Here is a 60,948-nt window from a genome sequence, read left to right on the forward strand (position 1 = left end):
TGTGGGTCTTCACAGTCACAGCCGATGCCACAAATGAGGATGCCAAACGGAACTATGAAGGGCACAATCCATAGTCTACGTAGACTGAAGGATGCTACTACTACTACTAGTGGAATGGGCGCTCTCAGTTGTTGATCGGGGGATCCCACCTAGGGAATACAAGGTGTGGATGCATAAGATGATCTAGTTTGAAGTTCTCTGTGTGGAGACAGCTTGGCCCCGCATCAGCTCCACTGTAGAAATGAACAGTTGGGTAGATTTCTGGAATGGCTTAACCTGGTTTAGATAAAATCCAGGGCCCTCCTCACATCTATCATGTGAAGGTGTATTTCCTCACTTGAAGTGTGGGTCATGGAGTGGGGGACTGGCAGGAAGAAGTCCAGGCTAGCTGGGAAGCAGGCACCATCTTTGGGAGAAAGGCCAGGTGTGGCTAAAGCTGGACCTTGTCCTTATGGAAGACAGTGTACAGGGGTTCAGAGGTCAAGGCACAATGCTCAAAGACCCATCTGGCCAATGTTATAGCCATAAGGAAGGCCACTTTCCAGGACAGGTGAGAACAGGAGCATGTGGCCAGAGGCTCGAAGGAGGTCCCGTGACCCTACCCAGGACTAAGTTCAGGTCTTTCTGAGGAGCTGGAGGCCTGACCTGAGAGAAGACTTGCTCCAGACCCCTGAGGAATCTGCCTGTACGTCGTGGGAGAAAAGTGTGATCTTGGACTGATGGATGAATAGCAGAAATGGCTACCAGATGCACCCTGAGTGAGGAATGTGCTAGACCCTGGTTCTACAGGTAAAGCAGGTAATCCAGTATGGACAGCATCAGAGCATTCGATGGGAGATACCTCGATCAGCTGCCCAACTTGAGACCTCCTGTCCGTGACCAGAGGAAGGCATCAGATAAGGAACAAGGTCCCAAGTGGTGCAGAACTGGGGGCACTAGTAGATCTGCTTTGTTGCAAACAGATCCACTTGGGGAGACCATGTGGGCCACCTCTGTGTGCAGCATCCACTCATGATGGTAAGGGAAGTTTTGGTTCAAGCAGTCTGCCAGAGAGTTCTGGGCACCCGGGAGGTGACAGGCTTCCAGGCTGATATTATGACTGCTGTAGGAGTCTCACAACTTGAGGGCATCCAGGCAAAGGGCTGAAGAATGGGCTCCCTCTGCCTGTTGATGTAGAATGTTGAAGCAGTGTGGTTCAGTCTGCCTGCCAGGAAACAGTGGAAGACCATGCCCACAACATGGACTGTCCCGAGTTCTTTGATGTTTGTGTGCAGCCTCATCTCTTCTGGAGACAATAGGCCTTGGGTCTTCACATCCCCAAGATGGGCTCCTCAGCCAAGGTACAAAGTGTCCATCACTAGCTCAATGTTGGGAGGATAACCATTGAAGGGCATTCACTGGACTAACCTACCCTCTGAGGTAGGCTGCTGCCATTGACATGCATTTGGTAAAAATCTTGGGCACTGTTGATAGGCTGAATATGATGACCACAAACTGGGAGTGTTCTTCACCTACTGTGAAGCAGAGGAAGCACATGCAGACTTTGAAGATGGGAAAATGGAAGTGCGCATCCTAAAAATCAAGGGTGGTGTAACAGTCTCTGGGATTCAGGGAGGGGACGATTGAAGCCACAGAGATCATGCAAAACTTTAGCCATGCTAGGTAACTGTTTAGGTCTCACAGGTCCAGAATGGGCCTGAGCCACCTGCCCCACTCTCACTTGGCCTTCAGGATAGGGAAATAAACAGGAAAAGGGGCCACTTACACCACCCTCAGCTGTAGAAGCTACTGCACCTCCTGTTCTAGAAGCTGCTCATGAGAGGGGTCCCTGAAGAGGGACCGGGAGGTGAGATGGGCGGTGGAGTGGAAAGTAACTGGAGAGTATAACCTCAGGAGACAACAATGTGGACAGACCCTGCAGACTGACGTTATTGTTGCCCACAGCAGGAAAACTGTAAAAGGCATTTGGAGAAGCAGGGCAGAGGGTGAGGTCAGACTCCACCATGCAGTCTCATAAGTCATCCCCCAAACATCCCATCAGAATGGGCACTTGCTAGCCTGCTTGCCCTTGCAGGTGTCAGGCTGGGAGGCTTGCAAGAGGAGCACTTGTATATTGCTCCTGTCTGGCTTCTGGGAAGGTTCCAAGTGGGGGGTGGCTTCCTGGCTCTGGGGCCGCTAGGGCTTGAATTTTGTGCAGGCTGAGGCTGGGACACAGAGACTGAGCATCTTCAATGTTGCATGTGAGTCCTTAAGTCTGTGGAGCTTAGCATCTATTTGTGCTGCCAATGGGGCCTTCCCATCAAATGGGAGGTCCTGCAGCGAAGTCTGGGCCTTTAGGGGAAATTGGACAGGAGTTGCCATGGGGCTCTGTGCAGCTACACCACTAAGGCTATAGTTCAAGCAGTCGTGTCCATAAGAACGGCCACACTGGGTAAAACCAAAGGCCCATGTTGCCCAGCATTCTGTCTTCCAACACAGGCCAATGCTTGATGCCCAGAGGGAGTGAACAGAACAGGTGATCACCAAAGCGATCCCTTCTCCTGCCATCTACTTCCAGCCTCTGACAAGCAGAGACTAGAGACACCATTCCTACTTATCCTGGCTAATATCCATTGATGGACCTAACCTCCACGAATGTACCTAGTTCTTCTTGGAAACCTGTTAAAGTCTTGGACTTCAAAACTTCAACTGCATCACCGCATCCAAAGCTGCCTGGAGAACTACCGTGGCAGCTGCAGCAGTAGGAGGACCTTATACTACTTCCTGTAGGGGTTCAGGAAGGAAGTCTTCAAACTTGGACGTATTTTGCCACAAGTTAAAATTATACCTCCCCATGAGGGTATGGTGGTTTGCCATACTCAGAGAGAAACTGGATAATGAAAAAAGTTAGTAGCCAAATAAATCCAGTTTCTGGGTATCCTTATTTTTAGGGTCACTGTGGACTCATCCTAAATCTCCCTGGCCGTGTCTACACGTGTCCCAAACTTCGAAATGGCCACGCAAATGGCCATTTCGAAGTTTACTAATGAAGCGCTGAAATGCATATTCAGCGCTTCATTAGCATGCGGGTGGCAGCGGCACTTCGAAATTGACGCGGCTTGCCGCCGCGCGTCTCTTCCAGATGGGGCTCCTTTTCGAAAGGACCCTGCCTACTTCGAAGTCCCCTTATTCCACACAGAGGATGAGCTCATGGGAATAAGGGGACTTTGAAGTAGGCGGGGTCCTTTCGAAAAGGAGCCCTGTCTGGACGAGACGCGCGGCGGCAAGCCGCGTCAATTTCGAAGTGCCGCTGCCGCCCGCATGCTAATGAAGCGCTGAATATGTATTTCAGCGCTTCATTAGTAAACTTCGAAATGGCCATTTGCATGGCCATTTCGAAGTTTGGGACACGTGTAGATGTAGCCCTTGTGGTTTACTTCTTCCATTTCTAGAAAGTTAGGGGCAAGATGGGAATATAAGTTTTCAAGACCCTTGGAGGGCATGAAGTATTTCTGTTGTGCCCTTTTGGAGTTTGGAGCTAGGGAAGACGGAGTTTGCCATAGGCCCTAGGAATCTTTGCCACACCTTCATGAAATGGCCAGGCTTGTGTCATAGCACATTGAAGAGGGAGCCAAAGGGTTCCTCAAGTTTCACCATTGATAGGCTAAGATAGGAGGCCATCCTGATGTGTCCTCCTGAGGGACAGCATGAAGGGGTGCAGTGATTGCCTCATCTGGGGGCAATAACAAGGACTCCTTGCCTGGCCCTCCCTCAGTGTTGGAGGTTCAGGAGCACTGACCTCCTCACCTCCTCTCTTGTGCACGTTTACAAGACCAGGCATCATAGTAAGAGGTGAACAGATGAGGGGCTGGATCCATTCGTATCCTGGAACTGAAAAACAAAAATGTTTGAACTTTTCAGTTACATTTGGTGATGGCCTCATCTATATTTTGTATTTGAAAGGGGGAGACTGGATGAGGAACACAAGACTCCTCCAATGAAGGTTCCTTGTGGGGCTGAGAGAGGGAAGCCAAGGACCTCCCTGAAGCACTGGCCACTTATCAGGCCACTTGAGAGGGGTGACTGAGACCCAGAGGTGGAAGTAAGCTGGTGCACCCTCATTTGGTGCTCCAGTAAAAGCTGGCCAGAAAGGGAGCTTGCCTGCAGCTGCTCCCAGCTGGGCCCTGGGGCTCTCTTGTAGCCTGTTTTGCTAAGAGACAGGAAGCCAGGCAGTTGTAAGGGGCTGACTGGGGGCATGTCTGCCTTCCCTCCCATCCAGGGCTGCCCCAGCCCTTAGCCCCCTCACACTGTTTAGGGATAGTGGGGCTTGGGGGGCTACAGCCGTGTGTATCCAGAACTCTGCTGCTCTTACCCTTCACCTATCAGGGAGCAAGGGAAAGTACACAGCTTGTGTGCATTCCTCTCTCTCTCTCAGCTGCCAAAGGTGGGGGCAGAGGAGTATTTTGCACAAGCTGTGCACTTTCCCCATGCTCCCTGATCGTCAGGGGAAGAAAAGCATCAGCAAGCCGGTATGTGTGGCTGCAGCCCCACTGGCCTTGGGAAATGTTGCCTTCCCACCACCCACCCCCTGGCACTCACCCCTACACACCCAGCCCCCTGCTTTGCACCACCACCCCTGACTCCTCAATCCCCCACATGCCCCTGCTCTGATCCCCACTGCACCTGCAGCCCCTGCCTTGACTCCTGCAGCCTCTACAGCTTTCCTGCTCTGAGCCCCACACCCCTGGCCCTGAGACCTCCTTTCCCCAGCCATGTCTCACCTCTCTGAACACTCCCAACTCCTGCCTTGAGCCCCCTCAGTCTGGCATCCCCCACATCTCTGCTTTGTGTCCCCCACACTCCCCACTGAACCCCCTGTCCTCAGTCCCCCTACACTCAAATTTCTTACAGGTACTGTTGTATCGCATTTTCCAACCCCCACTCCCTGAGCCCCCACGCAGGGCTGCAATACAACTGTACCTATAAGAAACTTATTACCTTCCCCGTGCCCCCGCTGAAACCCCCATGGGTTCCAGTGGTACTACAGCGCCAACCATGATGCTTGGTGCCACTGCATTAGCTGTGGCACCATCCGTACGGCAGGCCCCACTGGAAAGGGTAGTCTGCTGCCCTCTGGAAGCCCTGGGTGGATGCAGGGCTGGTAAGCAAACACCCACTGTACAATCTCAAAGAGTTCATACAGACGCATTGCCATTGGTGCTGCACTCGTAGTAATACGTTTGGCATAAAGGACCGGGAGTCCCTCCTTGAACTGTAGTCCTACCCTCTGTTTGCAGGATGGGGGTGAACAGTCCCACTCTGTCCTCTTTGTCTTCTTTGCTGGAGCCAGAGAGAGAGCACTGCTGGCTGGTAGCTGGTACCACAGGCCTCGCTGCTCAGTGCACGGTGCTTGGTGCACCCAGGGGCCTCAGCATCGAGTTGGATCGGTGCGCCAATGCCAGAGTCCGGGCTGACTTCATAAAGAAGACGTGAAGCCAGAAGTCCCACTCCATGAGGGTCACCGACATTTCTCTTTGTTATGTCCTCCCCTGACCCCAGCGCCCAATTGCTGACCAGCTTCTGTAGTGTTTGGTGTCTTCAAAAGAAGGATGTCAGACATGGAGAATGGTGAAGAACTTGACGGGTGGATCAATAAAAGAAGAGTTAAATCCCTTTTGAGTTTTCTCCTGCTTCTTTTAAAAAGATTAACAGTCATGTCTCCTTCTGGGAACCATGGAACCTGAGAGCACAGCTCAGTGTCAGATGGATGATTTGGAAGAGAGTTTTCACCCCTTGACAGCACAGCAGTCTAATGGATCAGATTCAAGACACAAACATACATCACATTCTACTTAGGCCTTTGTGATAGATATCTCACCCCATCTTCTGCAGCCGTAAAGGTCACAGAGCCTTTCCATCTCACCATCTGCCCCCAGAAGCATTCTCCCTGGTAACACTTGTCACAATAAGCCTAAAGAATTGCTTGAATATCCCAAATGATTTACAACTGACCTGTATGGAAAGTCAAAACACGTTTGCAAGACCAGGCATCATATTAAGAGGAGAACAAATGAGGGGATGGCTTCATTCTTATCCTGGAGCTAAAAAAACAAACGTGGTTGAACTTTGCAATTTCATTTTGTGATGGCCTAATCTATATTTCCTATTTGAAAGGGGAGATTGGATGAGGAACACAAGAATTTTCCCATAGATGCAGAAAGTCTATAAAGTGCTATGACAAACTGGAAGAAAATATTAGTCGCCATCATTCATTCTCTCAAGAATGCTGAGCTATCAGGAACATTGTGACCTGATACGAGAGGAACTGACACTGCCTGATCTATTTCATTTTACCACTATGCCATTTCTCCTCTACCCCAATTGCTGCATTATCGGGATTCCCAATATTTTTCAAGCCATCAGCACTTGCAGTTTTGTCTATACTCGGGGTCAGTACATTAACTTAGCTGAATTTGTATATTATACTTTCTTGTGCACTCTAAGGGAAACTTTACTACTGAGTTATAAATTTAAGTTGAACTGAACTGAAAAAGTATGTTTCAGGGAACAAAATTAACTTAAAGTGGTGCTTTGAAAACTGTGCTAAAATTAAAAGCTAGCATTTTAAGTATAAAAGGTTTCCTGATCCTGCTTGCAGATTACGGGCTCTTTAGGGAAGCATTCAATCTGGGTGGTTCTTCAGCAGTAAAAAGCCAGCCTAGAGCAAAGTAGGTTAAGCTGTTGTTGCATTTTTGAAAATAAGGACACTTAAACAGCTAACACTCAGCTCATATTTAAGCATCTGGCAAAGTAAATGACCCCATTTTTAAGAGTTCAGACTACACAAAACTCAGCAACCTCAGCAGGATCTGGTGGGTGCTCAGAACTTTTGAAAATCAGGCTGCTTTCGGCCTCACCCTGAACCCATCAAAGTCAATTACAAATCTCCCATTGTGTCTGGTCATGCAGGACCAGTCCCTGAACAGAGCTTTACAAACTCATTTCTGAAGATGAGGTTTGGGAATCATAAGGGGAGACTGCAAGGATGGTGCCAAGGGTAGGGGCAGGATGTAGATACCCCGCTTCCCTCAGGGGTGCACACTGCACAGAGATGCACATACTGGCACCTGCAGCAGGCCGCTTTGTGAAATGCCCAAGGAGATTAGTGAGTCTAGCGAAACAGAAAACACAACAATCATGAGGGATTTCAGCTAACGCAATATTAACCCTCAAAGTGGGGGAACTACATAAAAATGAGGAATTCAGTTAAATGAAAACAAAAAGAAGGGTCATAGGAGCTGAAAGCTGCACGGAAACACTTTTAATAACACCATATCAGAGGCTCAAAAGTAACGTTTACACCAAATTTAAAAAATAAAAAAACAAACAACAGTAAGGGCTTGTCTACACTTGCCCCCAGCTTTGAAGGGGGCATGTTAATCAGGGTGAGGGGAGATTACTAATGAAATGCTGAGGTGAATATGCAGCACTTCATTAGGCTAATTCTCCCCTGCAGCAACTTTGAAGCATCAAACTTTGAAGTGCCGGCATGTGTGTAGCTGTGGGCACTTTGAAGTTTGACGTTTTGAAGTTGCCGTGGGGGAGAATTAGCCTAATGAAGTGCTGCATATTCACCTCAGCACTTCATTAGTAATATCCCCTCACCCTGATTAACATGTCTCCTTCGAAGTTGGGGGCAAGCGTAGACCCAGCCTCAGAAAAAAAAAAAAAAAAGACACCTGGGCTAAACAACATAATAAAAGAGGCACTGAGAGGCAAAAAGGCATATTTTTAAAAAGTTCTACGGAGAAAAACAGAAGTATAAATTCTGGCAAATCAGGTGTAAAAGCATAATTAGGCAGACCAAAAATGAATTTGAAGAGAAGCTTGCCAAAGACAAATATGAACAGAAAAAAAAATCAAGTATATCAGAAGCAGAGAGCCTAACAAGCAATCACAAGGGCCACAAAGTGCTGAAGGACTATTCAAGGAATATAAATATGCAGTGTCTCATTAGCATAATGGCAGCTGTGCATACTTTGAAACTGTCAGTTTCCCATCTGGTTTTGGGAAGAAGGGGTTTTCGAAATCAGGGGGCTGTTTCGAAAGGCCCTCGGAAACACGGGTGACATGAACTTCGAAATCAGCAGTTTTGAAGTGCATGCAGCCGCCGTTATGCTACTGAGATGCTGCATATTCAAGGTAGTGCCTCATTAGCATATTCCAAAGTGCCAGATTACCATAGCCCTTCCGAAAGGAGGGGCTAGCATGGCCATGGCCTTGAAGTTTATTGGTTTAGAAAAATCCCTCATAACATAAATACGTATGTTTTCTACAAGTTCTATGGGCACTAGAAAGTTATTTGAACTGTGAGCAGAAGCAGAGGGTTGTGATGGCATGTTCTTTTGCTCTAAGGTTATTCACTGCTTTAACAACGATACCTAGAGTAGAGTTCACAAAACACAGAGCACAGCAGTAAAACAACTTTCCTCAGCATGGCTCTGCAAAGACCTTATTTCAAGAAAACCAATGATCAACAGAGACGGTGTGCATCAACAGGAAGTCAGATTGATCAATTTCACTGTAGGTGGGGCAATTTAAATCTCTGTTTTTATGGTATCAAGATATAAAGCAGTTCTCACCATTTGTTTTTGTGATTTTTACAAGGTCAAACACTAAAAGTTCCAGGCTGCCTTTAGTTGAAATTCACACTCTAAATGAATATTTACTACATATTAGGCTAAAGAAACATTTCTGAGACTCCAAAAGGAGTGTTGGCTGGGGCAGAATTGGAGTCCAGCATGCCCAAGGACATGATGCAGCTAAATTTATTTATACCCCTCCCCTACACTTAAACGTGCCTCTCAGTATTTGATGCAAAAAATGCATGTCAGCTGAGATTGCTACTAATTTGACTTCAGTTCAATCTGAAAATTTTTGCAGTCCCACACGTCCACAAAAATGCATTTTGAAATAGTACTTTGCTATTTCAAATACAGCATCTATACACATAATCTGGATCTACACTACAAAGTTCTGTCTAAAGAAGTCACTGTTGACAGAGTTTTGCCAACAGAACCTCTGCCTATGGAACACATCCACACCTAATAGGGTCTCCCCCTGTCGACACCCTCTGTCGACAGAGAGCAGCCAGACTGCCCAGCCCTCTGTCGACAGAACAGCCAACCGGAAGCTCTGCAGCAGGGTTGCCAGGTGAAGTGGAAGCCCTCTCTGTCAACAGAGCCCCCGCCCCGCCCCCCCGGGAGTGTCTACACTATTTTTCTGTCTACAGAAGCGGTCTACAGAGGTGCTATGCCTCAAACTTTCAAGACGTAACTCTGCCAGGAAAAAGATTGTGTTCTGTCAACAGATTCTAGACAGAACATGTTTGTAGTGTGGACACTCCCTAGTTTTATCAAGAGAAGGCCTCTTCTGTAGACAAAACTTTGTAGTGCAGACACAGTTATAGGCTGTGTCTATACTACAGCGATCATTTGAAAGAAGTTCTTCTGGAAGATCTCTTCCGAAAAAACTTCTTTTCAAAGATAGTGTCCACACACAAAAAAGCAGATAGAAAAATTGATCCACTCTTTTCCTTGCAACAAACCCCATTGCCAAATTTGTCCACATATTTATTCTGGAAATACCATCACTGGATCTAACCATGTTAATTACAAGATTAGGGGCTCATTCTCCTGTATTTCAACCAATGTTATATATGCCATCATATGCCAGTAACGCCCTCTGCTATGTATATTGGACAAACTGGACACTCACTTTGCCAAAGAATAAATGGACACAAAGCAGACATTAGACATTACACATAAACCTGTCAGTAGGTATTTCAATGGAGTGGGCCATACTGTTAAAGACCGGAGAATATGCATCTTACAACAAAGAGACTTTAATAGCAGATTACAAAGGGAAATGTGTGAACTGCAGTTTCTGCTCAAATTTGATACCTCAAGGTTTGACGTTAACAGAGATAGCTATTACCTCACGCATTACAAAGACAGCTTCCTGCTCTTTGATATTCGTAATGATCTCAAGCATGACACTTAATACTTTGCTTCCACCCTCCCTCCCTCCCTTCAGTCCCATGTATCTGATTTTTCAGATTTTGTTTCAATTTTTGTTTTTTTAGATCTCTGTGTTATAAAACCATCAGTGCTGTGCTGGAAACGGCATATCTCCACATCTAAACAAGTGGGTCTGCCCCATGAAAGTTCATCATCTAATAAATTATTTCTTTAGTCTTTAAGGTGCTACATGACTGCTTCTCTGTTTTGTTAGAATACACACTAACACAGCTACCTCTCTGCTACTATTCTGGTACTATTATCCTCATCTAGAATAAATGGAGTTGGAATTAAGAGGCATGATCTGCATGAAATGAGGTTTCACGATGCCACAATCTGATGTACACATTCCGGGAACATCCAGACCATGTTCTTTTACTCTTAAAAATCTAACTTGGAATGCACTTCCCTGACTGCAATCAACACAGACCTGCAAAACAGCCTTTCTTTGAGACTGAAGAAGCACCAGAATTTTTGCTCCATCATCTCCTGACAAGCTCTCCCACCAACATAGCTCTGTCAACACCTGTGCTTATGACAGTTTAACTTATGGTGCTCAAGGGGGCAACCTGTTGAAACCTCTGCACAACCTACAGTGTAGGGTAGAATCAAGCCCTGAAATATTAAAACTGCCAGATTATTTTGCCATGTCATTATGTCAAGCCAAATCTTCAGACTTGCTGAGCATTGACTCCAAAGGAAGCAGAGGGTGATTGGCACAGTTAAAGATTAGGGAGCACAATAAACCATGCCAAAGTCACAAACAAAAAAACTTTCCCATCTTAGAAAGAACTTATTCCAGTTTTAGTGGGTCCTTGAAACTCTAATGCTGTAGTGTGTAGTCTGCTCGTTTCCGTAGACAAGCAAAATTACAATCAAAGAAGAAATTTAATAAGAGACTGACAAATATATTAACACCTTCCCATAACAGATGAACGAGCATTCCCTGGAAATAATACTCTTCCTTTTTTAAGATAAAGCAGACAAATTGAATCCTGACAAGTCAACAGAAGCAAATCAAAACCTAATTTTTAAGCAGGCTTGGGAAAATTAGAATTTTTAATCAGTAACTCTCAGTAAACATCAATTTCACACCCAACAAATGAAAAAGAATAGTAACGGTGGTTCTTTGAGATGTGTCCCCGTGGGTGCTCCACAATAGGTGTCGGGCTCACCCGGCGCCGCAGATTGGAAATCTTCCAGCAGTTTCTCCAGGATCGTGCATGCGCCGGCGCGCACCACCCCCGTGCGCCCCCGGCCGCGTGCACGATCCGGTCCCCGCCAGTTACTTGACCAACTGCCTCGGATGCTCCTGGAAAACACTAGACAGAGATTCGAAGCGGGGAGGATGGGTGGGTGGTGGAGCACCCACGGGGACACATCTCAAAGAACCACCGTTACTATGGTGAGTAACTTCTCTTTCTTCTTCGAGTGTCCCCGTGGGTGCTCCACAATAGGTGACTACCCAGCAGTAACCCAAGTAAGGAGATGGGTAATCGGTTTATGTGCAGCTTGCCCCCGAGAGGACTGCTGTTGACAGATGGGTATCTTCTTCGAACACCCGATGTAGGGCATAATGCTCGGCGAAGGTGTCGTAAGATGACCAGGTCGCCGCTCTACAGATGTCTTTTAACGCGATGCCCTTGAAGAAGGCTGTTGACGCCGCCACCGCCCTGGTGGAGTGAGCCCTGGGCGGGGCCAGCAAAGGAGCATTTTGAAGCTCATAACACATTTTTATGCAGGACACAACGTGCTTAAAGATTCTCTGTGAAGAGAGACCTTCTCCTTTTGACCTGGGGGAGAGAGAGACTAGGAGCCTGTCCGTTTTCCGGAAGGACTTAGTTCTGTCTATGTAGAAGGCCAATGCCCTCCTCACATCCAGGAGATGCAGGCGTGCCTCCTTGCCGGAGCTGTGAGGCTTCGGGTAAAACGAGGGTAAGACTATTGGCTCGTTAAGATTGGACTCCGAAAAGACTTTTGGAACAAAGGCTGGGTGCAGCCTTAAGCTTACCACCTCCTTTGAGAATACTGTGCAGTGCGCCGTTGCCATCACTGCCGCGAACTCACTCACCCTGCGGGCTGACGTAGTTGCAAGGAGGAAGGTTGTTTTGTTTTGTTTTTTTTTATCGTAAGGAGATGTATGGGAACTGTGGCTAATGGTTCAAAGGTGGACCCGATAGCGTGCTGAGCACCAAGTCCAAATTCCACGATGGTGGAAGCGGTTTCCGAGGGGGGTACAGGTTTACCAGCCCCTTCAAGAACCTGGTAATGATAGGATGGGCGAATACTGTGGGCCCTTCCTCTGTATGCCGAAAGGCTGATATAGCGGCGAGGTGGACCTTTAGCGAGGATAGAGAAAGCCTGCCTCTCTTGAGGTCCAATAAGTATTATAGTATTACAGGTATAGGAACGTCAAGGGGAGCTAACTGCTTGGCGGAACACCAGGCTGTGAATTGAGTCCATTTCTGCTTGTAAGTCCTCCTGGTGGAGGTCCTTCAGCTACATTCCAGGACTTGTACTCCCTCCGTACACGTGCTCTTTAAAGAGCTGAGCCATGGATTAGCCATGCTTGTAGGTGCAGACCCTGAGGGTGCGGGTGCACTAAGGACCCCTGAGCCTGCGTGAGTAAGTCCGGTGCCACCGGTAGAGGGAGCGGTGGGTGGTCCGACATGCGCAAAAGCAAGGGAAGCCATTGCTGCCGATCCCAAGCGGGGCTATGAGTATCATGCGAGCTCTCTCCCTTCTGGCTTTGTGCAAGACCTTGTGGCAAATAGATTGATCTGGGGAAACCCCCATGTACAAAAAATGCGCCACAGCAGATTGGAGAGGATCTGCCATTTGTGCGTGATTGCGAAGCGCCTGCTCAGCTGATCTGCTTTCACGTTGTGAGCGCCCGGCAAGTACGAGGCTTTCAACGTTATGTTGTTGGCGATGCACCAATTCTACAATTGGACTGCTTCCGCACATAGGGCACGGGATCGTGCTCCTCCTTGTCGATTGATGTAAAACATAGTGGAGGTATTGTCAGTATTGAATCCCGACTACTTTGCCATGTAGGTAATCTCGAAAATGTTTGCAGGCGTTAACCATGCTGGAGCTCAGAGCAGTGTTCATGTGCAGTGTCTGTTCCGCAGGGCACCATAGCCTTTGTGTTACCTTGTCGCCAATGTGCGCTCCCCATCCTAAGTGGGAGGCATCGGTAGTAAGAAAAAATAGAAATTTGTGGTTGGTGAAAAAGGCACCCCCACTAGCAGATTCTTGGGGTTTTCCCACCACGCCAGAGATCTGCGCACCTCTGTTGTGGGCGACACCACCCTGTGGACAGTGTGGGATGCCGGTTTGTAAACGCTCGCCAGCCAATGCTGCAGGCTTCACATGTGCAACCTGGCATTCTGTACCACAAATGTCGCTGCCGCCATGTGGCCCAGCAGCTGTAAGCACGTTAAGACCGGCACCGTGGGGCTGTATGTGATGACTTGCACCAGCAAACTGATGGCGCGGAAGCGGGCGTCGGGTAGGTACACCCTTGCTGTGATAGATTTTATGCGTATCCCTATGAACTCTATATGTTGTGTGAGTTCGGACTTTGACTTTGCGAGGTTGATGACTAGGCCCAGCGAAGAAAAACGTGTCCACTGTGACGCGTATCATGCGTCATACCTCTGCCTTCAAGGCCCCTTTTAGCAGGCAGTCACCCAGATATGGGAAAAATAAACACCCCCTGTCTGTGCAGGTAGGCTGACACCACTGCCAGGGTTTTGGTAAAGACTCTGGGGGCTGAGGAGAGGCCGAACGGAAGAACCCTGTGCTGGAAGCGCTCCTGGCCAACCGTGAAGCGGAGGAAGTGCCTGTGTGCTGGGTGGATTGGTATATGAAAGTAAGCATCTTGTAAGTCGAGTGCTGCAACCCAGTCTCCATCGTCCAGTGCCGTGAGTATCAAGGCAACTGTGATCATCTGAAAACGTTGATTGCGCAAGTAACGGTTGAGGCCCCGAAGATCTAAGATGGGCCTCCAGTCTCCTGTTTTCTTCTCTGGTAGGGAGTAGCGTGAATAAAAACATTCCCCTGGAATTATGCCGGCACTCTTTCCACCTCCCCTATGAACATAAGGTGATTCACCTTCTGCTTGAGCGTCGCCTCGTGGCAGCGTCCCTGAGGTGAGGCCTGGTGGGAGGCTTCGTCGGTGGAAGCGACTGGAAGGGGATCGCGTAACCCGTGGCTATGATCTCCAGCACCCATTTGTCTGTGGTGATCTTTTGCCATTGGGAGTGGAACGGTCTGAGGCGATGATGGAACATGAGATGAGAGTGGCATTGAGCGAGGGTATTGATAGTGCAGCCCCCGACATACCCGTCAAACTTGTTGCCTTTGGGCCTGACCCGAGGGCGTACGGCTTTGTTGAGAACGTCGCCTAGGAGTTCTGTACTGTTGCTGCTGTTGATAGCGCCCTTGGCTGTAGCCCCGTTGATATTGAGCACACTGTGGTTGTAAGCGTAGCGTCTTTGCTGAGGATAAAATTTTTCTCTCCTGTATGGGGGAGTATAAATGCCCAAGGTTCTAAGTGTAGCACTCAAGTCCTTACTGGAGTGAGGGACCGAGTCGGTTGAGTCTGCAAACAGCTTTTATGTATCAAAGGGAAGGTCCACGATCTTCGCCTGTAGGTCCCTCGGGATACCCGACGTCTGGGGGCAGGCTTCTCTACGCATGACCACTGCTGTAGCCGTTGAACGCGCCGCTGTGTCCGCCACGTCCAGGGCAATCTGGACTCCCGTCCGCGATGCTGCGTAGCCCTCTTGAATAATCGCCTTTAACACTGGCTTTTTGTCTTCCGGAAGTGAATCCATGAGGGGAGTAAGCCTGGAGTAATTATCAAAATTATGGTTTGCTAGGTGTGCCCATAATTTGCCACTCTCAATAGCAGGGTAGAAGAGGAGTATACCTTCCTGCCAAACAGCTCTAGCTTCTTAGCATCTTTGTCCGATCCCCCTGATTTGTACTGAGAAACCTTTGACCTCTGCTGGGACGACCCGACCACCAAAGAATTTGGTTGTGGGTGACTGAAGAGGAACTCCATGCCCTTTGCCGGGACGAAGTACTTCTTATCTGCTCTCTTGTTTGTAGGCGGAACAGAGGCCGGAGTCTGCCATATAGTAATGGCTGACTCCAGAATGGCTTTGTCCAGTGGAATAGCAATTTTGGACGAAGCCGGGGGTCTCAAATTTTCCAGGAGTTTGTGATGTTTCTCCTGCACCTCTGCCGTTTGAATGTCTTGCGTGAAAGCCACCCTTTTAAACAGTTCCTGAAACTGTTTAAGGTCATCTGGTGGAGAGACATCCCTGGGGGCCATGGCCTCATCTGGGGAGGATGAGGAGGAACCACTAGGGTAAGCCTCCCTCGAACGCTCGGGCTCCTGCGGTCGATGATACACTTGCTCGCTGGAGGATTGTGAAGGAAAGTCTCGGGATTCTAAAATTAACTCCCCTTGAGACAACTGTGTTTCTGTCCCCGATCGGGAGTGCCCACGGGGGTATTGAGCGGCCGGGGGGGGACCTGCCCCTGGGTGTAGGCCTGTGGTGTCTGTGTCCAGCATGATAAGGACGACCATGGCAGCATGGGCAAGGGTCCGGGGATGGAGACCTAGACCACTCACGGGGCGTGTACCCTCGATGTCTGGGAGAGCGAGACCTCCGCGACGACACAGAGGTGAAACTGGCTTGTGATAGTACTCCAGGGGATCCAATCCCAGAAATGGTGAAGGTGGCCCAAGCCATGGTGACATTGGTTTGAGGAATGGAGAAGGAGGTTCCGGATGGGCCGGTGGAGACACAGGCCTTCGGTGCGGCGTGTGTATCACAGGGGGAGGGCTTGGTGCTAACAGCAGCACAGCCCTGTCCAGAGATGGACTGCGGTGCCGGGCTTTTGATTTTGCCTTGCCCCTCCCCTGCGGGGCCGGCACTGCCCACTTCCGTGCTGGGGATCTCGGCCCCGCTGTCAGCGCTGCGCTCAGCACCATCAGCTGCGGTGCCGCGCGGGTATCCTCCTCTGGTGCCTGCAGGCTCCGTGCCTGGCGCCCCTGCACCGTTGGTGCTGCCGGGTCCAGCGCTTGCCTCGCTGACACTCTAGGCGCCGTGTGTGCCAGCTGTTGTGTAACTGGAGGCTCAACCTCTGCCACGTGCGCTGCTGCGCTGCCGCTTGCCTGAGTATGTGACTGGGGGCTGTGTGCTCCACTCATCCTGCTCGCTGCAAACGCCGGCAAGGATCGAGCCAGGGAGAATTTCCTCTGTTTCTGCACCGAGGGGGTCAGAGAAAACTGCCCTCCTCTTATGCAACCCAGAGGGCCCTTCTGGGTGAGGCTTCTCCGGCAAGTCCAGCTGGAGAGCCTTATCAGACAAGAGCATTTTAAGCCTCATCTCTCTGTCCTTCCTGGCCCTGGCTGTGAGGTTAGCACAGTGAGAACACTTCTGGGTAGCCTGTGATTCCCCCAGCCATTGGATGCATTTGCTATGCCCCACGGAGGCCGGCATAGCTTCACGGCATGACCCACGCTTTTTAAAACCTGAAGAGGCCATTGCGGTGAGTCCTTTACTGTTAATAGGGTACTTAGCACTTAATCCGTGCCTTTCTACCCCAAATAGTGATCACCGGCCTGCGGGGCAGCGGGCGGCCTAAATGGCCTTCACGTCCGCTCTTCTCTTCTTCGCTCCTCTCTTTTTCTTTTTTTTTTTTTTTGCTGATATTCTCTTTGTCTTTGCTTTCTCTCTCTTTTTTTTTTTTAATAACCAAAAACAATGAATGACACGTAGAAAAAAACCACTATTTAATCTGACTCTGGCCTTACCCCGAGTAGATTCCACCTGCAGCTGATGGCGGTTGAGAAGGAACTGGCGGGGACCAGATTGCGCACACGGCCGGGGGCACGCAGGGGGGTGGCGCGCGCCGGCGCATGCGCGATCCAGGAGAAACTGCTGGAAGATTTCCGATCTGCGTTGCCGGGCGAGCCCGACACCTATTGTGGAGCACCCACGGGGAAACTCAAAGAAGAACAATATTTCCACGAAGAAAAAACAGAATTCACAAATGTAAAAAAAAAATGCTGCTTAAGAACTTACTTGTGTTTGATTTATGTTGTATATTTTTACATATGATGTTGACAATTGTTTTTTAAATATAAAACTTAATCTTTTTAGCTCTCCGTGTCCAAGGTTATTAAATAATTGTCTGATTGTGCCCATTATTTCCTGCAACTGTAAAATGTAAATGAATAAAAATTCTTAACATCCAGAATTTCATGCAACTGAAATATAATTGAAAAAGGCTTTAAAATAAACATTGATAGTCTGCCAAAATTACTTTAAAATCTTGAATTCTGCTGTGTCCGTGTTTAAATATGGAAACCTTTCTAATTAGCTGCAATTGCAAAAGAAAGAGTAAAATATTAAATAGAGCAAGTGTGCTAAAATATAGTATACCCATAGCGATACGAGTGGCGGGACAAGCTGGCCACTCCAAGTATATATTCTCCTCGATACTACTTAAGAATTTGAGGCAGCTAACTGCTTCCACTGCTTGTACTGTCCCAGCTACAGTCTATTCTTAGTGTACTGGCTTAATCATCGTTACCAGGGATATATTTCCTCAATCACACCCACAGCTCCAAGCGCAGATGTACTGTAGGACTATTACAGCTCACAGCCTCCCTCCTTCCTGACATATAGAGGCTCAGCAACTGTCCTATCAGAAAAGTCTAGAGGTTCATCTAGTCCAGTACCTTGTATTTGACAGAGGCTGCTGCTGGATATACAGAAGGTGCAAAATCCCTCTAAGGGACATATCTAATTATGCAATATTATCAACTGCATTATTATTCTTATAACAACTGTCTACTGCTATTTTGGAAGCTTATGAAACTGGCCTCAACATTCCGGGGAGAATCTATTCACATCTGACCTGAGCATTCTAGGGCAGAGACCTCCTGAACCCAGCGCCCCTTGCATGAGAGCTTCTATATGGTCCATCATTGCAGACAAACTCTGAATCAGTGCTTTCAGTCAAACTATAAAAAGATTTTTATAAAGCCATCTGTCCCACGAAGTCTGACACAATTTAAATGCCCACAAATGCTGCTGATCCAAATTTTGTTTGACAGCTCCTGCCACAATGTCTTGGGATTCTGGAGGGCCTCAGCTGTTTTTCTTTCATTTTTGCATTGCTTTCAGAGTTTTAGCATGTAAAATGTTGCAATGATTAGGCTAGACATAGGAAGTTCAAAAGATATTAAGAAAGATTGTGCACTGTTCCAGCTGCTGCTTTCTATGGAGAACAGGAAATGCCAGCTTCACAGCAAAAAGCAAAACATGAAAAAAAGACACCAAACAACCCTGAGAGGTAAAGGATAGAAGTGAACTTTAGAATATGTAGGTGATCTCGGAACAGAAGAAATAATCAGCCTAACTACTAGGGTTTTAATGCACAGGTTGTTACTTGCTTTCTAGGCCTCAGAGAAATACAGTCCAGTTAAACACCAATGATATTCCAACAGCTGACAAGAATCTGATCAAACCACTTAAAAATTAGAACAGTGTGAGGTCCCTACTTAGTTTAGAAAGTGGATTACAAACATCAGTGCTAAAGGATTTTGTCAGTTCATAGGAATAACCATACTGAATCAAACCAAGGGCCCATCTAGTCTACCATCTTATCACCAACAGCTGCAAGTGTCAGAGGTTCTGGGAAGATGCAAGAAACACTGCAGTCATGGGTTTATCTGGCTTGAGGGAAAGTTTTCTCCTAATCCCCAATAACTAGCAACTGACAAAAGCCATGATGCTTGGGGATTTAATAACAGAGTTTCTATTTTTAAAAGATAAATGATGTCTAAGCCCATAAGCAAACAACAATTAAAGCATTAAAATGTTTTGCTACAAGTAAAATTTGTGGTCAAAAAAGCTGTCATCAAAAAAGTCAAACCTGGATGTCTAGTTTTATGCCTTTAAATCCATACCTGGGAGCTTCCAGAGAAGTAGTTTTATTTTCATAGGATCATAGAACCATAGAATCCTAGGGCTGCAAGAGACCTCAGGAGGTCCTCTAGTCCAGCCCCCTGCCTACAGCAGAATCAACCCTAATTAAATCATCCCAGCCAGGACTTTGTCAAGACAGAACTTAAAAACCTGTAGGGATGAAGATTCCACCACCTCTTATCAGTAATGCATTCCAGTGCTTCACCGCCCTCCTGGTGAAATAGTTTTTTCTAAGATCCAACCTACACCTCACACTCTATAACTTAAGACCTTTGCTCCTTGTTCTGACATCTGTAACCATTCAGAACAGTTTCTCTCCATTCTCTTTAAAGCTCCCCTTCAGAAAGTTGAAGGCTTCTATCAAATCACCCTTCAGTCTTCTCTTCTGCAAACTAAATAAGCCCAAATCCCTCAGTCTCTCCTTATAGTCTATGTGCTCCAGCTCCCCAGTCATTTTCCTTGCCCTCTGCTGGACTTGCTCCAATGAATCCACATCCCTTTTGTACTGGGGGACCCAGAACTTGAACCAGTACTCCAGATGTGGCCTGACCAGTGCCAAATAGAGGAGAATAATAACTTCTCTAGAACTGCTGGAAATGCTCCTCCTAATGCACACCAATATGCTATTAGCCTTCTTGACTACAAGGACACACTGTTGACTCATATCCAGCCTCTCATCCACTGTAATCCCCAGGTCCTTCTCTGCTGCACTGCTACTTAGCCAGTCAGTCCCCAGCTTGTAACAATGCTTATGCAAGAATATTGTAGGTGACTGCATCAAAAGCTTTGCTAAAGTCAAGGTATATCACCATCCACTGACTTTCCCATATCCACAGAGCCAGTTACCTCATCACAGAAGTGAATCAGATTGGTCAAGCATGACTTGCCCTTGGTGAATCCATGTTGACTACTCTGATCACTTTTCCCTCTTCCAAGTGCTTCAAAATGGATTCCTTGAGAATCCCCTCCACGATTTGTCAGGGGACTGAGGTAAGGTGGACCAATCTATAGTTCCCTGGCTTGTCCTCCTTTCCTTTTTTAAAGATGAGCACTATATTTGCCTTTTTTCAATTATCTGGGACCTCTTCCAGTCTCCATGAGTTATCAAAGATAATAGCCAAAGGCTCTGCAATGACATTTGCCAATTCCCTCACTACCCTTGAATGCATTAAATCTAGATCCATGGATTTGTGTATTTCTAGCTTCTCTAAGTACTCTTAACCTGCTCTTTCCCCACTGAGGGCAGTCCACCCCCTTCCCATATTGCATTGCCTAGGACAGTAGTCTGGGAGCTGACCTTGTCCGTGAAGACACAGACAAAAAAAGCATTGAATATTTCAGCTTTTCCCACATCATTTGTCACAAGGTTCCGTCCTCATCCAGTAACGGCCCCACTCCATCCCTGATCACCCTGCTATTGTTAATGTGCTTGTAGAAATCCTTCTTTTTGCCCTTCACGTTCCTTGCTAGCTGCAGTTCCAATTGTGCTTTTGCCTTTTGGATTATGCCCTGGTACTCTCCAACAATATATTTATATGCCTCCTTTGTCATCTGTCCAGTTTCCACTTTTTATATGCATTCTTTTTGAGTTTAAGCTTGCCAATGACTCCTCTAGTAAGCCAAGCTGGTTGCCTACCATATTTACTTTTCTTACTGCACATTGGGATGGTTTGTTCCTGTGCCTTCAATAAGGCTTCTTTAAAATACTGCCAATTCTCCTGCATTCCTTTCCCCATTATATTAGCTTCCCAGGGGATCCTGCCCATCAGATTTCTGCTCTTCTGAAACTAAGTGCCTGTATTTTACTGCTCACCTTCCTTTTGTCAGGATCCTGAAATTCATCATCTCATGATTGCTGAAAACCAGGTTTCAGCCAGTGGAAGCTGCAGGTACTGAGCATATTTGAAAATCAGGCCACTGGTATATAGGTACCTAAATAGGAACTTAGGTGATGAACTTCAGGCGCTCAAGTTTCTAAACTCTGACTTTATATTGTTGAAGCTGAGGTACTGTATCCTATCACTCCAACAGATGCAGAAAAGCAACTGTGAGAAGAAAGCAAAGTTGCTCTCCCTCTCTGAACATAATGAGGGGGTGGCAAATGGAAACCTTAGGTGGAAGCCTTGGAAGATGCTCTTGGATACTTCAGATCACAACTAACTCATGGATAACCGTTGGAAAGAGAGTGAAAAAGCACCTGGAAAATTAAAATAAAATAAACTAGGCTCTTAAATATCATAATCCATCATGCAACTTACTGCTATGAATGCTATCCTACACTATGAGCCAGAGAGAGAGCACTGGTGTGAATAGTAATAGGACAAATCAGATATTCTATAGTATGCTGCAAGCAGATCTCTTCAGCTGGTGTAAATAGAAAACCTGACTGCTTGTATTTGTGAGTATTAAATTCCTGACTTATTCTAAATTCCCATTAAACTGATTTTGAGTTTGATAAATAATTGTTCAGTTATTATTATCCCAGAAATTAATTAAATTCTCTTGAAATTCTTTAGCTCAATTATATGGGGGGAGGGGGAATGGAAAGATAAAACAAGAGTGACATTTAAGTTAAAATGGCCTCCCTCTTCAGTTTGCTTGTAAATGCCACTGAATGGCAATATCCCCCTATAGGGCTAACCAGCCACATGTACCGTCCCCCTGAAGAGCTATCTGGGATGCAAGTTGAGGAATTAGGGAGGATTGGGAAATAGCTCATTTCTTCAGTTCAATTTCATTTATAAGGAAGAGGAGGCTGGAGGACAGTTTTAATGGTCAGCCACCTGCTGGATGTGTTAGTCTGTCACAGCATACCCAGGGACTTTTAGCAGCTGGTGAGATCCTTGCCCAGCAATCAGCAAGCAATTAAATGTCACTCTTCCTGAACCAACTTTTCATTGTTTAAGTCGGTGGAGGTGTTCAGTAGGTGTTTCTTACTCAGGCCTGAAATTAAGAGGCTTTCAAAGTGTGAAACTAACAATGTTCCCTGCAAATACGTTATTCTAAACAAACAAATTTCGTCCTAATGAGAGTTCAAAGCCAAGTCCCCAGCACCGTTTGCCCTGTTTTTCACTCCCTCACCTAAATATTCATGAGCCAGACTGGTATCCATTGGAGACAGTAAACACACAGGGGAAACCAGCAACTATCAGGGAGTTATGTTTCAGTTGCACACACAACAAAAAACCAACCCTGGCAAAGGACAACACAAGGCTTTGCTACCGACAGAGCAATTGTTCTGGGGACTTTGAAATCAGTGTGGAGTGGTTTGAACTGCACACCACCATAGCTGGATAAGGAACTGCTGGTGACATCTGGTATCTTTAGCCTCTGATAACAATTTTTAAAGATATTTTTACAGTGAAGCTTTTCTCAGACATCTCCCAATGGAGCAACATAAACCTGCTGCCTAGTAGAAGTGGGCTATGAAATAAAGGGGAAACAAGGTCATGTCTTGGCACTTGGGTTCTTACTACAGGTTCCTTGACAAATCCTAAAAGAAAGTGCTAGGAGAGAAAGTGAAGCAGAAGAGACAGCTCTGGGATTGGAAGGTCTTGGAGAGCATCTCCTATCAGTCTTACCTGGAGACAACATATCACATAACAGGGGAGACACAGATGGGAAGCAGATCAACTGGATTTAGAAGAACCACCTCAGCCGGGTACCAGTTACCAGCAGCCAGACATTTAGTGGAACTCACTTCTTCCTCATCTCCTTCTCTCAGCACTGCCCGGCATGGAAAAGTGCTGCCTGGCAGTGGAGTCTTAGCACAACCAGCTGCTCAGGCCCAGGAGAAGGAGCAGGCTACACTTCAGAAGGATCAGGTTCAGCAGGACAAGATCTGGAGGGAATTTATAGAGGCTGAGTGGAGGGGAAGAAAATACTGGTAAGTACCTTCAGTTCAATTTTGCTCATCACTGCTACTGCTCAGAGACTTAGGCTATGCCTAGATTGCAGGCTTCTGTCAGGAGACATTCTGTCTGCCGCTTCTGCCAACGTCCCAGTCTTTCTCATTTCAGAAGAAAGGATGTCTTGACAGAGGGGGTTTTCCTGATATTTGGCCCTGTGTGGATCGGCCAAATACCAGGAAAGCCTCTCCTGACAGAACTGTCGGCAGGAGATACACAAAAGCATTTCGCAATCTGAGTAACTTTTGCAGGCAATTCTTGGCAATCTAGACCAGGGATTCCCAACCTATGGGTCAGGACCCAAACATGGGCTGCGATTAGATTTGTTAAGGGTCGCCAGCAGCTGGGAGCTGCATGTAGTTTTCAAAGGACCCATTTGCAGCTCCTTAATGCTGCCACATCCAGCCGCTCCCTCTATCAACAGAGAACTTGCACTTTACAAAGACAGCTTCTCCACCTTTGATATTTGTAGTCATGCTGGACAAGCCACTTAATAGACTCTTGCAGTAAATCATTTTCGTCCCCCTCCACCCTTCTCCTCTTTTTGCCCCCCTTCTGTTCTGTGTAGCTGATTTGTCAGTTTTCATTTTTTGTTTGTATCTCCCCCAGCCCGAGTGTGACCCCCCCAAACCTCCAGCACCTCAGCCCCTGAGTGTGACTCCTCCCCAACCCCTCCAGCCTCTGAGTGTGGGGTTTAAGCTGGGACAGTGGTGGGCGGGGGGAGGGGTGATCAGTTTGGGGGTGAGGGTCTTTCCCCCACCACAACTCAGATCAACTATAACAATAAAATAATTAACAATAATAAAAGTAGTGTTATTTTATTATTCATGTATTTTCCTTTTTTCTGTGAAATAACTACTATGAATATATAAACAAGAGGGGGCGCAATTTTGTATTCTTGCCTCAAGCACAAAATTAGCTAGTTATAGCACTGCCCACCCCCTGCTTTTTGAATTGCCTGGGGGTCACCAAGTCTTTCTGATTGTCAAAATAGGTCCCCATCTGGAAAAGGTTGGGAACTGCTGATCTAGACCTATTGGACACTGCAGCCATAGGATAGTGCAGCCGTAGGATACAATGTAGCTGGAAGGCTTAATTTCCAGCTTGAGTAGATACACCTGCGGTAGCTGTGACCAAAGCAGCAAGAAAAAGACAGAAGCGCAGCTAGGTGGCATGAGCAGCAGGAGGAGCTAGCCATGCGAGTACGTGCGTAGGGTCTCAGATGGGATTGCACTCAGGGACGGTAGCCCAGCCCGATGTTTGCACATTTGTGGCTACACTATGGCTGTGTTTACACTTGCCCCCAACTTCGAAAGGGGCCTTATAATCAGGGCCAAGGGAGATTACTAATGAAGTGGTGCGGTGAATACGCAGCACATCATTCGGCAAATTTCCCCCCGCAGTAACTTCGAAGTGGCAAACTTAGCAGTGCTGGCATGTGTGTAGCCATAGGCGCTTTGAAGTGCCTGCACTACTTCCAAGTCCCTTTTCTGGGACGCATGCTGGCACTTCAAAGTTTGCTGCTTTAAAGTTGCCGCAGGGGAAAATTAGTATTCACCGCAGCACTTCATTAGTTATCTCCCATGGCCCTGACTACCATGCCCCCTTCACAGTTGCAGGCAAGTGTAGACACAGCCTCTTTGTTTAGTGTGCTTACTCTGCCAGAACTAGTGCATGTATGTTGACTGGAGTTGGAAATTACACCTCCCCTAGTTACAGACATATCCTGAAGGCCTGATCCAAAAGCTGTTACATCAGTGGAAAAACTTCCATTAAATGGACTTTGGATCAGGCCCTGACCCTGCAACTGCTGAGATTAAACACCGTCTTTGTTCTTCTCTTTTTTGAAATACTCTATTGAAGTGTATTTCCTGGCAAACATGCCAGAACTGAAACAGAGATGCAAAGGGCCACCAGGCTCAGTACTGCTCAGTTGCACAGGAATGTCCACACAGTGAAGATACAAATGTAATCCATCTGTAATTAATTACACAGATGGTTGTACTATTTCCTGTTATCAAATTCTTGGAAGTGGCTGAAGTAGAGACTGGACACAGGGTTCCATTAAAAAAAATTCTGAACTTCACCCCATAAATCTCCTGAGTGTCCCAACCTCCCACATAAAGATGCACACACAGGAAAAATCCCATGGTTACTAATATATCAGTAGGAAGTTCCGCATACCCAGGGTACAGGTATGCTTTGAATGGACAAGTATACACAGCCGAGCTGGTGAAACTAGGCATTAAGATCTCTCTGTCTCTCTCCCTCGCTCTCTCTCTCACCCACACACATACACACATTCTTTGTGATCATGTTCCAATTTACAACTTAAACTTGCCTATGAGAAGAAGTAGTTTGGGAAAAGCAAGGTTAACCTGAATTCTGATTATATGACAGCCCCATCCAGCCAGACAAGGTAACAAGGTGATCAGCGAGTGTGAGCTTCCCTGAATTCAGTGGTAGAAAGGAAGAAGATCTTTCAGTGGCTAATTTTTTCCCCACCAGCTGCCTGGAGATGGCACCAGCCCCGGCAGTGTCTTTGCCTTTCCTCAGGGATGTATGTTTAACTTCCACCTTTGGCTCTTACAGCTCAGCCCCCAGGGGAGAGGAACAAACAGGAGCAGCTCCACATCCCCCTCCTGACACACAGCTTGGGACGGGAGAAGTCCTCTCCATTATGGTAGCCTGGAACTGAAAAAAGCATGTAAGGGAATGGGGCAAATAGGCTGATTTTCACATGCTTTGGTCCAGGCATTCCCTGATTACTAGTACTTCCAAATACCAATATAGTATTGTTTAGGTCTGGTATGTTTGTCCAGCCCCACACAGAATGGGACCCTGATCTTGGCTGGGGTCTCTAAGAACTACTGAGATACAAATACATCTAATAATAAAACCAATACCAATTCATTGTAATTATATGCTAAACTGCACTGCAGGACTTCAACACCCCGCTAGCAGCATCCACATGCTAAGCTACTGCTCAGTGAGCTAGTGCACTGCAGATTTACACCTGGAGTTGCCAGGCATGCGCTTTTCCACCAGAACATCATACAGAAAAGCGACCCTGGTGGCTCCAATTGGCACTGACAACTGAGCACTTCAAAGCACTATCAGAACTGCAGCAGGGCTATGGCAGGCTCCCAACACGCCCTAGCTCTGCGCAGCTCTCAGAAGTGGCTGCCAGCTCCCTGCAGCCCCAAGGCACAGGGAGGCTCAGCACACTGTCCCTGCCCCATGTGCCGACTCCTCAGCTCCCATTGGCTGGAAACTGCAATCAATGGGAGCTGTGGATCCTGGTGGTACCTGTGGATGCAAGGGCAGCACATAGAACCTCCATGGCAGTTGTTTCCTGGGAGCTATGGTAAGATCTGCTGGGACCCTGCATCCTGCATCCCACCAACTCCTTGCTGAGGGCCCCCTCCTGCACACCAAACTACTCATCCCTGGCCCCATCCCAGAGCCCACACCCTCATTTGGAGCCCTCAGCCTCCTCCTACACTACCCCCACCGAGTGTAAGGGAGGGAGGGTGGGGGGATGGAGGAAGCAGGGCTGCAGACTCTGAAGAGACAGAGCAGGGGGTATTCAGTTTTGTGCAATTAGAAAGTTGGCAACCCTATTTACACCATAGCTTGCCACATAGTTACCAGGAAGGTAAGGCCTTAGCAGCTCTCCACAGGTACCAAAGCACTTTGCAAAGGTGCATGTACTGTCACCATCCCCATTTTACACATGGGGAAAGTGAAGGGAGTTGCCCAAACTCACAAAACAAATTAATCACAGAGGTAAGAATAGGGCTCAGGTTTTCTGACGCACAACCCTGCAGTCACTCCACAACTTCCAGTTAGTCCACTTGTACAAAACACTGAAGCAGCAAACAAAGCTTAGAATGACAACAAAAAACCCATGTGATCATTGCAACCGTAGGGTGGTGTTAAGCACAGAGAGCTTTGCGACTATAAGGAACAGTTCTTATATTAAACTAGTCTGAGCAGCAGGAACCGGATTGTAAATGTCAGATTTGGAACTTAAATAGATTCTTAAACAGCAGATACAACAGTGGAAAGTCAGCAATAAACTTAACTTTATGGAGTTCCTTTTCTAAGGAGGGGAAATGCTTAAGGTGCTTCTGCCTTCATATTTAAAGTAGATTCAGTCTGTAGGCTGTTCATTCTGTTAAAAACCATGAAGAATACCACTGTCAGTTTTTGTTAGGAGGAATTTCTATTGCAATACCTATTAACTAGAAAAATGAAGTCAAAATACCTAGAATTCTGGCTAACCTTGAGGATTACTTTATGTTCCAGTACAACAAGAAGTCTTGTGGCACCTTATAGACTACCAGATATTTTGGAGCATAAGCTTTCGTGGGCAAACACCCACTTCATCAGATACATGAGTCACCTGATGAAGCAGGTCTTTGCCCACGAAAGCTCACGCTCCAAAACATCTGTTAGTCTATAAGGTGCCACAAGACTTGTTGTTCTCGAAGTATAGACAGACTAACATTGCAACCCCTCTGATACTTGTCACTTTATGTTCCAGTATGGATATTGTTGGTAATAGCATTTTATTGACATCAGCTGATTTCTGGGCACTTGGTGGTCTGCTGGAAATGAAATTCTCATTCTGAGAAAAAGTATGTGAAGACAGATATCAGAGCAGTATCTATTATTGCATGATGCAGATTGGCAAGGAATCATTTACAAGCAACTGTAACACGGATGTCTTAGGAACACAACAGCTCATTCACATATTTTGGAGTCGAAACTCCCGACTCTTCAGCCAGTTCAGTAAATGACGATGTCTGCAGCTCCCACAAATAGCAAATCAACATGTCTGCACCATGTGAAACCATTCTGTGTTCACTGCCTGTGTGATTGTAATTGCGGAGACACCACTGTGATGAGCAGGATATAAGAGCATGAATTAACAGCTTGTGGCCCACTTCTGTTCAGATTCCGAACTAACTTCATTCTGAGAAGAATGTACAGCTTGGTTCTAAAATAAAGTCTCACTCTACTGAGTTATTCTAGTCACACAACTGAAGTAAAAAATTATCTGGTGAGAGAAAGATCTGGTGACCTACAAAGCCACAGTTTTCATTACAATTATGAATTTTCCTTTTAATTATCTACCTACTTCCCATGAGAGGACAAAGTTTGTCCTGAGAAAATGTGAGTGAAAACCTCTCATTTATTGTTTGTTACAGGAACTGCATCTTACTATGTGTTTGTATACTGCCTAGCACAGTGTGTGTGGGGGACGGGATATGGGGTGTCTGGGGTAGAGGTAGTACCTTTGACTCTCCAGCAGCTGCGCCTTTTCAGGCAGACAGAAGCACTGGTCCTCACCCACCACTCAACTCTCACTGTTGGCTCCTAGCAGCTGTTGTGCATTACAGCGATGCCATCCTCCAGGCAACTGCATCAGCTCGCAGGCGAAACACAGTGAGGGGGGTCTGGTCTGTCTCTCATACCGATCTTATGAAGGGACTTGTTCCTTCTCCCTTCTAATGCACAGTCTCAACAGCGGACCAGGAGGTGTAGTGCTGCAAATCAACAACTCCTGTGAAGGCGGAGGAAGACGCCCCACTGCCTTGTGGGTTATCCCGGGAAGGAGTAAGGCTAAGCGAGTAAACCCTGACAGAAAATCCAGAGGGGGAGTCCTAAGGCGGTTCTGTGTCAACTTCTGGCACTGCACCGGCAACTCCTGCAGCTGAGCTGGTACCAAACGTAGAGGTTATCCTTTCCTTTGGACTATATCAGTAAAGCCAAGAGTGGGAGCCTGGTGCCTGGGCAGCCCAGGGTCTCCATAAAAATTGCCCAGGCTTGCACCTGGAGAGGTACTCCAGCATCGCTTAACAGCATTGAACCAACATGGGAGGCAACAGATACCGGTTCTAAGCTCTTGCTCGACTGGCATAGAGAACGAACGCCAGGGATTGCTTCCGATGGTGGGAGAGATCATCGCATCTCATTGGACGGTCACCGCCTGCCCTAAGCTGGGCAGCCCCCAGCCGGTAGGGTACTGTCTCACCACAGTTCACTTGCCTCACTGGGTGCATGAGGCTTGAGGGTCCCAAACCTGACAAGTGACTGAAATGAGCACCAGACAAACCAACAAGAAAATTATTAAGAAAAGGAAATCATCAAAGTTTCAAGCTTGCTTGTTGGAATGTACGGACCATGTTGACCGTTTGACTGAAGACCTTCAGGACATCAGCAACACCCGAAAGACAGCTGTCATCAATGAGGAACTGAAGAGGCTCCAAGTTGCCATCACCACTTCGCAGGAGACATGACTCGAAGCTTCGGGATCCCTAAAGGAAAAGGACTACACCTTTTCCTGGCAGGGCAAAGCCCATCAGGAAACACCCTTCTGCAAATGGTGGAACTAGTCATGGGCAGATCAGAAAGAGTCCTTCAGGTCAAACTTCGAACCTGCGCCGGTCCTGTCCACCTGATCAGTGCTTATGCTCCCACCCTGAATGCCACACCGGAAGCAAAGGACAAGTTCTATGACGAGCTCAGTGCTGCCATAGTGCAAATACCTGTTCGTGAACAATTGCACCATTTGGGTGACTTCAATGCAAGAGTTGGAGCTGATCGTGACTCATGGCCCTCTTGCCTAGGTCACTTTGGCGTGGGAAAAATGAATGACAACGGACAGCATCTCCTTGAACTTTGCACGTATCACAATCTGTACATCACAAACACATTTTTCCAAACCAAGCCACAGCATAGAGTGTCATGAAGACACCCACGCTCGAAACACTGGCACCAATTAGACTTGGTCATCACCACATGTGACAACCTCAAAAACTTCCTCCTGACACGAAGCTACCATAGTGCCGACTGCGATACAGATCATTTGCTAGTCTGCTCCAAGCTCAAGCTGAGACCCAGGAAGCTGCACCATTCTAAACCAACTGGAAGGCCCCGCATTGATGCCAGAAAGACGGCAAACTCAGAAAAAAGCTGATATGTTCAGACAGACTCTTGAGCAGAATCTGCGCAGCAGCCCTGGGGGTGCTGATGCAACATCCAGATGCAGCATCTGAGGGACACAATCTATAATACGGCCTTGTCAGTGTTTGGAAGAAGAGCTGGAACACACAAACGACTGGTTTGAAGCTAACTCCAATGAGATGATTTTAGTCATCGAAAAGAAGCGTGCTGCACTTCTGGAGTATAAACGATCACCGAGTCAGAGTACCCAGCAAGCACTCAGAGTAGCCAGAAAAATAGTACAGCAGACAGTCAGGCGCTGTGCTAACAACTACTGGCTTAAGCTATGCAGCAGTATCCAGACCTGTGCTGACTCTGGTAATCTCAGGGGAATGTACAAGGGCATAAAGAAGGCAATGGGACCCATCCAGAACAAGACGGCACCTCTGAAATCCAAATCTGGTGAAGTCATCACTGACAAAGCCAAACAGATGGAGCGATGGGTCGAGCACTACTCCGAGCTGTACTCATGCGAGAACACTGTGGTTGATACAGCCCTCAACACCGTCGAACCCCTGTCAGTCATGGACGATCTGGACCAGGCACCAATTGTGGTCGAATTGAAGAAAGCTATTGAAAGCACTGCAATAGGAAAGGCCCCAGGCCAGGATGGTATACCACCAGAGGCAATCAAGTGTGCCTTGGACACACTCCTGGTACCCCTACATGAGCTGCTGTGCCTGTGCTGGAGAGAGGGTGAGGTTCCACAGGATATGCAGGAATTCCAACCATGCATACCCTCCTCAGGCAGTGGCGGCTCCGCTGGCTTGCCCACGTTCACAGGAGGAATGATGGAAGGATCCCAAAAGACATCCTGTACGGTGAGCTAGCCTCTGGCAAAAGACCTCCCAGACGCCCTCAACTGCACTACAAAGACGTCTGTAAGAGGGACCTCAAGGAGGTAGACATCGACCCAGAGAGTTGGGAAGAGCTGGCAAACGACTGCAGCAGCTGGAAGCAGAAACTACACAAGGGCCTTCAGAAGGGCGAGATGAAGATCAGACAGCTGTCAGAGGAGAAGTGAGCCCGTAGAAAAGACAGCAAGGACCTGCCAGACACCCATTACATATGCAGCAGATGTAGCAAGGACTGTCACTCTCATGTGGGCCTCCACAGTCACAGTCAACGCTGTAAATGATGACCTTAAATGGAGTTACGAAGGGTGCAATCCATAGTCTACGCAGACTGAAGGATGCCTAACCTAACCTAACCTAGCACGGTGTGATACCAACTATGAAGAGGGTCTTCCATTAATACCCACTTCTGCTCAAAAGGGACATCTATAGTCACTACAAATATTTATGCATTGGAAATGAGCATAATAATCTTATAATCAGGGGTTGAATCTGCTTATTTTCTCTTTTAATAGGAAAAGAAACTTAAAATTAAGTGATCGCTTGGAATCACTGCTTTTTGTCATTTGCAGATTTATTCGATGATACAGAAGCAGTTCTATTTTAAATCACAGAAAACTTATGAAACTAAAGTACAGGACAGAAACAAATCATTTAAATTAAACTGTTTTTTTTTTCTATTCCAAGGTACCAGAATTGGGGTTTCCTCAAGGACTACGATCCAATGGTACGTTACACATAAATTTATTAACTGTAATCCAGGCTCTTGTTGGTTTGCAACAGAATTTCTAGTGTGGTGATATTCTAAACTGAGCCATCCTTGAATTTAATTAGTCAAATTGTTTAAGATTAAATACTGCAGGAAAATATGCCTAAGAAAGCTGAAGTGCCGCTTGTCCACTACTCTCATCCTAAGCAGATGGAATGCGTTGTGTATATATTTTGCCTCAGTTTTGAATAAAGTACAAATGCCATAAAAAAACCAGACAATTTAAAAGGGTGCTTGAAGATTTAGTGTAAGAAGGAATTTAAAAAACATTGTCAACACGAAAGAATCTGAGTCATTTATTTAAAAAAAAGATCATACTTTGCTCAGCAAGTTTATAAATGGAATGCAATGTGGTTGTCTACAATAGGAGGCTCCTGGACATTCACTGCGAATGGGAGCAGTATCTGATTCTAGCTTGAAGCAGAATTTTCCCTCAGGCGACTATACACTAAGGCTATGCCTACACTAGGGAAGGAAAGTCAATTGCAGATATGCAATTCTAACTATGGTAATTGCGTAGCTAGAATTGATGTATCCACAATGGACTTACCTGGCTGTCTTCACTGAAGAACATCAACAGGAGAGTTTCTCGCAAGAACAAGGGTCAATGCCAAATCCTGAGAGGTTGACTTTGTGCGTCCCTACCAGACATGTGAAATCGAACCCTGGAAGATCGACCCTGAGTGGGTTGATTTTCTGGGCTAGTGTAGACAGACATAGCTTCAGAGTGGGAGTCTTATTTTGTCACAAGAATGTTCACCAATGACTTTGGATCTAATCGTGCTGCCCTTACACATGAAAAACTCCTCCTTGGCATAATTTGCCTTTGTAAGGGCATGGGACCAAACCATTAATATTTTAAAATATAAATTGACTGCAAAATGTTTAAAAAAATGGATGTTTCAACCAGCCAATCAGAAACTACCTTATTCTGAAGAAAACTGCTACATTAAATTACCAGATGCTCAGACTGTTTTTTGATTGGTCCAAAGAGCTAACTTCTTGGATGCTGTTTCCTTAAAGGCTGCTGACCCTACGTAAATACGGGCAGACCTACACTATAAAAGAAATTCTACCTAAGATATGCAACTCCAGCTACGAGAACTGTATAGCTGGAGTTGCCATAACTTAAGTCGAATTTCTGGCATGGCCTCACTGTGGAAGGTCGATAGGAGAAACTCTGTTGTCAGCTTCCCTGTCATGAGGAGTACCTTGATTGTTGGCAATGTCCTCAGGTTTTAATTTAGTGTGTCCTTACTAGATGTCCTAAATCAGATGCTAGAAGATTAACCTTCAGAATGTCAATCTTCAGGTAAATACAGATGTACCCTAAAATGGTATAATACTCTTCAACAGCCAATTAAAGGCTGTCTTCTTAAAAGTTGATTCAGTTAGGTTAATAATAATTGATGTTACTGTTTTGCAGATTATTTTCATGTAAAATCCAGTGAATTAAATGTCAGGTGCAAAATTTCAGAGTACCTGAGCTTCTTCAGACGGTAAATCCCGTTTTCAAAAACTACTTTGGTTCTGAGGCCTCATTGACTTTTATTTTTGAAAATGGGAATTAGAAGCAGTGAAAAATTTACCCAAAATCGGAAGCAAGGTCTTTCCATTTATTTTTTCCAGGGCAAGAAAAAGGAGCAAGAGCAACTGCCAGAGCATGTGCCTGTATTCTCAAACAAAATTCCCAACACCACCAACCAGATTATCGGCAGTAGAATGAATACTGAAATTGGCAAAACTCTAGTAAAAATGGACTATTTCCTCAGCAGTGGAAGACAAAAAAAGAAACCTGAGCATGAATTACAGCCCTCCTAGTGTTAGAAAGAAAATATCCCGAGCAACATGTATAGCAGAATTCAAGTGAACTATGTAATGAAGTCCGACAGTAATGACGTTTCAAAGCATCATATCCTTTTCTGATATCACCATCTTGCACAGCATTTTTTCAGGAGCAAAGATGAACCTTGAGCTTAAAAATATTTTGGGGAAATCTTCATATTTTGAGTGATCAAATTAGACCGGATATAAACACGTGCTATTTAGAGAATAGGGTCCAATCATGCTGCCATCAAACAAAATAGCATTAATTTCAGAGAGAACAGGGTCACAGGCAGAAGAGAAACCATAACTTAGCTAAAATTGGTCACAAAAGTTTGCCAGATGCAACATAACAGTATATTTTTAATTTTAAAGAAATCATTGTACTAGCTAGCAGCAAACTCTGATGTTCTGTTTAGCTAGCTAGGGCTTTATGAAGCTCCCTGTCACCTCAGTGTTTGAACTCACCCCAGAGAGTAAAAATCAAAATGAAAGGCTCTGTTCTTATTTTGATTCCTGCTTCTGTAGTAGTGGGTGCAATGTTTGTTCTTCAATTTTTCAGCTTAATTTGCTTTCCCCCCCCACATCCTTCCTTTTACTGTCACCACTTCCCTCCTCATTTTCTTCTCCTCTTTTCCTGTGTCTGAGGGGAACACTAATTACAAAGAATGGTTTTTGCACTGCCCTGGAGGCACTGGCAAGCATTCAGATCTCCTCCAGCAACTAGGTCTAAATGTCTGTTACTTAGAAAATCTGTTCTCCCTTTCTTAGAAATATCCCCGTAGAGTTTAAAAGATTCATAGTTCCGGAAGAAAGTAGCTGCCCAAGAAGACCATCCTCATGTCAAGAGAGGGAGCATTCCTTAAGATATCGACAACCAAATCTACAGAGGGGTTTGAAGACAAGCCTCAAGACTTTGTTCAGCCTGGTAGACTACAGGGAATGGGAGTATGTCTAGAGCTCTGAAAGGTGTGAAAAGGATAGCCGTTTTCTGGACTAATTCTAGTTGTTTAAAGTCGGCATGCTCAGACCCAGATGACGATGCCTTTCGCGATTCCAAAAGTATGGATCACTGTAGTAGAGTCACCACCCAAATACAACAGGGAAGTCTTCAGTGGAAAGGCATTTTTCTGTAGCTGCAGCTACTTGAAACACCAGCAACAGATGACAGTCCAAAGGACGGGACCCATTTGACAACCAAACTAGACACCCTCAGTAGAAGGTGAGGTGATGGCATTTCAGTAAGGCAAAGGGCTGTTTGGAGCTGGGGCTCTGTGGGCGGGGGTGGGGGAAGTAAAGGAGATACAGAGGTTGGTGCCACCTTCTGCCATTTAAGACCATGGCAACACAAAGTTCCCCTCATGGCTTCACCTAAGTTTTAAAGGCTTGGGAGAGAATTGGTCCTTGTGGAGTCCCACGGCTGAGCTCTCTGTAGACACAGGAAAATCGCACTGTGTGAGCAGGCGGAAAGGAGGACTTGCTTTGCTTTCACTGCTTTGCCATTGACCCTGAAGGAGATGCAGGAGTCTTCCATAGTAAATGGTGTCAAACCACTGTATATTTCATTGCTCAAAGTAGGGGTGGCACAACTGCTACTCTGCCCCCACACTCTAGCAGTCCATCCTCTCCTGGGCCCGAGCATTGCTTCCCCTTCCTCCCCCACCTCAGCATCTAAAAGAGGTAGAGAGGAGACCAGGTGCACCCTCGTCCCTACACTTGCTGGCTACCAGTGCTGCCCCGACTAAGCACACTGGGACGTGCTCATTTGTTAGGTGTTAGAAAGTCCAGCACTGCATCCAAAACTAGCCTGCGCAGTTTGCAATTTACATGATCTCCTTGGAGATTAACATTCAGTTCTGTGCTGTAATTAGATTCCTCATCCTGAGAGCTCCTGTGCAGCCCCAAATCCCACTGAGGCTGGAGTTGCATAGGGAGTGGCGGGTGGTCACTAGCTCTCAGGATTAAGCTCTTACTCAGCCTCAAATGAGAACAGTTCACTTACAGCTCATTCAGCAATCAGGGAAAGCACACGAGGTTACATGCCTAGCAACCTCCAGGTGGCACTCCAGACCAAACAGTCCCACTGAAAGAAAACGAAAGGAAGGCAATGACTGGCAATGATTTCTAACATTAACATTCCTCTGGACAGCACGCCAGATTCCCAGCATGCTTACCCCCAGAGAAAAATCCACTGAAGCGTTACCCAGATTTGCACTGGGAGAGCTGAGTACATTCTCTCTTTTCCTAGCAAAAAAAAAAAAATTGGATTAAAAACATTGAATAAAATAGTGTCATAATAATTTCCGGGAGTGGGGTGAGGGGTTGCAGTGAAATGTCATATTTGTCTTTTTAATTTATATGTTTTGGATTTAACTGGTGAAAAAATTATTTTGCGCAACTATTTAGATGTATTGCTGCAATGAATTGCTATGTCCTAGCAATGTTAGACCAGGCTACTCTGTTCAGAGGTTTTGGCATTGTGGGAATGAGAAGAGGAACATTTCATATCTTTCCTACTTGCCAATGGGAAAAAAGCTGACAAGCTCTTTAGGTCACACAAGGGAAATGGCTTCTTTTCGGGACTGTGTAATGTCAGTAGGGATATGGAATTTGGATAGAAATTAGATTTTAACTCTAGGGGCCCAGTTCTGCCTTGGGGTATAGGTCTACACTGCTGTGATTGTAGCTCAGGTAAGCATACCAGCTCCCGCTTTAGTCTAACTAGCATGGCTAAAAAACAACCACTTCAGCAGAGATTGTACAAGCCCACCTGGAATCCTGGGTGTGTTGCTAGCCTGCACCATGGTCTGTGGCACTGACTCTTCTACAGCCAAGCCAAGCCAAGCCAGGTAACAGCTAGGAGGCATATACAGTAAACCTTCGGTTTTACGGACCCCAATTTAGCGGACTTCGGGAACGCTGGATGTCTACCAGCCCCCCGTTGTTCCCCAAGTCTGCTCAACTGGGACCCGTAAAATCCTAAATTCTACCCCCCACTCCCCGCCAGAAAAAGTAGGGTGACTTACCCCAGCTGCCGCTGCTAAAGCCTGCACTGTGACGTGGACCTCCACCACCAGAGCCACCATGTGCTCCTCCCACCAGAGTGGGGTGCATATATGACTGACAGCACTTGTGTACGTGCCCCACCACTGGTGGGAGGCATGCATGGTGGCTTCTCTGGTGGTGCAGCAGGCCAGCCACTCCAGCCCTGTATGGCAGCAGGTTCCATGGCTCCAGCTGTGGTGGGCCGGCATCTCCAGTCCTGCACCATGGAGGACTCTGGCCACTCCAGTCTCATGCAGCAGCAGGCTCTGGTGGCTCCCGTCACATGGCAGTGGGCCCCAGAGGTTCCTCCAACACTGGCAAATCTGGTGAGTCGCTGGCATTTTTGGGGGGGACGGTTGGGACTGGGGGAGCCTGGCAGGCATGGGTGGGCAGTAAACCCTCATATTTAACAGACTTTCAGGTTTAACAGACACCTCTTCCCCCCATTAGTCCATTAAATGGAGGGCTTACTGTATCTATGTGAGCTTCAGTTTTGCCTTTGTGTACAATGTAAATGTACCCTTAGACACGCAATTGCAACTCTCATTGAAATACTACCTACGAGCACACAGAGATTATATCGATGGCTGTAAGGGAAGCTATTGCGCAAGAGATTTACACTTGAGGGATCTGAAATTAGAACTGGTCAAAAGTTCTCTCTAAAATAGTGTTTTGACCAGCTCATATATGAAGTGAATTTTTTTTCATATTTGAAATTCTGAGCTTATAAATAGTTATTCACATTCTTTCCTGCATTTTACAACCAACTCTCGTTGAAATAGGACTCGATGCCTAAAATATTTTTTACATATTAATCATCTGAATATTTTTTGGAAATTACATTTTTAGCCTTCCATCTAGTTATAAATGGAAGAACACCTACACACAGAATGAGTTTTGTCGACCATCTGTTGACAAAACTCGTCACTTCCACTGATAGCTTTCTGCCTCTCCGCAATGAGGAATAATGCCTTTGCTGACTGTTTCTGTTGATAAAAAAACTATGTAGATGCTCCGGGGGGCCATCTGTCAACAGACAACACTTGCAGTTCACCAGGGAGCCCTGTTTGCTGAGCTTACTATTGGCTGTTCTGTCAAGAGCCAGGCATCTCTCTGCATGCTCCTGGAAGGGAACAGCATGTCCTTGAGTTTCCTAGATGGAGCAGCAGCCAAGGAGGCTCCACACACTTTCCCCACCCCAACCATAGGCTTCGCAGCTTGCATCGGCCAGGACCATGACCTAGGAAATCTGTAGGAGTGGCACTGGCAGCCAGGGACAGCTCTCAGAGCCCGTTGGGCCCTCTGCTCGGGAGGCTGCAGGAACATGGTGCCTGCTTCTAGGAACTGCCTGAGGTAAGCACCATTCAGAGCCTGCACCCCAACCCCTCCTGTACCTCAGCTCCCTGCCCCAGCCTTTAGCTTCCCTTACATCCAAATTCCCTTCCAGAGCCCTCACCCTTTGTGCACTCCAAACTCCTCAACCCAAGCCCTGAGTCCCCTCCTGTCTTCAGCTGAAAACTTCTTCCTGCATCCCATGTCCCTCATTTCCAGCCCCACACCAGATCCTGCACCACCAGCTGAAGCTCTCTGCCCCCTTCCTCCCCCCGCCACACACACACATTCCAACCCAAGCCCTTCATTTCTGGCCCTACCCCAGAGCTCACCCACCAAACTCCAGCCTGGTGAAAATGAGTGAAGGTCAGGGGAGAGTGAATGATGGAAGGAGAGGAGATAGAGTGAATAGGAAGCATGGGGGCAGAGCTGGGGTGTTCAGTTTTCTGCAATCAGAAAGTTGGCAAACCTCTCTTAAACCTATGCACAAACAAATGTCTGCAGAGGGAAACTGACTGCTGAGAAAATAAAACCAGGAACATTACAGACTCGATAATCCCAGAGATGTACAGACATTTTGATAAGATTTAGCTGCTTTGCGCTACTTAGTTGTTATACAACCCAGTAAATAAACATCCAACCTAAACAAAATTCTACCTCATCCAGTATTATCAGTTCTCATCACAGCCTTCCTTTCCCAAAAGCCTGGTCAGATAAGATGGTCTTTGCAACTTATTCTGACAGGTCAGCAGTCATGGGCTGTTTTGGGTCAGCTGGGATTTCAGTAGTTTAAAGCTGAGAGACCCTTGCAGAGAATCTCATCAGCAGCCTTTAATTTGAGCATGCTCCCAGTTCGAGGTCCTATGCTGAGCTCAAGGACAACAAATATCTCATCGGAAAAGTGGTGCTCTCTCTAGCATAGGCTGGTTCTAAGATCAAAGCTAACACCTAATGCTAACAATAGGCAGCCAGAGATAATCAATGAACGCTTGTGTAACATGTTCACCATGAGATGCCTTAGTGAAGAAGTGGGTTGTCATATTTTACACCAATTTCAGTGTTAAAATTTATCTGAGGCCTACCTCCATGTACTCTTCAGTGATTCAGTCTAAAGGTGGCAAAGCATGGAGGATGGACCCACACTTTAGGGAGATTATTTCAACTTCCAGATAGAGGAAATCAGTCTTGGTCCTTTCTGGACATGGAAATTCAATGTGATTATTAGATCTAAGCATGACACTGATGGAGATATATTAGATTTGGATATTCAGTGCAGACGGTATTGTAAATTTTTGTAAATGCTCTTGTGGTTTATAGTTATGTTCTTGAATTTTATAAGTTTTACTTTATTTGTTGTCAGATCCAAAATAAGAAATTTAACATGTTAAGACAATGGATTTTTCATATTTCCCAAAGCTAGAGAATACATACCAGTAAATGTATTACTCTCATTCTTCAGCGTGATTAAGTATTTTCCCTCATGGATTCTAGAGCACTTTAATATTAGTGTTAACTGAATGAGTGCATTCAGTTACATATTAATTCTAATCCTCCAAAAAAACCACATATTTTGTGTATTCTCATTTTAAGCCCTGCACATAAAAAGCAAAGAAAACATCAGTGTGAAATCTACAGTGTTTGTACTATAAAACATCATATGCTGTATTTTTATACAGTCAGGAATATAATTCTCAAAAGGGTTTTGTTGATATTTTTAAACATGAAAAAGATTTAGTTTGTGAGATTTATCTCCCATGTTAGTTCAAAATACAGTAAAGCTGATGACCGTCAATCTAATAAAGTAGCTTAGAAATGCCTACATTCAACATTTTCTGCCTTTTAAACATATTATAAAACTTCATTCTGTAGAAGTCATTTCAGTAGGTCAACAAAAGCACCAGTCCTGCATGAACAATGAAAAAGTATTGATTCCTGGAACACACACACAAGTTACCTATTAACAGCAAGATACATGCTAGCTGCTAGATGCTGATCTGTAATAGAACAGGGCTAGACTTCATAAATGTTCTGCTTTGCCACCCACTTATATACAGTAATGTAAATACAGCACACCGATTTGCATCAACAATCACCCTCATTCAGGCACACTAATGCAAATATTCGTGCCAAGACCAATTCTTGTTTCAAAAAAAATCAATGGTAATTTGCCATAATTTCTTAGAGGTGGGCCCAAACTTCCTGGTTCCACTCAGATTAAAGTCAGCACAACTTTCCTATGATATTTTAAGTAATGTAAGGGTTTCTTACACAAAGGTTCTATTGGCTCTTAAAAGATAAGTGAATGGTAGCTCTTCCTTTCACTAAAGGCACATGGAACAGTGACATAGTTCTGTGTATCACAGCTCTCTCTCTCACAGAGAGGACAAACTCCAGGCTCACATCATTTGATTTATACCTTAACTCTCAAAATCTCTCAGGAAAATTATAAGCACACAAAAAACTACCCACAGAAGTTGTATGGGAATGTTATGTAAAATTGGGGCCAGAACTTTGTCCCAATGCAGCTCCTTTGTGCTACTCTACTGATGCAAAAGGGTTACAAAGTTAGCTTAATCAGTTTCCAGGAGTGTGCCCTTGTGTAAGGGAATCCACCAAGTGGCGTAAATGAATTGATACATAACATTAAAATGAAGAGTATGAATACAGAGCAGAAAAGAGAGTATTAGATGAATTATGGTGGCCGACAGCTTGATTCAGCAGCTGAGGCACAGAATCAGGACATCTGAGGTCTCTTCTTGGGTTTGCCACTGAATTGCTATGCAACCTTGGTCAAGTTATTTAAATGCTCCCTGCCTCTGGTTTCCCCATCTATTGACTCCCTGATTATCCAGCTACTTTTTAAGGTCTATGAATTTAAAGGTGCTATATAAGCATTGTAGGTAATAATCACTTACGCAAATTAAAAATGAAGGTAATCCACCCCAATGATCCACTACACAAACACCAAATACTGTCACACACTTCATAACAGGTATAAGATAAGATGGTTATTTTTCATAGAACCCACATGAATTGAAATTTTGACAAGAACTCCTGGGAAGGAAAATTGCTGTATTTCACAGTGCCTAACAACTGGCTACATTCTACCAATGACAGACAACCAACCACAGACCCAAACACTCTTACCTTGGTTTCAGTCCCATCTTCTGTAGTAGGCCTTTACTATTAAGGACAAATGAGCTTTCTATGTAAAGGGACAGTGTCCTAACTCAATATAAAAACGTGTTCCAAAAGACACAGTACAAACTACTCACCCTTATCTCTATTTTTTTAATTAAATCCTGTGTTTTTCAATGTTAGAATAATAACTTACTTCATAGCTGGCCATATTATTTCAAACAACATGCCAATTCGCAGAGTAGGTGACAGACGCTAATACAACTACTCTGCTGTTACTGAATAAGCTATTTCACAAAAACAAATACTGAATCAACAAATTATATTTCTGCTTACACTACTTCCATTCAAAATTCTGTGAAGCTGCTATTCAGCTTAACATTCAGAAGGTTTTTTGTAAACATAGCAATGTTCTCATTATGCCTTTAAAAATATACATATCACATAGTACATATAAAACCAAAAATATACATATCACATAGTACATATAAAACCACTCAGCTGGCATGCAGCCATCAACATTTCTTTTACATTCCTCTGAAATGTTCTTTCACAATATTATCCGCCTATGGAAAACTGGAAATCTGCAGGACAAACCACCAAATGCAAAGGACACCAAGTAAAAAGAATTGGATTGAAACATGAACATGCTGAGTAGACTACTAAAAAGTGGAAAACGAGAATGAATCATGTGCCCAAGTCTTCTGGCCTTCTAGGAGTGTCCTATGTTAAAGTGTCCTGGCTTTCCAGGAGGGAAAACAAAAGAGGGGAACTGAGATATTTGCTTATTTTCCCACCATGCTTACCTCTCCTCCTGCCTCCTCAATCTTTGCTATCACACAGCTGTACTCCAGCTGCCCTGTCTCATTTGCTTCCCCTTACCCATTTCCAAAGCCAACATCAGGCCAACACTTCAAAAGGTGTGTGTTCAGGGCCGCAGACCTCACCAGATCCTGTTATGCTGAGAGGTGCTTGGATCACAAATTTCTCCAAGGTTGGCTCACTGAACACACACATCAATTAACATCACTGTTAGGCTTAGTTAATCAGAAGCCCTCCACAAATAAGACAAAATGGGAGCACTGACCTCTCCCAGGAGCTTGACCTGAGTGATTGGAGCGGGTGTGCTGAGTATCGTTCTGTGTTTATGTGCATGAGGCAAAGCAAAAAAGAATACATGCAACAGAGAGAAAGCAGCAGAGACAAACAGCAGGAAAGTTAAGCAGCAGACTGTGAGCACTACATCACCCTAGAAAAAGCCAGGGAGAGTTTTGGGTTTAGCCTCTAGTGCTGGGGGTAAAGAGCCTTGAGGCTGTAGGCTAAGTGGCTCCTTCTGTTCTTAGTTTCTCCTGCGTGTGCTGAAGCAGGACTTTGTGCATTCCTTATATATTTGGGTAAGAAACCTACAGCTTGCAAGCTGAATGCAGCCCGCAGCTTGCCTGGATTGGCTGATCAGACTTGGGGTTTGCCCCCTACCCCACAGTGGTACAAGCCAGTGCTGGCGCTCCAGCCACGTGCCGCGCGACACCATGGCTGGAGTGTCAGGAATCAGCCAAAGGAAGCAGCTGGGGGTTGTGCCTGCAAGGAACGTTTCCCTGCAGTGGGTACTTGGCAAAGCCATCTGCACCCTTCTCCATCCAGCTGCATCAGGTAGTGCGCATATCTCCTGCCCCATACCACGGAGGCCCTGTACCCATCCATACCTTGCTCCTGCACCTTCCCTCCCAGTCCCTGAACCCCAATCCTGCATCCACCCCAGCCTGTTTCTGCACTCTCCCTCCCAATGCCCAGGTCCACCCGCTTCTGCACCCTACCTCCCACCCAGACACCATACTCCCACCACCAGTCTGCTTCCTGGCAGCCCCCTCCCACACACCGAACCCATCATATTTGGCTGCACCCCAGGGTTGTGGGGGGGTCGGGGCTCAGAAGAGTTAATCTGGCCCTGGAGGAAATCCTGCTCCCCTGCCCCATGGGCTAGATTGTGAGGGGAACCCTGGTGGCCCCCAACTGTTGTAAATGAATAGGATAGCATTAAAAGGTAAAACCAGATCCCATCAATTCCCGCTTCCATCTGGCACATCTTCAGGGCTCTGAAATGTGACTAGCTGCTTTGGTTGAAAAAAGGCAGCAATACCCTAAGTGCTGTACCCAGACCTCAGTGAAAAAGGAGACTCACAAAAAGGATGAATTATTTTTAAGACAATTTTTTAAAAAGAATACATTTTGTATGTTTCTACCTTTGGAGATGCAGCTTATTTTCTACACCATTCAGGGTAGAAAGTTACCTGTGCTTTAAAATGAAAGATGAGAGTAGCACATATTGACACCATATCAAGAACCGCTGAATATTATGAGCTTCCAATACTGCATCAGGAAGGCACAATGCTGCAGCTTCACCCACAGCTGCTAGAGTGGAAGAAGGCCAGGATGCCCAGAACCAATGCCTCCACATTGCCCTGCAACACAACACTGCAACTAGCTTAGATTACATCAGGAGATAAATTTGCCAAACCACCTGCAATGGATGTGAGAGCTACTGCTCTTTTCTTGACATCCCAGTCTTTCAGTTAACTAAATGACCTGTAAGGGGTTAAACCCAGAGAGAGTGGGTCCCTGAAAATCTCCGGGAAGAGTGGCCAGGCAGCTACGTGAGCCCACAGGGAAGAGAGTGAGATTTGAATTGGAAGCAGTAAAAGGCCTGGCAGTTTTTGTATGGCCAGAGGAGAGATACCAAGATAAAATATGCCAGGAACTAGGTATGGAATTTTTCTGTAGTATCCATACCTAAAATGAACTGAATCTTGGAGCCAGATATGTGAATCAAAAGGGGATATTTAGTCAGATGCAATCAGGTTATTTATTTTTATTTTGAATTTGGTTTGTGAGTCTTCTCAGGCTGATTTAGGTACCCCCCTGTACACTGTGGGGATCTGATAAGGTTATTGTAGGGAGGATTGTGATACTACTACCCCTTACTTTTGCACTGCTGCTGGCAGGGCTGCTGTCTTCACACCTCAACAGCAGCAGCTGCTGGCCAGGAGCCCAGCTCTGAACACAGCACCACAGCAGAAAGATGGTATGGCTTGTACTGTCACCATTTTGCACCCTTTTTAACAGGGACAGCAATTGCCTGGGGACCATTATAAGGTTCTTTTACATACTCTGATGTTTTATCTAACTCTTAACTTCCTCCCCCGACCCCCTGCAGTACCTCTGCTGTTCTGATTTGTCAACCTTGATAACAATATTTGGACCTCTGTGCTTTATGTATTGAGTTCTGTTCTGGTAAATCTATGATCTGAAGAAGTGGGTCTGTCGCATGAAAGCTCATCGCCTAATAAATTATTTTGTTAATCTTTAAAATGCTACATGACTGCTTTTTTTCATTTGATAGAATACATACTAACAAGGCTACCTCTCTGTCAATGATTTGTAATGTGATACTTGTTACTGCAGGACATTCACAAACTTTTTACATACTCTGTTTACTCACACTTTACATGTGTGTTTGTACCATTGTCTTCCTTTCACTCTTGAACCTTCTCTCTCTCTGAAATACGCTAGGGGGAGTTATCCAACATTTGGAGATCACATATGGCTTGCTATTTAAATATGAATTGTTCATTTTGGGGTTTTTCGATGTTCACCATTTATCAAACATAATTAGGATGGTTTTTTTTTGTTTTTTACTTTGCAAATACGTTGGGGCACCCACCTTTACCCATTCCTAGGGGTCAGCATAACCTCAGCATAGGCACCCACCCTCATCCTTCCGGGGGTGCAGGCATAACCTTATATTCTGCAGGTTTGCAGGGTCTTCTATCAGTGAAAGAGCCTTACACAGCAATATCCTACTTAATCGCTATTTATTAAAAATCACCAACAACCAGAATGCATATGCTAAGCATACAGTGCTCACCATTCCCAATGAGATGAACTTTTCTTGATGGCCAGTCAGTCACCATCAGATCCATCTGGAGGTCTCTAGTTTCTGCATAATGTCATTGCCACAGAGTTGAGGTCTGGTACAGTGTTCCCTGCAAGCTGAGTGCTTGGACAGCCACCCAGGAGAGAGTCAGGTGCCGTCCAGCTGATGAGCAGTGTGCCCCTGATGGGCAGCATGTGTTTCTAGTGGTGGTGCACATAGCAAAGGTCTGCCCATGAATGGAAAAAGAGTGAATATTGATCTGGTAGTTCTGATCTTGAAGCCATGTCCAAAAGTTTGTTTCCCAAAGAATGTCCTATTGGATCCCATCTTATATAGTAAAACTAGAGTCCCACTTGGCTATATATTAATCAATTATTTTACTAAAACATTACCAGTCCTAACACACTGTAACAGAATTGCCTAACCAATCCTACCCTACCACCTGAACCAATTTATACCTAGCAAAATTAATTATACAGCAGGCTGAACCAATTAAAAACCAGACTGAGATAATACAAACAAACAATAGGAAAGTGGTGAGCATAATCAGAACGAGGACTACACAATCCCAACCAATGTTCCCGCTAACGCTTTCCATTTTCAAAATAAAAGTGAAGACAAGGTGCTTAAAAATTGTACTATGACGTCAACTCTCCAAGGTCATTCCTAGGGGTGAGGGTTATAATGGGCTGCCCTCAACTTTTACTGTAAAATCGCAGTGTCTACACTTCACTTTTGTTACTTACCTGTTGCCTCCTTCTTAAGGTGGCACAGTGGCAGTTCGTGCCCGGTATGCAACGCTGGCCCAATAACACACCGAGAATGGAAGAAGAATCTTTATTTGGCATGCCAAGTAAGGTGCAGGGGGATCTCTCCTCAAAGCCTGCACACCTTGCAACAAGCAGTGAGCAATACTTATACCTCTCTCCTCCTTTGTTCACCCCCTCCCAACAAACCAGGGGAGAGTTTCTCATAATCCCTTATCCACTCCCCCAGCTCAAACTGAATTCTTACTAGTCTTATGCCATTCCGCTCTGGTAATTCCCTATTGAGCAGGCGGTCAAGTACCAATAGATTATTAACAAAAAGTAAATTACAGGAAGGTAGAGTTATTCGGTCGTATAGAACATGAACAGGATCTCATTAACAAAACAATACTGAAAATTAAGGAGGATTCACTAACAATGCTAAATTCAATATTGAACCTTATGAGAACATCAATAAGCATTCATTTACAAAACAATGTCTCTATGAGATCAGAATATAATGTTTCCCGTGCCAACATACCCAAGGTTAAAAACTGCAGCTTTTTAAATCCCTCGTCTCTCTCAACAGCTAGAGTGCCCCTCCAGAGAATGTGAACTTACTGCAATTCCACAGTTGGATCTAGGTTCTCTTTCTTTGATCATTGCATGTGCCTTAAACAACCAAAGTGTCAGATTGGTCTCAATAAACCAGGTTTTTGGAACAGATCCCCTTGTAGTGAGGATCTACGTGTAGGGCCCTGTCAAATTCATGGCCAGGAAAAACACATCTCAGACCATGAAATCTGGCCTCCCCTGCCCCATGAAATCTGATCTTTTGTGGATTTTTACCCTATATTATGCAGATTTCACAGGGGAGGGCAGTATTTGTCAAATTCGGTGTCCTGACCCTTAAGGGAATTAACAGGGGGATTGCAAGGTTATTTTAGGAGGGATCACAGTATTGATATGCTGACTTCTGTGCTGCCTTCAGAGTTGGGCTGATGGAGAATGATGGATATTGGCCAGGTGCCCAGCTCTGAAGGCACAGTCCCACCAGCAACAGTGCAGAAGGCTTGTATTGTCACCTCCCCACTGTTCCTCTGCTCTTCTGATTTGCCAACCTTGATAACAATTTTTATGATTTGTCAACCCTGATAACCATTTTTGGACTCTGTGCTTTATATATTGAGTCTGTTCTGGTAAGGGTATGATCTGAAGAACTGGGTCTATCCAACAAAAGCTCATCACCTAATAAATTACTTTGTTAGTCTTTAAAGTGCTACATGACTTCTTTTTTGTTTTGATTACAAATTACTGAGTGTGCGCTATTCTTAAAATAGGGGTTAAAAAAAGGATGGTTTGGCGTTATTTATTAAGGACCATCTCATCTCCACATGCATTGTGGCACGTGAATTATTCATTTTTTTTACTGAATTGGAAAAAAAATGGCTCTTCTTGCTATTTTGGTTGCCAACCCCTGCCCAACAGTGTGCAAATGACAGGCAATTTTGTGCAGCTAATATGGCACCTTCACCCACAGCCCACTCCTGCACCCTCAGCCTCAGCCTGCTCCTTCACCCCACCTCCCACCCAAACTCCACATCTCTACCTCCAGCCTGCTTCCCAGGAGTCCCCACACACACACACTGAACCCCTCATTTTGGCCCCACCCAGAGCCTATGTGGGTCCCCAAATATCCACTGGCTCCAGGTCCCAGAAAAGTGACTCCAGCCCCAGAGATAAGGCCTGAGTCTCACTGCCTTTCCTCAGTGGGGCTGGAGTTTGAGGGGAGCGAGCAGAGTCTCTTTTTTTCTGCTTTTCAGTTGGGGGCCACATCAGTGGGGCTCTCCCTCCTGCTCATTGCAGCGCCAGGGCAGTGAGAGTTGTGAGGGTTTTTTTTTTTTGGTGGGTTAGTGGCCATGACCCAAAAAAGGTTCCCTGCCCCTGCTAGGCAGACTGACCCCTGGCTAACAGAGACAGCCAGAGCTGCTATCCCCCCCTGCCCTGGGTCTGCTGCCTTTCATTCACCCAGCCCAGCCTCAAGGGCTCCCTGAGGCAGAGCTGTAGCCCCAAGGTTGGCCTTGCCCGGCTCAGGGCTTGCTGGGCTCTCTGCCCACAGCCCCCCACACCTGCTGAACACGAGACTGGCGCCAGCTGCTTGTGGATAAGTTGGGGGGTCTGGAAGGAGGGGTTGGGCCCCAGGCACAGACAGAAACAGCAGCACGAACGTTACCCCCTAACCCATGCTGCGGGCTGGGAGCCGGGGACCCACCACCTCTCACCCAGCCTGGGGCTCCCCGCTGCCACGGCCGCCCCCGCTACGGGGGTGCGGCCCTGCCCCGCGGCGGCCGCCAGCGGAAGGGAAGGGCAGGGAAGGGCCGCGCCGCACCCCTGAAGCGCAGCGCGATGGAGGCGCTGCTGGGCCTGGCCACCTGGAGCACGCTGCTGGTGTGCATGGTGATCAAGCTGCCGCAGATGGCGGCGGTGCTGGCGGCCCGCTCCGCGCGCGGCCTCAGCCTGCAGAGCCTGGTGCTGGAGCTGAGCGGGTAAGAGACGGAGCCGAGCCCGAGCCCGCGCCCGCGCCCGCGCCCGGCCGAGGCCCCGCCTGCTCAGCCGCTCTCCGCAGGGTCGGCGGCTGCGCTCTGCCCGCGGCGCGGGGCCCGGCAGAGGAGTCGCTCCCCGGGGCTAAGAGGCGCCCAGCCCAGCCGCGGTGGGGCCACGGAGGCACCAGGCCCGGCCCGAGAAGCCCTGCGCTGCCGGGCCTTGGGCTCGGGCCGGCGCGTTGTCAGCAAACGTTGTGCGAGTTCCCCTGGCGCAGGGAGCACGTGCAAGGGCAAGGGGAGAGGCTTTGAGATGGGCTGGGAGGAGGCGCCGGGCTGAGCTCCCCCGGCTTCCCCTGGAGCAGGAAGGCTGAACATTCCAGCAACCACCCAGTGCACTTCCTGTGTCAAAGTCATCAAGCAGCCCTTGTGTGCGGCTAGTTCGAAGTACAGGGGGGCTCTTTGGGCCCAAACTCATAGGACTTACCCTACAGGATCTCAGCAGTGAGGGCTCAGGGCTGCCTTTTGAACTCCTGGTAATGCCAGTAATTCCCTGTCCTTTCCCCCAATCCAGATGAGTGATTTATCCTTTCAGGTATCAGAGAGATAGCCCAGGGTTAGTCTGTGTCTTCAAAAACATCAAGTCGTCCTGGGGCACCCTATAGACTAACAGGTATTTTGGAGCATAAGCAGCTGATAGGAATAAGGGGATTTCAACATGTGCGGGGTCCTTTCAAAAAGGGCCTCATGTAGACAAGCCATGCGTGATCGAAATACAGCACTTTTGAAGTGCTGTGGCTGGCAGCATGCTAATGAGGTGCTGAATATTCATTTTGGCACCTCGTTAGTATTCTCCAATTTGGCTATTAGCATGGCCATTTCAAAATTTTGGCCAAGTGTAGACATGGCCATAGTGTGTTGAAATGCCTGTAAGTGCATAGCAGAGAAAAAGAAATCTGAGTCTCGTTCACTTGCAACATACTAAGCATTCTCAGTTGTGTTAAATTTCTAGGAATAACTTACTGCATAATATATTATCAGTCCTCTCAGCTTTGCTAGAAATTGTTTTATTCTGTAGTTTTACTTGGTAAAAATGGCAACTTCCAATGGCAGAATCAAATTGTGTCCTCCTACCTCCTTCTTCTAGCATACGCTCATCTCTCATTAAACAAGTACTTTATTTACGAGTACTGGCTTGAACTAGGGACACACACACCTACTAGATGAGTGAACTCCACTGCTAATACAAGACTAATCCCCTCCCCACAGCTCCAACCTGCTGTAGTCTGACCCCATGGCCCTAACCTGTGGCAGCCTTAGCCTGCCCTTGCCAGCCCCACAGATTGGCCCCACAGCAGCCTTACTGCTCCCCCGCCCCGTGCCAGCCCCACAGACTGGCCCCACAGCAACCTGACCCTTGCCTTCCGTCCACTACCCGGTAGACCTAACCTGCTGCAGCCTGACCGCCCTCCCCCGGCCCACACACCCAACCTTCAGCAGCCTGATCCCCCAACCTGCCACCAAGTTTTAAACCTTCCTCCCACTCATGTCCCCAAACTGCCCCCAGCCTTTAATCCTCCCCAAACCCAAGGTTCACTTACGTTTCTAAAGCAGTGCTACATGCTTCCACTCCTTTGCTGAGTTAGGAGCACTAGGAACCAATCGGAAACTTTTACCTGTATTTGAATGAGAATTTAGTGCCCCTCTTACAAGTTTTTGCCTATGAGCAGAAAGTTGGGAACCAATTGTGCTCATATAGGGAGGGATGAGTATATTACTGTACTGAGATACTGTTTGGCCTGAAAAATTGTAGCGGCTGGTACTGATGCATAAATTACATGGAAACAGTCTATCAGTCAAGCTCTGGGTGAGTAGGCAGAACAGGCAATTAGAAATACTTGTTAACTGAGCAGATATGATCAACAAATTAGAAACACACACAGAATTACACAATGCCATTTTACAGCATTAGCTTCCAGAATATTAGAGGTGCCAATACCAATAAGGTGATGCCAACTTTTATTTTTTGTTCAAGAATGCATGAGATTGTGCCATTTTGAGGTTTTATGGGCAACATTTGCAATTGTCATGAAGAAGCTGGAAGTGCAGGGCAGTCCAAAGAAATGCCAATGTATTTTATCCCCCCTCTTATCTCAAAATAGATTCTGCCCCTTCTGTGAGTTTTACAAGGAAAACATTTTGCAAGTTCATTGGCATGGTTTCGTGTCTTTTTGCCTGTGAAGTCACCTGGTTTAAGTACTTCAACTAATAAACTTTCAGCTGGAGTTTAGGCATTAAAAGTCTTAAATGGTGTAAGAACCAGTTACCCCGGCAACTGCCTCTCTCCCTGCCCCTGTACAGCTAGAGGTCTATCCTACAATTCCTCTCAATTCCTTGACTATGGAATTTGGTTTCTTCGTGTGCCAGAGCCTTGATTTTTACAAAAGGTCAGGGAGTTAATATGATTTTTGGTGGATGAAAATTTAACCTGGTGTCAGGGGAAACTTTCTGACAGCAATCTGTTATGATAAGGAGTGGTCTTGCAAGGGAAATGGTGGGAGAGCCATTGCTTGGGACATTTAAAACTAGATTTGACTCCACCCTAGTAAAGATCCAATAGGAAATGGAGTGCACAGTTCTGCACTGACAGTGAGATGCTCTGATAATTGAGTGGATATTTTCCACTTTAGGGTATTAGGATTCTGAAATAATTCAGCCTTTAAAAACAATTTTTATTACCTATTTTTTAATGTTGAACATCAGAATTCTAAATTGAGGAAACAGAATTATTACCAAGGCAGCCTAGGAAGATTTCCTGTAAATTATGATTGGGGTTTAAAATACCTGAAAGCTTCTTTTCCTTCTCTTGTAAATAGCAACTGTTTAAACTAAACCTTTCAGACACTGTCAATGAGACCTTCGTGTGAACGCATTGGCCACTTCACATACATATTGAAAGAGACTGCAAGATCTTCAAGCCCAGGGCTTTGTTTCTGTGAATGTGCAGTTTGGAAAATGGGATACAAATTCTGCTTGTGGCTTTGGGGAAGTCCTACAGTAAATAGATTTTATAAATGAAATTGTCAACCTGTCTCTGTGGGCCAACAAACTGTTCCATTTTTTCTTTTTAGCTTTCTTGTGTTTCTAAGGTACCAGAGTTACTACAGTTACCCCCTAGAGACCTACCTGGAGTATCCCATCCTGACTGCACAAGGTAATTCTTTTTTCTTGTTTCATATTTTACCTTGGCCCTGGTTTCCTATCTGTAATGCCTGTTTTTTTTCTTTCAGATGTCATTCTTCTTCTCTTTGTTCTGCATTACAGTGGCAACATGAGGCAAGCTTTGCCTTACACAGTCATGTATCCTTTGAGATCTACCCATTTGTGTGTATACAGCACTTCAGGCAGTTATTTAACAGAAAACTGAGCATTTTATCTCCTAGTGCCATTGAAAACCTTATTCCTCCATCTTTTAATGTGCATTTCTTATTTGTATTATGCAAGTTTCTGGGATCCTTATAAAAGCCTTTATGCAGCATTAGCTGCATCTGTAACTAATTTTATGGGCCCTACAAGTGAGAAGGAATGAAGCTGATTCATATTTTACATTTGCGTCAGAGACACAAAATGGAGAGTATAAATATTCTTGTTTAACTCTTTTACGCAGTTGTGCCAATTGTGGCTCATGTGCACAATGACTGTTCGGTGCGGCTTTGAAAAGATATATAGCTTTGGGTTTGCATTTGGCACCAGACGCTTTGGAACAGGGCTTAATAAATTTATCAAATACTAATCCAAGAGCCTATGAAGACTGAAGGTGGGGAACTACCAGCAAGGTTCAGGAAGCAAGTGTCCCCCTTGCTGTTTTTGCTGCTGCAGAAGTGGGTTGGGTTGGGATTCCCACCAGTTTTTGAGGCTCCATCTTTCCTAACAGCATCAGCTTGTGAAACGTGAAACTTTGCTGCCTCTGTTTCCTGAAGGACAGAAGGAGAGGTGGTTTGGCCCTGGGCTTTTACTACCCTACCTGCCAAGAGCCCTAAGCCAACTTTGGTAACTCCTGTGCTTCCACTTGCTTCCGCAAGTTACTTTTGACAGTTTCATAAATGTCCATATAGCTATGAATAGCAGCAGGAGTAGTGTTAGTTTGATTTTGTTACAGCCTACAGACATGCATTATTGCAATGTTTGATTAAAATTGGCAATAAATTACAGTGCAGCAGGTTTCTAAAATGCTACTCATCTCATTGGCATTTTACAAAATTGCTATACAAATATTGAAAATTACAGTCCTGACCCTTAATAACCAAGTATGTGACTTTATTCACATGAATAGCCCAGTTGATTTCAGCAGGACTATCACTGTGTTTAAAGTTAGGCATGTGCCTAAATGTTCTGCAGAATCAAAGTTTTAAGTTTGTGAGTGGAGTAAATATTCCAGAATAGAGTGACTTTTCTTCCAGAGTAGTAGCCACCCAAGCTATTCTACAATAGACATTACAGACTAGTTCATTTTTCAACAGCTAGTCCAGTCAGTGTTCTAGGTTGCATCTCCCTGGTCCAACATGGTCGGGACCCAACTGGTTGTGAACAAAAGAATTTGCTGGATCAGGGCGATCCTCTATGATGGGCTCTCAGCTCCAGCGGGCACCCTGCCTCACCCCTCTACCACCCAACTGGGCTGCTTACCCAGCTGCTGCAAGGGGCTGGGGGCAGCCGGACTCTGGCCCTGCACTGACCCTCATGGAGCTACCAGGGGATGCTGGCTCCAGCTGCAGCCCCATGGGGCTGCACCCTGAAGGGGGACTCTGGCTGGAGCACTGGCCTTACACAGTCCCCTGCAATGCTCACTGTGGCCCTGGCCCTGCACTTCCCTCCCTGGGCTTGCCGGCTCTGGCTCCGCCCTTGCACTGTCCCTTGTGGGACTGCTGGGGGACACTGGCTTTAGTTCTACCCCCATGATGCCTCAGCTGGGCTGTGGAAGCTGTTGCCCCTGGCCCCTGCTGGCCCTCCTCCCCAGGCTCCAGATCTGGTTCAGGAGCATCTGTGGTCCAGCTGGACTGGCAAGTGCTGGTTTTAGGAGGTGCAGGCTGTACAGAGGTGCTAGTGAAAGTCCAGCCCTCAGGGAAAGGGCATATATGAGGACCAGTCTGTTTTCCCCAGGACTCTGTCACAAGGCCTCCATCTTTCGTAATAGCCTTTGGGTGATTGCTCGTGAAGTGTTGACATGCTTCACGTTTCTGCTTTGTTCTAGAGCAGGGGTGATGAACGTTTTCTCAGTCTGGGGCCATTGAGTCACGGAAAAATCACTTGGGGGTGGGAGGGATACGCACTGAGAAGCAAAAACAAAACAACTCACCTCACTCACACTCAACTCAGGGCCCCAGGGGTGCACTCACACTCCAGCCCCTCGGGGCCCTGAGCCTTGCCACATGCTGGATCAAAGTAAGCTGGGGGACTAGATACAGGCTGTACATTCGTCATCCCTGTTCTAGAGCTGTCATGGGACTACTGGTGATCTCATTGTTTGTTTTACTCAGCACTGGTTCGCAACATTATATTTTCTCAATAGAGACTGTTTCAGCAAGAGTATCTTCTATTTTCAGTCAGATTAGCTAATACAGGTTCTTAGTATTGAGGTGCCCACGTAACTGTGCATTATGAAATTTAACCCAAGCTTAGATTTGTAGGAGGATGGTACTTTCTAACTCTGCAGAAATGGATAATAGACCTGGCTATGGTACGTAGTAGCTCTTAAGTGTGCATATATGTTTGTCACCCTTTTCATTGCTCCATTTCTTGGTGAAAAAACAATTGTAACCCTTTTTATATGCAGTAGAAACCCATATATCTGAGCTGCCTTTTGCCAGTATTAACCAAAACACAAGCGCACACAGGAATATGGGGAATTGATGCATCAGCCTGGGACACAGAGCTGACAGCTTTTTAAAAACTTCCCTTTTCTTGTTCATAAATGAACAAAACATTGTTTGCAAGAACTAAGAGTCTGTGTATTTTGTAAGTAGGTAAGGGGGGCGAGGAGTATGGTTTAATACCTTCCCAGGAGGGGTCAGCTAGTTTAATAGCAAATGTGCATCTTAAAACAATAGAAAGCTCATTGCCCCTTCTGATTATCTGAATTTTTGATGATCTGATCTGGCTCTAGGCCCACTTAGATTAGATAAAGAACTGTGTTTTATTACTTATTCTAGAAGGTGTATTGAAAGTGACATGTTGATGAGCGCTTACCAAGTTCTGCTTTGCCTGTCCCCTCTGTGAATAGTTTGTGAACAAAACACTTCCCCATGGAGCACGCTTAGTTTAAAAATACCTTTTTGTTTTAAGACCCAGTTACCAACTGCAGTAATTGTTACATTTTATATTTCTCTTAAACTCTGTACCACAGAATTAGTTTCTGGCCCATTTCACTCTGTTTCGTAATTTCTTAATGAGGTGCTGTAATGTTTGGGATTCAACCACTGAAGGAGGGTTTTGAGTGAGTTTTTTTAAAAGCAAAGCATATGTTTGTATGTTTAAGCCCAAGCTAAATACTTCATCAGCTGGAACTAGAAATACGTGTTCGCTGCCTGTCTCTTTTTTTAATCATTCTCTGCAGAATTTCTCTACATTAATCAGTGCAGCAAGTAAATTTGCTCAGCTGCAATGCCTGTGGCAGACAAGAGACTCTGGACAAGTGAGTGCCCTGACCTGGAGTATGTCTGCATATACATGTGCAAGTAAGCAATATGCAAAAGCAGTGGGGCTTTGTATCAAAGTGACTACCCAAAAGCCATTACTGTCCTAATGCATTTGTATCTTCAGCAACAGGCCTTGTCATATCCATAGTAAATCTGACACTTCCCCAGTGTAGCTTCCATATTATCATCTAAACATAACTGTGAAACCTGACCACATTGAAGCCAATGGGAGTTTTGCCATTGAGTTATCAGGACATAACATGCAAATATAGCCAAACAATTACGGTGATCTTTCTGAAAGAGAAGGTCTTTTTATGTGTATTTCATGTGTTGCTTTTATGCAGAAAAAGTCTGTCTTTTATGATTTTAAATTAATGAAAATCCAGGCTAGAAAAATAGAACAATTTGTAACTTGGTTGTGCATTGCAATTGTTCCCGTTTTGTCCTCACAACTTAGATAGTGGAAAAAGTCACTTATCAAAACCCAAATCATACTTTTTTTCTCCATTTAAATAAATGGTCTTACTTCTTTCAAATGAATCCTTAAAATTAGAAAGAAAAAGCAAGCTCAGGGTTGGGGCTCCATTTCTGAGGATTCAGCAGGGGAAGGGGGTATACTTAAGATATGGGTATTTGTATGCTATTTTTTGCTTGGTTTTTCTCTTAACAGCCAAGCAGAGGTTTCATTGATTTTGGCTGTTGGATGCATCAGCAGAGCCTCTTGGGTATATTAACCACAATTCTTTTAATTTACAGCAAGAATAGTTACAACTTTAATGACCACAAATGATTCTATGGGTGAGTTATAGAAATTGCCAACAATTTCTTCCCTGCCTTGCTATCCAAAAATAACAGCAGCCTGTCCTATTTTATGAGCAGTTATCTGATTCTCAGTAGAATAAGTTATGCAACTGAGTTGTTTATTCCAGCAAGGAAACTGGCTTACTGCTGAGAAATCAACACAGGGCTATTATTATGGTTAGAAGTTTAACACCCACGAGGAATACAATTGGAAGAAAAATCTATTTGTGTTCAGAGTAGGGAGTGTTGGCAGTGTAAAAGGCAGTTTCTGCTCAGAGAAAAAAATAGATTAAAATTTGCTTAATTAGGGAACAAACACACACACACCACCCTTCTTTCTGTGGCAACACACAGTAATTGAGTACAGGTTGAATCTCTCTCATCCAGCACCCTTGGTACCAGACTGGTGCCAGACAAGAGAATTTGCTGGACCATGGGAGATCAATACTGTCTAGCAGTATTACCTACCTTTCCACTGCTTACTGTGCTCTTAGAAGACATTTAGGGGTTAATTAGAGCTAAATAACAGCACAGAACACCTGAGAGCCAGGACTGGTGGCTGTAAACAAACTTTATGGGACCACAGGAAACTTGGTCACACCCACGATAAATTTCATCCAGCTATTAAAATCATGCCGGACTACCGATGTTGTCAGACGAGAGAGTTCCGGATTAGAGAGGTGCAACCTGTAGTCTCTTATCTATTTGGGAAAAGCCATTGGAAATGACTGCTTCTTGCTAACTGCTAGACTTGTATACGTTTAAGCAAATTATTCAAGAACTGTAACACTATTTAAATTATTTGTACTAGTTTAAAATTTGTTAGTACATATAAATTGAATGTTATATTTCATAGAATGCTAGAATCCTAGGGCTGGAAGGGACCTCAGGACGTCATCTAGTCCAGCCCCCTGCCCAAAGCAGGATCAACCCCAACTAAATCATCCCAATCGTGACTATGTCAAGCCAGGACTTAAAAACCTCTAGGAATGGAGATTCCACCATGTCTTTAGGCAATGCATTCCAGTGCTTCACCACCCGCCTGGTGAAGTAGTTTTTTCTTCATATCCAACCTACACCTCCCACTGTATTTGGCCGATAATAATGTAGATTGCTGTCACCTGCAAGTGAACAGAGTGGCTGACAACACATGGACTTCAGATGCCATGTTATGGACACGTTAGGTAGAACAAATTCATTATAACACTAAAGAATATATAAGATCAGCCTTTTGCCATAGTGGGGGAAAAAAAAAACACCCAAAAAACTGTACTTGAGAAACAGACCCTGCATGTTGTTGGTATTTCAATTGCTCAAACTAGTATGATCTGAAACGTCCTTTTTAGTGGGAAAAGGACTAAATTTGTACATAGCAGAAAGCAGTTTTAGACAATGGAAATAAATCAGTGTTTTTGATGTTTTACCAGAATGAGCCGAAGAAAACTGCCCCATCATATTACCCAGAATGAGTTTTAAAAGGCCAGTGACATCCATAAACTGCTCCAAAATGTATCATAGTGACTAACAGATGGAAGCAGTGACTTTTGGACTTTAAACCAAAATGTGACCTGTCAGCTCTTTGGGAGTTGAGAACTCACACAGGGTTTTTCCCCTAATTATTCTTGGTTACTCCCTGTCTAGTGGTAGGCAGTATGGTATATTTATAAATATCACTAGCTTTTAGAAATTTTTTTTTAATATTTCAATATAGTTTACTTCCTAAAATGGAACAAATGAGATATACACATGTGCAGTGTCAAGTGAATAGAGAAACTGCTTCTCTGATGTTCAGATAAATATTGCAGCTTTAGTTAAGAATAAATATCAGTATAATCAAGACACTGAGCAAATCTTATTGCTTCTCTCAGTTTGTGTAAGATTTTTGCCTGTTAAAGCTGGGCAAAACACCAATAAGTGTTTTCGGTTAGAAAAAAAAATCTCAAATCTGAACTTATTAGCCAACAAAATTATTTAAATAAAGCATGATATGTTTATATCTTCCTGTAAGATGCAGGTGAGGAAAAAGATATAAACTGTGTGAGTTTAAATAAGGTTTATTAAATTTGCTGTATACTGCAAGTTCATTTTTTATGTCAAAGCGATTCAAAGCAGCAGATTTACATTAACGAATCTAGGTGTATTTATTTTTCAAATACTTCTGGGTGTTACTTAACAAATCACTGTATCAGCTGAGGAAACACCTGCTTAATTCATTCTTCCCCCTCAAACAAAACACAAACCTGGAAATTGAGTGTTCTTTCACATCTGGCGTAGGGGTTCCTTAACTTGGTATTTTGAGGCAGTGCATTAAGGAGTTGGCAGGTGAATTGTTCAGAATGTATACCCATGAAAGTTTGCAAAGGTATTGTATCCTGTGGAAATGGCAGCAGTTAATGTGAATGTTCATGCTTATGACATTTTATTAATTGAATATTTTTTCTCCTCCTTAGTTCTAGTCCGTTTCATAATCATGCTGGTTCTTAATATATGGGTCACAGCCACAATATTGCATTACAGGAAGACTGAAAAGACTGATTAGATGACAGCTCCTCCCCAGCTGCAACATATATCATATAGCTTCAACTAAAAAATACAGCGCTAGCTGAACAAAAGACCTCCACATCTGGCAGTCCTCTGTATGTCATCTGCCTCACATTATCCCTAAAAAAAGATTAAGTCCAATATTGCCTGTTTTATTTCAATTAATGCTAATGGAAGAATGTTTTATTAGAAGTACTTTTCATTTGTCATTGCAGATGGGTTTCAGTGGTACCTGACATTCCCCCCTCCCCCCTTATGTTTGTGGCTGTTCTTATGCTCTTAAACAGATCAGTAATTAGTTATCTATCAATACGGTGTGCAAAGAAGGAAGACAATTAAAAATCTGGCCCTACATTTTTAATTCATCTGGAGCATCACTAGGTAAGTTAGCTTTGGTACCTGCATAGTGGATATATCAAATGGTCTTTTAGTCTAGTTGAAATACATATATTGTCATATAACACACCCATAAGTCAGCTGTTTCTGTCTAACCCATCTTTATTAAGATAAAAACCAAAAGTGCATCTATTAACCTTTTATGGGTCATTCAGTCCTACAACTCTAACCATACCCTTTCAGTCAGTGGATGCTTAGTTGCCCTGTAGTAATGGCTGGGCCAGAGGCAGGGGCAATGCGTAACAAGGCGATGCCTCCTGGGAAGCCCCAGCCTGGCTAGATCGGGCCCTGCAGGTGCCCCAATGTCAGCTTCTCCATTGTAAAGTTCCTCAAACTCCACTTTCAGCCTTTAGTCTAGAATATCCTGGTTGTGATCCAATTTATTACTGGAAATGTTTCAAAATGACCTTCAAAGTCACAAAGTACATCCATCACCAGAATACAAAAGCCAGGCTCTTTGGCATCCCTCTTTGATCAGAGAAGGGAGCATCCAGGCTTCTCCCCAGCATGCTCTAGCCAGAAACAAAAATTTATCCCCACAAATGGACAGCCTCCACCTTCCCAGGGCTTAACAAAAGGGCAGGAGAATTAAGAGCCACCCATTGTGGGTTTAAATCCTTCATCCCTTGCCGGGTTCTCCCCCAGCTCACGATTACTTCTTTGTACCTTCTTTGTCTCCAAGCTCAAGGAGCGAGCAGGAAAACTCCCTCCACTGTTCTAGGTCAGAGCTTTTCCAGTTTCTTGTCTAGGACAGTGGCCCATCTGGACTTTCCTTCTCCTTTGGCTCAGAGCCAAAAGGTAAACTTGTTTCTGTTGATCTCTGGTTCTGAGATTTTGTGGTCTCTCTTTCTTCATTAGTCTCCACTAGTACTTCCCTGGGGAACACCACCAACTCACTCTCACTGTAGGAACTTTCCACTGCCTCCCAGCTGCCCCTTATTGTCTCTTCTTCCAAACTTTTGCCTGACCTGTTTTATAAGCCAGGTGTCTCCTCTCCAGTCCTATTGGAAGACAGTTACCCTGGCACAGATGAACTGGGTCGTCTCCCTCTTAAAGGGACCAGTACTCCAGCTCCAGCCTGCTATAGTTCTAGCTAACGTACAGCTCAGGTATTAGAGGCTTTCTGCTTTAAGATCACTATGATGCAAGGTTCTATTTCCACTGCTGCTGAGTCACCCCAGTGCAGGGCATTACAGAACCACTGGCAAATTCTCTCTCATATAGGCTCACATCTCTCTAATTGAAGCTGATGTAACTCATTCTATTAAAGATTGAGCCTCTCTTATTTGGCACCCTGGCAACCTCACTGGTGCCAGACAAGAGAATTTGCCAGACCACAGGAGGTCATATTATCTAGCAAATTACTAACCCTTCCACCGCTTACTGGGCTCTTAGAAGACATTTAGGAGTAAATTACAGGTAAATAACATAGAACACTGAGAACCTGAAATGGTGGCTGTAAACAAGATTTATGGGACCATGGGAGACTTGGCCACACCCATGCTAAGTGGTTGTCGCGCTAACTAAAATCATGCTGGAGTACAGATGTTGCTGGATGAGAGAGTTCCAGAGTAGAGAGGTTCAGTCTGTATATGGTTTTGCAAGCTTTCTGTTCTGTACGATGCAAATGCTGCACTGGAGTTTTTACTTTGACATTCCACTCATTACTTGCTTTGTAAGAGCAAAATATCATGTTTATTAAAAAAAATGTTTGCATAATTACTAGCACTGACTTGTGACATTTATTTTGTCTATTGGAAATGAATACTATAATGTTCCTAACCAGCAATGGTTATATGCTGGTGTGTAGCTTACCTTGTTTTCTCCGAGCATTAATGTTCTTTAGGTGGAAAAGCCTGTTCTTCTCTAAAGACCTTCTGTGCTATTATTGATTTCATCTATTGGTCACTAGGAGCAAAGGCCTGGTCCCAATGCAGTCCATGGCAAAACTTCCATTTAACTCAATTTCACCCCAGGGTATGAAAACTATAGGTGCCAATCCAGCAATAAAATCTACAGAAGTGGCCCCATATACCTGTACAGAGCTCTATTGACTTCATGGGGAATTCAGGGTGAGCCCAAGGGTCTGCTTGCACAGATCAGATTGCAGATCCGGTCTCCAGCTCCAGAAATCAGAATAGAGAATATTAATAATTTTTGCTGATTCTACAGCTGTTTTAATTCAAACCCTTGTATTTCAAAATCAGTTACTTGATATTGACTTGATGAAGCTGTGAAGGTCAGTGGAAGCCAGGAAGTCTCCCAGCCCTGTTATGTTTATGGCGCTGGTGATTGCCATTTTATTTATTTATTGTTGCGTGCTGTTCCATTGCCTT

At 45.4% G+C, this 60,948-nt stretch overlaps 2 protein-coding genes across 4 annotated transcripts; both read left to right on the forward strand.

The window, feature by feature from the left end:
- Positions 1-22,695: 22,695 nt before the first annotated feature.
- On the forward strand, positions 22,696-33,911 carry CIMIP5 (ciliary microtubule inner protein 5). The gene is made up of 3 exons (XM_074988957.1): positions 22,696-22,964; positions 31,542-31,581; positions 33,253-33,911. Exons 1-3 carry the CDS (start codon positions 22,696-22,698, stop codon positions 33,442-33,444), a joined length of 501 nt encoding a protein of 166 aa, XP_074845058.1. The 3' UTR covers positions 33,445-33,911.
- A 3,509-nt stretch (positions 33,912-37,420) lies between these two features.
- On the forward strand, positions 37,421-60,328 carry SLC66A3 (solute carrier family 66 member 3). 3 transcript variants are annotated; one of them, XM_074988958.1, is made up of 7 exons: positions 37,421-37,845; positions 51,311-51,393; positions 51,470-51,539; positions 53,859-53,916; positions 54,793-54,913; positions 55,631-55,672; positions 58,126-60,328. In XM_074988958.1, exons 1-7 carry the CDS (start codon positions 37,817-37,819, stop codon positions 58,212-58,214), a joined length of 492 nt encoding a protein of 163 aa, XP_074845059.1. In that variant the 5' UTR covers positions 37,421-37,816; the 3' UTR covers positions 58,215-60,328. The 3 variants fall into 3 exon arrangements, with proteins under 3 accessions (XP_074845059.1, XP_074845060.1, XP_074845062.1); XM_074988959.1 differs by lacking the exon at positions 37,421-37,845 and adding an exon at positions 48,011-48,185; XM_074988961.1 differs by lacking the exons at positions 37,421-37,845; positions 55,631-55,672 and adding an exon at positions 48,011-48,185.
- Positions 60,329-60,948: the final 620 nt, after the last annotated feature.

This window comes from Carettochelys insculpta, chromosome 3, assembly GCF_033958435.1.
Source record: "Carettochelys insculpta isolate YL-2023 chromosome 3, ASM3395843v1, whole genome shotgun sequence".
Lineage (NCBI taxonomy): Eukaryota > Metazoa > Chordata > Testudines > Carettochelyidae > Carettochelys > Carettochelys insculpta.

Bases quoted from the DNA above. Each gene is read 5' to 3' on its own strand.
- CIMIP5 (XM_074988957.1), top strand. From the start codon at position 22,696: ATGGGAAGCAGATCAACTGGATTTAGAAGAACCACCTCAGCCGGGTAC. The intron at 22,965-31,541 runs GTAAGTACCTTC...TTCTATTCCAAG, and splicing joins TGGAGGGGAAGAAAATACTG to GTACCAGAATTGGGGTTTCC. The intron at 31,582-33,252 runs GTACGTTACACA...TATTTTTTCCAG, and splicing joins TCAAGGACTACGATCCAATG to GGCAAGAAAAAGGAGCAAGA.
- SLC66A3 (XM_074988959.1), top strand. From the start codon at position 48,046: ATGGAGGCGCTGCTGGGCCTGGCCACCTGGAGCACGCTGCTGGTGTGC. The intron at 51,394-51,469 runs GTAATTCTTTTT...TTTTTCTTTCAG, and splicing joins TCCCATCCTGACTGCACAAG to ATGTCATTCTTCTTCTCTTT. The intron at 51,540-53,858 runs GTATCCTTTGAG...ACCCAAGCTTAG, and splicing joins GCTTTGCCTTACACAGTCAT to ATTTGTAGGAGGATGGTACT.